General features: G+C 36.5%; 2 protein-coding genes across 2 annotated transcripts in view; one reads left to right on the top strand and one right to left on the bottom strand.

The window, feature by feature from the left end:
* Positions 1-3,241, top strand: part of LOC575754 (nucleoporin SEH1) — an 18,390-nt gene extending 15,149 nt beyond the window's left edge. Inside the window, exons 10-12 of the mRNA XM_030975723.1 lie at positions 133-208; positions 1,459-1,537; positions 2,216-3,241. Of these exons, the coding sequence (XP_030831583.1) occupies positions 133-208; positions 1,459-1,537; positions 2,216-2,460 (400 nt within the window). The 3' untranslated portion in view covers positions 2,461-3,241. The remainder of the gene's footprint in view (positions 1-132; positions 209-1,458; positions 1,538-2,215) is intronic.
* Positions 3,242-20,795: 17,554 nt separating this feature from the next.
* On the bottom strand, positions 20,796-60,608 carry LOC414053 (guanine nucleotide-binding protein G(s) alpha subunit; the record flags this gene model as incomplete). The annotated part of the gene is given in 8 exon segments (NM_001001474.2): positions 20,796-21,100; positions 21,559-21,626; positions 23,960-24,090; positions 26,614-26,734; positions 34,985-35,043; positions 35,433-35,506; positions 37,510-37,564; positions 60,511-60,608. Coding segments are annotated over 8 exon segments (753 nt in total), but the record flags the coding sequence as incomplete, so codon positions are not given.
* Positions 60,609-72,089: the final 11,481 nt, after the last annotated feature.

Genomic DNA, 72,089 nt, shown 5'->3' with positions numbered 1-72,089 from the left:
TCCTCTAAACAGGCAAAGTAGAGAAAGAGATGTAAATGAATAAACAAATAATCAATTCTCCAGTGAGAACATAAAGCACAATCCATATGTAATAAAAGTCTTGAATTGATATTGTGCCTTGTGATTTTGCAGGAGAGACCAATTTGTGGGTTCAACAAGAATTGAGATCAGACAAGCAGCTCAACTAGTAGACTTCAAACAAAGTCAGGTAACAACAAAGAAGGGCAAAATTAATTCAAAACCTTGGAGACTCATTGAGATTCAACCTGTTAGAAGTACCTAAATCTTCATTGTATCATGCATTTTATATGAAATGTGACCCTCTACATTCATATTTCTAGAAATTAGGGTGCATATTTACGCACTCTCTATAGGTATATGAAACAAGATCAGCTATGCTTGGGCCCAGGGGAAACAGGGGGAGAGAGAGGGAGAGACAGAGACAGAGACAAAGACAGAGAGAGACAGAGAGAGAGAGAGACAGAGACAGAGAGAGAGACAGAGAGAGAGACAGAGACAGAGAGAGAGAGAGAAGAGGACAAAGTTTGTCAACCTTTAGAAGGTCACACCAAGGACACTGCAAGGAATTATGAAACCTACACACATCTGAATCACCTCATGTAATTAACTCACAAAGAATTTCAAGAGTTCCGAAATTAACAAGAAATTGATAAGCATATGTTCATTTCACATTCCACCTGCCAATCAAACAGTGAAACTTATATATAAGGATGATTAAAATTGATAAGCAACTTATTTCTACTGTAGGTGAAATGTTCACTAAATTAGTAAACTAGGAGGAATCCAGGTCACAGTTTGGCATAGAATTGGGGAATAGAGGTTGGTTAAAATTGAATGAAGATCAAAATGTTTGTTGATTTACTTACCCTATTATCCTTTGGTGAAAATGATAGATTAGGGCTCAGGACAATCTGTCCTTTAATTCTAAGCACTCCCAGTTTAAAATGTATTTCAGTGGATAATGATGAAAAATAGGAAATTATGTTTTTTCACTCTCTTGTACTGATATGGTTCTCTGTCCATGTTTTTTTCCTGATAGAATTGAGAAAGTTTCAAATATATTAAGTGTGTATACTAGCCTGAGCGAAGGAAAGTTGATAACTTGCAAATTAACACCATGCTGTGAAAAGACAGTAAATATTGATTTGAACCATAGTGTTGAATGATTTCTTTGTTGAGACTTCAGGCATTGGGAGATTCACCTACATTTTCATTTTTTTTTTCCTGATTTAATCATTTTATAGAAAATGATAAAAGAAAAAAAAAGATGAGGAAGTGTGAGAATGAGAGGTAGAATGACCTAAAGAAAAAAAGGAAGAAGAATGTAATGTATTTTATTAGCAATAATAGATATATAATGTTTTATGTGGTGAATGGCTCCATCAAAGAAATGAAACGCTGCCAAATTAAAGAGGTCTTTGATGATTGTACTTGCAGGTATGGAGAGTTAGTTGGAATGTGACTGGTACTATCTTAGCTGCATCAAGTGATGATGGATTTGTCAGACTCTTTAAAGGTTAGTATGTCTTTTGAATTACCAATGAGCTCCGAAGAAGCTGTTTCATAATGGCGGTATGTAATGTTTTACATACAAAATTACTGGTATGTTATTTCTAACATTTTAAATAGTTCAAGCTAAATGGTTATCTTTCATCAAGTTAAAAAGGATTTTTGCCTTTTATGATCATAAAGTTGTCTAAATGGGTCCTTGAAAATACATACAGTATGCACAATGTTGTTTGATGATTTGCAGAAATTATCTTAAAATACCATTATGTTGAAGAGTAATGATTCAACTTGTTTCTGCCAGGGTAATAATCGGGGCAGCGCCAGGAGCGTCACAACGTGACGAACATGTGCGCTATATAAGAAGCCACCATTTATTATTATTATTATTATTTATTAAGACTCATTGCATCATTAACACCTGTGATAGAGTGAGAGAACATATAATTGGACAGATATCACAAATGAATGCTTCAAGCCCATTAGAACTAAAACTGGTACCATATTAATAATGTGAGTTGAGTGTTGTTTTGGCTAATTTCAGGAACAGACTCAGATTATCAGGACCAGACTTAATTATCAGGACAGTAATCGCCTGAAAAAAAAGGGCAGTGAACTTTAGTTCTTTACACCCTCCAACAATGCCAACAAAGAGCGTAATTTATATCTCCTCTGTTTACCCCATCAGCCAACTACCTTGACAACTGGAAGTGCATCCAAGAGCTGAAGGGTAGCGACGGAGGCCCCTCCCCCGCCCTGGTACCCAGCATGACGGGGGGAATGCATTCCAGACAAGACTACCCCACCCATAGAGGGCGCAACACCAGCAGCAGTGCGAACCAACAGCAGCAGCAGAATGGTGCTAGCGCCACCCGTGAGCAGAGCAATGCACCACAGGGAGGTCGTAGCAGGTATCCCTTCATGACCTTGTGATTGTGGTCTTACACTTCCCCAGAGTACCTCATGGTGTATCAAACTCATTACCATGGTTACGCTCTCAATTTTTGCCTGCCCGCAAGGGCAATGTATTGTCATTGGCAGTAAGGACCTTCCTGAGGGCAGCCATTGAAGTGCTTTTATGGTAGCTTATGTCCATTGCTCGTGTCTCATTTACATGCAGTACAGATATTTACAGGACTATTCAATGTGTTGGACACGTTGGCATTCTGTGAAACCAGAAACTTCTGAATGCTTTGAAACCATTGTGAGTGGTTCATGCTACAAAATGATTGAATTTCATCATGGACATTTTTGCAATTTTCTTGCTGTGAAAATGGCTACTGCTAAAAGTCACATGCGACAAATTTTTTGTGTTTCCAGTCGATCCTATCAGGGCCCTGTTTCATCAAACTTTTCATCAATAACAAGTGTCATATTACTTTATACAACGCCTACTAAGATTCTTGCAACCTCATTGGTCAATTCTTGATCACATGACATGCGCTAAAAGTACCATTGAACGGCATCATTGACGCGGAGTGCAATTTCGTTTGATCCTTTCGCACCATTGTACTCTGACGTCACTAACGATGTACAAAGTATATGGTGAGCTAAGTGACGTCAGAGTGCAATGGTGCGAAAGGACCAAACGAAATTGCACTCCGCGTAACAATTTAACATAAAGGTTGGTACGCGCGGAGCATGGTACGCGCGTGGTTTGCTGCCTGCTTAATAGTGCGCGCTCACTATCAGCAATTTCATCAATTGAAAACAAACAAAATATTGCTGAGATTTAGGCCTAGGAAAACTGTTTTAAGCCCGTTAACGTCTGAGGTGTTGTATAAAACAAATAGTGAATGGTCTTTATTCGTGCAATGGAACAATATTTTGCATTCGGTGAAAGATGAGATGCTCCATTCAACTCTTTCACCTTGTGCAAAATCTTGTACCATTGCACTCATGACCATTCACTATTTGTATAGTAACAAATTTGCCAACAGTCAATCAAATGCAATGATTTCAGTAGCTTATAAGACTTATTGCATCTTGTTATTGACAACAAGCTTTTATGAAACACGACTCATAACTACCCTATAGGCTATGTGCTTTACACACTTAATGTTTGCATCACTTTCAAACATTTGAAACATTTTTTTTGTTGAAGAAATTGTCAGGATCAACCTTTTCATCTCCTGTCTTATTTGTTAAGACTGGTGACAGTCTATGGGATTCATTTTTTAGCTTTATGCTCTACTAAGTATTAAAATCAGATAATTCATTTATTATAGTAGAAGATATCTCATATCATTGAGAATTAGGAAAGACCAAGCAGTTTGAAGCTATGATATTTGCTCCTAAAAAGTATTATTGTTTTATAATATTTGCTATTACAGCTGCTCTTGTTTTGTCATGCTTCTATGGAAGAAAAATAGCTCTTTTTTTTTCCTTCATGAAATTCATTTGATGAAAAGGGAGTCACATGTTGTATAATGGGGACATAGTGACACAAACTTTCTGAATTTTTAATCCATTACAGTTCAATAAAATAGTACATTCCCTTGGCAAGCGTTTCAAGGAATACAGCTTAGATATTCAAGTTAAGGCTTACAAGTTAAACATACCTCAAAAGAAACAAAGCACTATAATTTTTTCTTTCTATATATTTTGGAATGTGTAATCCTTTAGCACATTTTTATTTTGTAGTAAAAATGAAAAAAGGCTGCTATATAGTATTGATAACTATATCAAGAAAATATGTACTCTCACGCTCCTTTGTTTATTATTAAACATGTAGCAAGGGAAGTTTCATCTTGTTTGTACATTTCTTGTACAATACTTTGTAATATTTATTCATTATTTTACTTCCTTTATGTTATTTTCTCCTTTTTGCCTTCTCTCTCACGTACCATTCTGTTTTTATTGTTTCGTATCAGTGGTAGAATGAACTCAATCACGCCTTCCGATTAGACTTAGGCAATGTATAATAGCTTCACATCAAATGCTTATCATGGAAAAGATTCCATACAAGAATGAAATATCATTTTCAATATCTGTAATCTTCATCCTGTGTACAAGTAGATTCTCAGATGACTTAAAAGGTAATACAAAGTTTTGGTATGGGGTCATGAATTTTGTTCAAAAGAACATATTGGAAGCATATGCGATCCTACAATATTCAGCGATCGTTGTCACGGTTGAAATTGAGTCTAAAGTTATGAAATTGTAAATAATAAACTATTTGTTTTATAGCTCCCTCTCAAGGTCGAGATATTCATTAAGCTTTAAAACAATGTTTCTTGACTAAAATCTACGGATAAGCTATTCCTGTTTGGAAATTATACATCACAACTACATATTCTGAGATTTTCATAGTCGCAGCTACCATTGTACAACCGTAGGCACTATTTGAAATTTATCAAAATTTACTAGGAGCACTGGTAAATTTTTTAATTCAATTTTTCTCGAAAGCAGAAGTGTTTTAGGAGCTAAATTTTCTAGTGCTTATAATACATCCATAGGGGCATCCAAATAAATCCAAATTGTAAAGAATCCTGATTCCCCCCAATTTTCAAAATTTCCCAAAACTTTGTATTACCTTTAATGTGGCATTCATAATTAGATCATGTGGTACTTGTAGTTCTTTTCCCCCCTCCATAGTTTTCTTGACTTTATAATATCTACTATCGTGGTAACCCTATCACTTGAAGTTCAGTCCAACCTGCATATAAAAACTACACTAATGAAAACACATGTTTTTTTTAAATGAATTTGGGAATCCTCTTGATTGATTCCCCTCACATTTTACACATGTTAAATAAAAGATCATGGCCTCTTTTATTAGCAAGCTTTATTCAACATAAGCTTTTGAAGTGTCAGATAAGCTTTAGGCAAGCTTCAATAGCTATTAAGAGCTTCTTAGATAAAGAGTAAAATCACAAATTCAATTTAAAGCAGTTCTTGAAGTGAAGCATTTGTTTTCATTTATTTTTGTTTGTGTGTTGCTCTGCTTCTGTTTACATTGGCGTAATATTCATGATATATTTTAAAAGAATTTAAAGGGAAATCCTACCCAAATAGACATCTCCTCTAAAAGAAAGCAACAAAATCAGAGAAGCAAACTGATGAAAGTTTCAATTAAATCTGACTAGATATAAGAAAGTTATGAAGTTTGAAAGTTGTGAGCACTACCGGCACTTCAAATCGGCTGTAATGTCGGTAATGTCAATGGGATGTAGTGCCGGACTACTTTCCCATCTGTTCCAACATATTAAATGACTAAAATATAGAAATGTCAAAAAATCATGGCTCAGGAGGGTCTATTCTTTTTAGAGGACCTATAATATTATGCTATCTATAATATATTTGTAGTAGTGCCCCAAAGGAGAAGGAACTTACAAGAAAAGCAGGAATTAGTGATATTTTTGTACACGGCAAATGGGAGAGTTATACACGTCCTTCTTCACAATCCACTGACCAAACTGCCATTTTGAGATTTGCATAGCTGTAGTGATCGCATATTTCAAACATTCATAACTTTCTTACTATTGGTTTGATTTATTTCTAACTTTTGCCAATCTGTAGTGATCGCATATTTCAAACATTCATAACTTTCTTACTATTGGTTTGATTTATTTCTAACTTTTGCCAATCTGTTTATTTTCTGCTTTCATACAAATCAATTTATTACCAGGGTTGGATTGCACTTTAAACAAAGCTTAGTGATCAGCATGCAACTTTAATCAGTTTTGATATAAATGTATACGGGAAACAATCAAACTCCTTACCAGGAGGAGCCGGTTCTGGTTCAAGCATTCCCTGCTCATGGTTCGTTCGTTCGTGTCTCCTTAGTTCGAGATATGTAAAGTTCCTTAAATATAAACTTGAGTACTGGTAATGCGATTGCATTGTGAAAGAAAAAGTGTGGAATGGATCAGAAAAGTTGATCATATAGCATGTAAGTAATGGTGTGTAATGCAAGGTTCTGGAGTCATCAAAATCATCATAAATTTGGCAGAGTCTTGGTAAAGTAACAATCACTTACACAGAAAGATGTATATGGGACAACACACATGGTGTCGGGGCTAGTACTACCCTGATTTCCTTATCTTTCTATACTCATTACTCAGCCAGTATACATTTTCTTCCAAAATTGTTTGGCACATGACATTTATTTGTAATCTTGAACATTCAGTGTAAGTTTCGTTAGATTCTGTGAGAATTCATTTTCTTTTTTTACCAGAACTCAAGTTTATCTTTAATGCTCATGGTCTGATTCATTTATTGCTTACCGTATCATTGCTTAACTCTGTCAGTTACTGTTGATCAATGCAATATACCTGTATTAATCTTATAATAATCGTACAAACTACATGTAATGGAGGTGCCATTATCATCTATCTATTACTTAGACTGGGGTTAGGATGTTGTGACTAAAACACATAAAATAAAGTCGCAAATCATTTATCGCTATATTATTAGTAAACCTGATATTGTCGCAATTTATTCTTCCATCCTTTCCTGTATAGTAAGAAAGATCAAAGTTTTCAAGTATTATGATTACCGGTGTAAATCATTATAGTTATAACACAAATATTTTATGCTTCAGCGTTTAATATAACAAAATATATGCACCGAAAAATGCAGGATTTCCCAAGTGATGTTATACTTCAGCGAGGCTGCAGGCCAAAGTTGAAATATAAAGGCACAAGGGAATTTTTTTGTTTGGATAGAACTACAAAATGCATGCAATATTTGTTATAAAAAAATTGTGGGTATTTGTGATCTAATTTCTTGCTCTTTTGGAGTCGGGCCCTCTTGAATACGTGCAGGTACACAGTCCTATTTACTTTTCTATGCGTTTTACTGTGCAAAAAACAGTTGTTATATTACACACCCGTGCTTATATAACAAATTGTGGAGTGTCATGTGATACCCTTTGAGCCAATTCTCGCTAATTTGCTAATAGATACCCTATTTTGTATATGGTTTTAGTGAATATGTGCATATCTGGTTTGAAATTCACATCAATTTGCTTTTTAAAAAATGTTTTGTTTGATGGTCATTATTTCTCCACAAACTGCTTTATTTTGCCCCAAAACAAGCACTTCAAGAAATATTTTGTGTGTAAATATTTACCTTTACGTCTACGGGAAACATAGTTGTTGTTAATTTTTTGTATAAATGAAATAAATTGGGTGAATTTTTGCCTCACATGCAAAATTGTTTAACTGAAAGAGACGAAATTACCATTATCATTATTTTTGTCTCGAGTATCCAAAGGATTTGTATAAAGATTTTTAAATAAAAGATGCATTGCGAAGATGATACATCGTCTCAAACAGTTGTTATTTAGATACATGCTTTAATGTACAAGCTACTTACATGCATGTTTATATATATATATATATATGTATATATATATATATATATATTTTTTTTTTTTTTGAAGGTATATTGACAAAGTTTTGTCCAAGACTTATTAGTCGTTGAGGATTCTTTTAAATTTTGGAGTTCGGAAAACCCATTTCAGAAGTGTGAATCCCTTGAATCTACTGACTACTCTTCTCTATATCTGCTTGAAACTCATTGGAGATGCATGTTAGTAAGACATCTTCAGTTCACAACAGGTGGCTATTATACTGAAGGAAAACATTTTTTAAAAACACTTGCAGAAAAGAGATATATTTATACAAAATGGAAATGGGTAATTCCATAAATTAGGGACCCACTTTGTGACATTTTTGGTGTCCCACTTACTTATGTACCCACACATATTTGTGGCTCTGAGTAAAGACTTAAATAGTGGAGTATGATTGTTAAGTGATTCTAGGTATGAGGATGCAATATTATGCTTGGAAATAACTTTACACTCTAACTCCACTATTTAAGTCTTTACTCAGAGCCACAAATATGTGTGGGTTCCTTATATAAGTGGGACGCCAATAATGTCACAAAGTGGGTCCTAATTATGATATTACCCAAATACAACAAACTTGAAGAGGAGGATCCAAAGAGCTACATGTACGGTGAAGATAGTTTGGTTCATCAAAGATAATCATTGCTACACTTGCAATTAGTATGATGCTTTAATCTATTACCAGGACCCAGAGTTCCTCCTATGTGCTTTATACACTTAATGCTTCGCATCAATTCCAAAGATTTGAAACTTGAAACTTGAAAAGTTAGTGATACACAAATAAAATTCACTATGAATGAAGTCCACTAACTTTGAAGCGGTGAATCTGCAGCATTAAGCGAGGATCGTCTCCATAAATAGAACTGTTCAAATTGTGTATAAGCTAAAAAGTATGCTCTTAATATCAAACATTTATTTGCCAATGACCTTTAATCGAACACTGGGATAAAAGTAAATTATTTTTTATCATTAATTACAATTCCAAGTGATCAACAAGATTATTATTATGCAAACTCTACTGGTTTGGAAATTAGAAAATCTTCAAAAAGTGTATTGAATGTCTATTTCTCTAGTATGTATTTGAATTCTTTTCCCCCCTATAAATACTGCCCAATTGTGAACTCGCCTATGGTGTTTGTGTAGTTGAGACATGCATATTTCCTAGTGACCAAAAAATTGCTTTAGACCTCTAGGTACAAATCCATGTTTTTTCATCATAAATAAGTTTATGGACACCAAATTTTGAGAGCAGAATCCCTTGTACATTCCAATTGCATTCACGTTCTCAGAAGAAAGAAATGTTTTTTTGTATAATGCAAATTGTTTGAGTAAACAACTGAAATTTGCTTTGTGCATGCATTAACGTGCCTATGAAACCGAAATGCACACTGCTATTCTGCTGGGCAATAATCGCATGTAGGTCAACTGGGCAAACTGCGTTGACCTCTCCATGCATATGTTAATTCCAAAGATACAACCATTTTTCAAGGTGTCTGGCATTAAGAGGCGTCTGGTATTAGGTTAAGTGACCATACATCAATCAAGTCATCAGAACTGCTCAATAGAGTTTAAAAAATGTCCAGTCAATTTTGTACGAATATTCAACATCCATATGATAATTGATAATATAAGACAACCAGCATATGCCTCCTAAACTAAAATAAATATCCACAAAGCAACCATACTGCTGCAATAACATTTGTGTCATTGCTACAAAAAGTGCATGTGCTTTAAACATACTCATACCTACACTATGAAGCAGCTATATGTGCATGCATGTACAGTCAATCTATACACCATGCATGGCTTGTGTGAAACTTGTTCATCCTGTTTTTTCACTCACTGTCAAAAGCTTGAGCTCCATTGAATGCTTATATCCTCATGATTTACAAAATGTAGTAGCTCAAAAAGACGCTTTCAGAATGTGAAATTCCTAATTGTTGAAAATAATAATTCTATGACATACCGGTAGATATGACGTAAATACATGTCCTACCTTGATGAGCCTTCAAATTCAAATATGTCAAATAAAAAACTATTCATTCACTGACATCAGCTCGAGTCGGCCAAATAGCCCGCTATATCTGATCCTGAAAATTAGCCAGATCACGAAATAGCGGGCTATTTGGCAGGTGAAGACGCATATAGCAGGCTATTTGCTCGGGAAATCTTCCCAAGATATCTTGGGCTAATTTGCAAAATAGCCCCCTATTTGTGGCAGCCTTCACCAGCCCAAGGACTTGCACTATGCATGAATCAATTGAGCAAATTTCTCAAGCTTGAGTTTCGAGCTGATGAAGACAGGATTTGTAACTTCGGGCTTATTTCCCGGATCACAAAATAGCAGGCTATTTGGTTAACTCGGGTTGATGAAAACAGACCTATCATGAGTTTTATGCTCAAGACAAAAATTGTTTTCGGCCTCTATATTTTGCTAAGCTACTGTATAACACTCTGACAGTTAAAACATTGGTAGAGTTTTCTAGTATAGAGTGATGGCATCCTTGTCTGTAGAATAAATATCATAAAACCATCTATAATTGATGCATACCAATGGTGACAGATTTATATCTGTGAGAGAGCTTTCCTGCAATGTATTGATGAAATCATTAGATTTAATGAATGTTTTCAAAACTTGACACTTGACAGCACCCCCTCCATAAGAAAAGGAGAACAATAATATTTGCCATAATGCTAGCTCTTCACATATACTAATGACGCTCTCATTATAACCCTAGAAAACCATTCTTGAATGTACCCTTATCCCTAGCCAGAAACACATATTAAGAGCAGCATGTACTCTTTAATATCCATCTGCTTCATTTGACCACATCCCAATAGATTTTCTGGACTGCTCATTACCTACATGTGTTTTACATCAAATGCTTCCCTCTATTCTCCCCCGCCCCCAAAATGCCTGCCATTCCTCTTCCCATTTATTTTAACCTCTAGTATTAATTCCTTTTTAGAATGTTGATCCTTTTATCTTCATCTTCCCCTATCACTACTAAAGAATATACATGTAAAAAACAAAAACATTTTTGAAAATGTTGAAGTCTTAGTGAGGGTTTTCATCTTCTCTTCATTTGGTTTCAAGTGAGGATTATGGAACAAGTGCCAGCAGGGGTCCAGAGCCGACGCCCCTCACCATCCCTACTACGACCCAACTCTCCTCATCTCCCCTCTCCAGGAGCTTTCAAGAATCTTTCCTAGCCTCGCCTTTCAGGCGCTTCAAGGAGCAGTCATCGGCCCTGTTCTCAGCTGATCGCAACCTAGACCGACAGACATCAAATTTCTTCTAGGTCCATCAGATAGGCCTGACCAGTCAGTCTAGATTGTACCTAATAAACCAATGGGAGGCCTTCTATTCTACTCAATAAAAAAGGCAGAACAAAAGAGACCAGGGGAGTGTTTCACAAAGATCCTAAGTTGAACTTATCTCTAAGTTGGACTTAAAATTTATGGGAAGCCATTAGCATCCTTGAAAATATTTTGTAAAAGTTATTTAAAAAGGCATGAAATGTGGATTCAAATCATTCATATTTTCTATTATCATGGGAGATTTCATGTTCTTGATGTGGAATTGATGAAAAGTCTGAAATACTTGAATTTCTGCTTTTGAATATATTTCATTTTAAAACTCCAATGGCTGTCCATAATTTTTAAGTCCAACTTAGAGTTAAGTTCTACTTAGGATCTTTGTGAAACACCCCCCAGGTATTCTATTTGTCCTGTGCTGGTTCCATCGTTTGACCCTGGCCCATAATACACCAAAGATGCATCCGGTACTAGTCTAATGAAAAAGAAATGTTCTAACTTAAAGGTCAAAGTTTAGATTACTGGTATTTCATTCCTATTGTTCTATGGTACCAGTCTATTGAACCAGAATGCTTCAAGATCGAGAGACTAGTCTACTAAAAGGAAAAAAATGGAACACAAAGATTTCAAAGTTGTGGGTATTTTCCTTGGTGTGTTCTATAGACTTTGTCCATAATACAGCCGGGGTTTCATTGTTAATCCCCTTTTGAACAAGCACCCCCCCCCCCCCCCCCCCGCAAAAAAGGGGAGAATATGGGTAAAAGCTCAGGTTACGTCATTCTCTAATAGTGATACTTTTACTAAATACCAATAACAAAAGCACATATGGCTCAGGTTTATGGAGCAAGAAAATTGTCTCTTTTGATTCATTCTTGTGAGACGTCATTATCATTGTCATATAGGGTAATTACATATAACCAAACATCTCAGTGATGACACTTTCATATTGACTTTGTGTAAAAAGGGGCAATTTTCCAAGTATATTTCAAAGCCTATCTGCACTAGTTTGGCCATGATGGATAAGAACTCCCTGCGTGGTTGCTGACAGGTGGTTATCTCATCAAATCAGCTCTCGATTACCATGAGAAAAAGGGGATCATGGGAGATCGACAGGTACCACTTAGGCATTGGTGGCTGTATAGAGGGTGCAAGCAGCTAAATGTAGTGCAGTCCAGCTTTAAACCTGTTTTTACGCAAAAAGGAGTCTCCTTTAAAAAAAAATGATTTTGAAAGTCCAGAAATAGGGGATGATTTTTTTTTTTACTTCACTATTAAACGTCATGCGTTATCCATCTGTGTATGCAGTGACACTACCGGGCCAAAACTGAATGGAATTCTAGGGCCCATATTCTGAAGTCTGGTTTAAGCTTAAACCTAGGTTTAAGTCTACCGGTAGTCTAGAGTCTTGCCTAGCTCAGGTTTAAACCAAGGTTTAACTAAACCAGACTTCAGAATACGGGCCTAGGAGTTGGTATTCTAATAACTTTTTGCCAGATTACACATGGGGCTACTGCATTCACCAATTTATAATGCATTCATTGAAATATACAATTGCCTAGTGAGAAACTATTTTGTTCAAGAGTGAGAGAGAGAGAGAGAGAGAGAGAGAGAGAGACAAGGGTGGGAGGGGGGATGTCCAGAAAGAGATATACCGGTATATTAAGCAAAAATGAGAGGATGGAGAGAGAAAAAAGAATGGTGGATTATGTAATGATAGAGAAAGTATGAGAGAGAGAGAAAGAGAGAGGGAGAGGAAGGAGATGGAGATTTAAGAGGAAAAGAGGATTACTATCAATACAAGTACACTTGTATTTCAATCTACAGAACTTTGTATTGAAGCAATACTTTTATACACTGTGTACATTACAAAGGGAATTTAAAAGAAGTTTGCTGTTCACATAAATCATGTTGAAAGAATTTCCAATTTAAGAAGAAGAAAAGGAACTGGATGTTGGCAACTGGAATATTTTAACACTTAACCTTCTGTAAATAGACTCTTTAATAAGCCACATTCCATAGTGAAACATTGCTTAAAAGATCAGAGTGACATACAGGTAAGCTCTCTATTCATGTTTGTTATCTAATTACTAGTTTTCTAAAGTGAAAGATATACTAAACACTATTTACACAGATGGGTGAAGTAAATTATTTTTGTACATTCAACACAGACATAAAATAGAAAAATAAGATTTTTATATGGAAATGAGGTTTTTGAAAGAATTTTGTTATTTCATTGGCAGGCTTATTTGAGTAAAGGGTTATTCATAACTATGATCTTGATGGTAATGGATCAAGATATTATATTATATATACAGTGTTCAATAAGTTCCTTCCACCCCCCCCCCCTACAGAAAAGCATTTTATTGTGTTTAAAACTCAATTTCCACCATGCATTTCAGGTTTTGTTAATCTTCTCATTTCTAAGCATTATTAGAGATGTCACTTCCCAATTTATTTAAAATTTATTTCTCCTTAGTGGTCGATCACCTGTGAAACACACCTGGTCCAGTTCTCGTCCACTAATGACGCAAGGAGGTCCTTATTCATGTCTAGGCTTTTCTATGCTCACCGGTTCCCCTCTTTAAGTTGAGTTATTGTTTTGCAGTATTGAGTTTCAAATCCTTTTCTTTCATAATAGACCATAGTTTCTCTATGGGGTTCATTTCTGTCAAATTTGTTGGCTAGTTCTCTTTTCTTCTCCAAGCTACTGTTGTTCTTTTGGGGCACCATCTTTAAAAGTCTGAGGTTTACAGACCTTTAAATTCCTCCTTTTCAATGTTTGACCTCGTATCTCAGCCCAGCAAAAGCTGTGGTCAATTTCTGCAGGCTGGATGCATTAGTATACATCCAGTACATGGACATTTGGTTGGTAACAGACTGCACTATTACTAAAGTAGTCATATGAGCAGTTGAGTTGGCAGATAGGGGCGAACAAACTTTTTGAACACGGTATATGTAATAATTGAAACTCAGTAGCATTTTTCTAAACCCGGAGTGTAAAGTGGAGGAGGGAGCAATAACAGTGGCAAAATCTGCATAATTTTATCTTGAGCAGTTTAGTACCATTTTTTAGTTACGGGTACCATATTTGACTGCATGGGTAGTTTTTGTTCTTTGCCGTTTTGAACATGTATTGTTCAATAGAGAATCGTTAAACAATCATAATATACAAGTTGGTTAGATACCCGATATGTGCCTTTAATCTGAGCAAATGAGATGTTAGTGTGCCTCTCATGCCACCTTCCATAAATTAAAAAAGTGCACACACTGGTGACCAACTTAAATCTGATGATAAATCTAAACTCGTTAAGAAGAGCATCAGTTAACGAACTTGCGTCTATTGCACTTTACAAGATATCTCAACTCTGTTTTCAATATCAATTCCTACAGTAATGTGGCCAAATATGTGTAGGGGGGGGGGGGGGCTTTGAAACTATGGAACAATAGAGCAGTAAAGGGGAAGGATGAAAGAAGCTTTCTCTTTTGCCCTGTGAATTGTTACATCTGAAAAGGTATTGTTCTTGGAGCATTCCTCCGGCAGATGGCAGGGATTTTCAAGCTCATAAAATCAATCTCAATAAATGTAACGGTAAATCTACAATGTGGCTGTCATTTCATTTTTAAGTTTTGTTTGTCAGAAAAATTTAGGATATCTTTATTTCTAGTGTCAACATTCTCACAGTAAACCAATGATTTATACAATCCACCTTTGTTTATATGACATTGTCTGATTTATGGTCATTTGTAAGACACTGTTGATTATTAAAATCATGTGTGATTTGTATTTATAGACAGTGATGGATTTGTATATATACTGGTTTCATTATTTGAGTCTGTTTTGTGAGCATGATCTCAACATTATGAAAAGAGAAACTTTACACCAGGGCCCTGTATTAAAAAGAGTTGCAATTTATTCAAATCATTCATGTCTCTTTATCAGATGGGGCCCTGGACTGCTTTATTTGGAAGATATTGTAGCGGTGTTTGCTGTTGTGAAGTGTATTGTTCCGTTAGTACAGTGGAATCTCATTACTACACACTCCTGGGTGCAGGGAACTATGTGAGCTAAACACCTCATTAAACCAAGAGTCTGTAATATCAGTGTTCTCTATAAGAAGTTGACAATGAAACATATTGCTTGTCATCAACATTATCACCTTTGTTAAATCATCATCATCATCATCCTCATCATCATCATCATCATGATATTAAATTGTTGTATGTGGTATACTAACCATAGTTCATTATCAAAATCACTTGTTTTTGAGCAAATACTCCCCACTTTGATTGATTTGCTTTTCTATCATCATTGTCATGGCAACTGAACATACCACCATCATCATCACATACATCATCATCATCATTTCCCAAACCATCATCATCTCCGACACCACCCTCATATCTCATCATTATCATTGACGACAGGTACAAGTTGAGGCTTTCCAGCAAATAATGATACCGAGAGACAGATATGGCATTTATTTATCTTATTTTTTTTTTCTTGGTTGTTGTTTAACAGAAAGAGCTAGTCTATAGCTTTACTGAATGAAACATCTGTGGGGGTGGGGGCAGCAGACCTCATATAGCCCTGCATGTGTACAGTACAGATCTCAACATCAACATCACCATCATCATCATCATCACCATCATCATCATCATCATCATCATCATAATTATAATCATCATCTTCATCATCAATGTTTCATCACGACTGATTATAAAAAGCCAATCATCTAGTAAGCTTCATTCGGCCTTGTAGTCACCTCATCCCCTCACCCATACAAATGTAATCATCTAGAGTAGAAACTCATCAACTCCACAAAAAATGAAACATAATTTGTTGACATCAGGTTTGATTTTTCTTCTTTCTTTCTTTCTTTCTTACTTTCAAGACAAGATATAAACGTCCACATGTACAAGAATTGCAGGTTTATATTTATACACTCATATGACAATTTCTTTTCCATCTTCGTACGAACAAAAAAAATAATATGAGAACCACTGCATGCCAAAATAAGACCAGCCATTCTACGTTTTCTTCATCTCCGATTCATCTTCTACATTTTGAGACAGAACATATTCCAAACATCCAGCTCTCTTTGTGCTATTTACCCCGTTTCCACTTTATTTGATTTAAAGGCATAAACTGATTTTCTTGATCATGTTGCAAAAGCATTCATACATGATTTTTGGCAAATGTATTTAAAATAGTCAAGCCCATTACTTATAATAATTGTTTATCATGATTGCCATCGGTATTTTAATCATTGCATTATGATAAAATAATTCAAACCAACAAATTGTATTCTCTTGATCATGATCGTAATAAACATTTAACTTCAAAAATGTCAGTTTCATTTTAAAGTTACATCCCCTTTGTGAGGTTATGAGACACATTCATTACTATGTATTTAGCATCTTTTTGTCATCATCTTTCATGATTCTAAATTTCTCAAATATTGATATAGTTTATCATTTCATTAGACCAAGGATCAGACCATATATTTCTCATATCCTATTATGAACTTGGATGCTTTAGCAATGTAATATCCCCATTATATTAGGCATCAAATATAGTTTACCTTAAAAACTCTAAATACCCACTCTGTCAATGAACTTCATCAAAATATTTAGTTTCCACTTTTGGACCTCAAGACAGTTAGACCCGTTGCTATGGCAACAAATGTTCAAGACCAGTCTATAAAAGCCACTTTGCGCACTACTAACCCACAAGTGAGTAACCCATATAGGGCGGCTTGTCCCTATATAGGACAAGTCTATATCGTATGTTCCATTTTTTGATCCCTCAGTGCTACTACTATTTCATTCTCGTAATGTTCCAGCAATCCCCTCGTTCCTTTACCTAGGTTTATAATTGACGCATGCTTCTCTTCCATATTATAAACGTCTTGACTTATCTACATAAAAAAGAAAGATATTTAGCGAAATTTCACACATTTACTTGTATTTTAGTCAATTCTACTCAAAACAGAAGAAGAAAAAAAAGGTCTATTGTTTGGGAATGATAATAAACTCATTTCTAATATACCTGTACAGAATTATATACAAATTACAAATGTCGGACGAGAAGAAATATTGGATTCCAAAATTTCCTCTGGAAATATAAGAGAGATATCTTATATATTGCCAAAAGCTTCTTTTTACAACCACAGTGTACATGACTACACATACATACACCATCTAAATTATCTTTTAAGCTGCTTTTAAAAGAAAAAAAATTGAGAAAATAGACACAGAAACAATAAACACACAAATCCATTAGATTTTCACCTCATTCCTCCCATTTTTGCTTGAGTTTGTTGATCATGAGTAACATGTACTACTTGATGATCAGTGTCATTCAACAGGAAAATGTTCTCTATTTGCTGCCGCTTTCACATGTTTGTAACAAAACTCATTTAAACGACACTTCAAATGTGCTTCAATGTGAACTTCTGTGTCACTGATTTTTTTCTTCCTGTATTTTCCAACACTGCAGAGATGTGTATTTAAAGGAGGGAAATATTTCCAACTTGACATATATCCAGTTCTACTCAAACATACCAGTCTTAACAGTTATAATCCTTTACAACTTTGTGACACAATGAGGATTATTAGAATGATATCAATGCATACAAGAGATTCCCCATACATGATAAGATGAACTTGTTTGGTGTCAAATTGCGCTAAGACACTCGGCTCTGTCCCCACGACAAAGCTAAGCTACTTTTAATATACAAATGAGACAGTATGACCTTTGACCTGTGTCACTAGGCAACGAAACCCGTGTCAGATTTCATCAAAAGAGAGATGGAACAACTGCATATCTTTAATCTGAAGATACGAAACGGTTCCGGAAACGATGTAAAACTGAACACACGACTACAGAGTAAAACACCCGCACTCGGTCCTGCGCATCCCAAAATGCACAGGCATACATACACACACACACACACACCCACCCACACTCATTCTGTAACATTCGCACAGAAATACAAAACAGCCGTCTTTTATCCGAACACATTTCTCTTAATACACAGGTCTGCTGCTTAAATGCATGATTACCAATTCACATCATAAAAATCTTGTCTAAAATCACGATAAACCAAGAGATAGTAGTAGTAGTAGTAGTAGTAATAGCTAAAGAAGTAGTAGTAGTATTTTGTAGTAGTAGTATGTTTGTAAACTTGACAACAGTATTTTCTGTCCTTTTTTTTTTTTTACTTCATACTTTTTTTTATCATATCTTATCAATACTGACACCAACACACATTTTTTTTGCTAGTTTGTAAATATCTACAATTCAAATCTTTCCTTTATCATTTCTCACATATAATTATAGGTACATAATTTCATAGAAAAAAGCTCAAAGAAGGGAAAAAATGAAAACAATGACAAAACAAAATATTACAAAGGTTTCCACTGCTTATTGATAGTCCGCTTCTTTCCTTCCTTCCTTCCTTCCTTCCTTCTACATCTCAAATAAACACTGTACAAGTCAAGCCATCTTTTGAAACTCATTTATCAACCATTTGATCTCAATTTCTGATAAAACACACATAAGGCTATGACGCAATGTTTAACAAATCAACCTCTACGACAACCTGGGATATCATTATCACACTTGTATTTGCAGCTGAATTCTGAAGCTGAGTAATCTTAATATGAAAGTGCAACTATTCCCACACCGAAGTTACTGGATTAATGCACATTTTCCTATTTATACACATTAGCTTGTGGACCACTAGTGAGTCAGAGTGGATTAACTTAACAGCTATTAAGAATAATAGCACACCAAATCTTGATCCTAATTTCAGTATCAATTCATATTTCAAGGGCGGATTACAATTGCTCATTTAAAATAAGTCGTTTGTTAATTTGTAAGTTTGTGAAGGAAGAAGAATGGGGGGGGGGGGGGGGTTTGGGGCAGAATGCATAATCATCACCATCATCTGACATGATAATAATACATGCATGAGTATTGCTATATCCTTGAATAGATAATTTGATACAAACATCAAGAGTCAAAAGAGTTAAAAGATGTCAAAAGGAGGAAAAGTACTTATCTGTCATGAACAACTGTTCATTTTTAATTATGTGGATTATCCAAATGTCTTATACTGGTATTTGCTCTTTTTTTGCCAGACTGCAACCATACACTAGCATCTTTGTAAGCTAACTTTTACCACAAAGGACCTGGCCATTTGATTTTATATGATAGCTTCGTTGTAGTACAATGCAAACAGAGTTTACAATTTTCATCCAAAAGAAACTACCGGTACCCCTCTCCTTTTTTTTCTTGAGATGTGTTTGTATGTTTTGTGGGCAGGGTGGGGTGGGATACACATGCTGCTGGACGTTCTATCCCGTGTGCCGTTTTGGTTGATTTCTGAAGTAAACATCGCATGTCAATGGGGGCTAAGCCATTGATATAAATATAGATAGATGACACAGAGAAAAGACATATGGACAGATAAAGACATAATATTTACAGAATTCTGTGCTTACATACGCATTCCCTACAAAAAAAAAGAGAAAAACCAGGATCTATTCTTCTTTTTCTTCCCTTCTCAATATCGATATGAAAGAAACAGTATTTTGCTGAAAAAGCGCAATTATTTGTCATTTCTTTCACATTTCATGTTCTTTTTTTTCTTCTTCTTCTTCAATTTCTCCTGGTTCTCATTTTGTCATTGTATGAATTGCCTTATTTCTGAAATATGTACACATTCTGCATGCTTTTAGTATAGTAAAAAGGACACAAATAATTCATAATGACATACATAGTATGGTCCTGGTAACCAATCTGAGGGTAGTAGTATGTAAAAACACAGACTTAATAATCAGCTGTGATTATACAAACAGACCTCAAATGCAAACAAAAATTGATAAGTAAATTTAAAAAATCTAGAGGAAAGAGAGAGGAAAACAAAGAAATAATATAAAAATACTAAGAGAGGGAGAGAGATTCTGCTTCCAAGATGTGTTTATGACAAGCATGGTATCCATTGAGTTTATCCTCTCTCTCTCTTATTCTTTTGTCTACAGCCTCCACTAAAATAGAACTCAATAAATGGTTTATACTGCTCTTAAAGCCTGTGACAAACAGTTATGAAGCCAGCTACAAGTAATTGCAACACATTGAATTAACAGAAGAAGGAAAATTTGTTAGGTCATCACATAATGTTCAGAAGTTGTAATAGTAATCTGTTTTTTGTCTTTTAAAACACCACACACACTGACTCCAAACGACAAACTTCCATCTAAAACACCCACAGTATCTGAAAGAGATTGATTGATTTCTTGATGCTGTTAATGCTTTCTCCTCTAAGTTACTTACAACAACAAAAAATATTCAAACAAAAAAATAAAACTTTACAAAAAAAAGAAATGAATCTCCACATACTCAATTCAGAGCCTTTATACAGCCATTAGGTATGAAAAATGCTTTCCATCAACTAGTTTGTTTTTTTCTTCACCTGAAATTAGAGTCTGGTGGAAGGGAACACAGGAGCAACTTTGATTGGTTTACCTTAAAGTTTAAAATCTTTTTACAATGTTGGCGGTTTTATTCATTCTCCTCTCCTAAATCTCTCCCATAACTCTTGGTAATTCTAATTATTTCTCTGAAATGCTGTCCCTTTTCCCCGTTATCTTTGTTAAGACGATGGCGACGACAATAACAACTAGTGCTGCTGTGATTGCAAAAGGACAGTCTCCCACGACCTTGGCGGGTGACCCAAGGGTCAAAGGTCACAGCAACTCATATTGCCGAAGATGCATCCTTTGGATGATGTCCCGACAATCGTCAAAGACTCGTCGGATGTTCTCTGTATCCACGGCACAGGTGAAGTGGGGGTAGCAGTAATGTCGGCCGTCGCCGCTCGCCGTGCTGATTCGCTGCATAGGAAAGAATAGAAAAACAACATTAAAACAGTTTTCTTTTGTGATGGACAGAATGGTATCTGAGGGCTTGTATATCCTAAGTTATTTAGGATGTTGGTTACAAGAGGTTCCCCATGTACAGTTGCTAGGCAACCATGTGTACACATAAAGGAAAAACCCAAATTGAAAAAAACCCATCTCTGGAGTGTGGTTTGTTTTAAATGCCGGCAGAAATTTCACTGATTTTTGCAGTGTAAATGCTCGATCTCAAAGCATCGGTGAATGATTCCAGTTTTGGGTCATGTGACTCTCATCACTTATTAAATGGGTTTTTCAAGTAATGTAACTTTTTTTTACTTTTATTAAAGGTTGGTTTTTCAAAATGGTTTTTGGGCCAAGCAAAATGGGGCTATTAAAAAAAAGCAGCAGAAAAAGAGAGAGAAGACGAGTAAGTGGGTTAATGAATGACTCACCAGGAATTCATCTCTGATGAAGTACTTGGCTCGCAAGACATCCTCTGGTTCACCAGTGTCTGTAGCGGCTGTAGAGAGGAAGAGAGAGAGAGAAACAAATTATCATCCTTTCCTTAACAGTTTAAAATTCAGAATAATTTTACACTACGAGTTAATTTTTCATGTTAATACATGAATTCTCAGTACTCAGGTTGAAAATCATTCACAAAAAGGTGTGACCAAAAGATTCATTGTATGAGACTTGATAGATGAACAAGTCAGAATACTTCAGCAGAAAATGCAGTATTTCAGAACACAAAACAAGTTATGTTTACTTGGTGGAGGGGAGAGAGAGAGAGGGGGAGGGGTCGAATGTTAAACCCAGTGTAGCAAGGATTCAAAGTTCTATGGCGTATTATAACATTTGACTAAAGCAGTATTATGCAGAAATTTAATCTTTAGCCATTGGATGTACATGTACACTTGAGTAGTATTCTGAATCGATATTTAAGCATTCCACATCACCCTGACTGATTTTAAAATGAATTCCAAATTACCGGATACTAGCATCATATGGAAAGGATTTCTGTTGCTCAAAAAGACTTTCAAATTGTCTGGAAAGGTTGTGCAACCAAAAAAGGGCACTATGTCCCTTTGAAGAGTACCATGGATCAATTATGCATTCAAAAATGTTTTATGACAAGCACAGTATGCTGTAATACTGCCATTGATTTCCAAACGCAGTGAATCAACAATAAAAACCAAGAGATCTCAAGATCTACCCTCATCAGAAAATGCTATAATCCCTGAATATTACATGTAGTTCCTTTCTACTTGTATGTGGTATATCCATGATACATCATTTTCTTTAGAACCCTCATTATTAATTTGTTGAGAAATGAAGAAATGTGCAAGTCCAAATGCATGTCATTGCCATCATGCATGATCATGTTAAAACATAATACCGGTAATAGAAAAGAAGAAGAAAAATAAGAGTAGAATACTAATATTGCTATCAACAAAATATAAAAAATAAGTGGGCTCACTGAAAACAGAAAATCAAATATTGTTTTCGATGTTTTTAGACAGTCAAAACCTGTGGATACAGAATTCTGTAGAGGTCTCTCATTTAGAATGTATGCATTGATGGCATAATAACATAAAGAATGCTTGACAGGTCCCAATGAGCCTGAAAGATGGACTTAAACAATGTCAAACTTTGCAACAAGGAGATGAATGTGATCAGCTTATAAATTAAGTGCTAGATGTACCTCTTAGGGGGCATTGCTTAAAGGCATCATTAAACAATGTTACATCTGAGGTTCATGGCCCTACGTGTTAATGTCTGTGATATGGTGTAATATCGAAGCCCTAAAAAATTGCACTTCAAAATCATCACTAAGTGCCTCAAAAAGTTTTAAAATCTTTGAGTGACCGGTTTCATCATACTCATTTCCCCCAATAGACTGTAGTGTTATGAAAACCGTTAGGAATACGCAATATTTGATTTCGTTATTCTATCATAAATATCTTGATAATCAGACAGGCGATCGGCTTGTAAAAGTCATGGGGTTCCTGACTGACCTAAAGGTTTATAATTATCATCGCAGCATGAGCTAACTCCAGGTTTTTGTTTCAGAATCTGAGACAAAGTTACCCCCATCCCTTTAATGCTTAAGCGTTGATAACTAGTTATGCAGAATGATCGAAACATGATAGACAATGGTCGAGGTATGCTGAGAACCAAAAGGGCATTAAGTCCTATCATTTTACACAGAGTTAAAACCATTGTGGCTCTCAGCAAATAATTAATTGCATTATTGATTCCTTTGTAATTATCTAGATTAATGGATGAGTGAACCAAATGTCACAGACATGGCTAGGTTTTGTGAACAGCCATACCGACACTGACAATTATATACAGTATTTGGTCATTATCAAACATGATTATAATTTTAGAGAAGTAATATTTCTCAATCAAACATTTTGCTGATTATGATTTATATAAGAAAATTCTATTTTGAATGAAGACCACAAATAATATACTTCATAATGACTCAAAAGGAAATGGGACACACTAGTTGCAAGAATGACTGCAAATAGGAGAAAGACATTAACGATCACAAGCCTTTTTTCTCTGTACATTATTTTGTCAAAGATAAGGCATCATGGCTAGGCTTACGATTGAATTTTGGGTTAGGGTTAGGTTTATACTTAGGTACGATGTTGGACCCAGGGTTAAAATAGGGACTTCCAATAGGTATTAGAAATTGAGAGCGAAGCCATCATTACACGAGCATAGGAGCATATGCCATGCAGTCATATTTGTTGTGTTGTATGATTGGTACAATGTGGTAGTGCATTACAAAGCAAAATGGCGGACGATTGGTGGGCATGGCATGGAATGGCTTGTGTAACTTACCATCGGGTGGGATTGTGTACATTGCATACTCGCTAAAGTAGTCCTCGATCTTAGACCTTCCTGCTTGGACCTTCTCAGCCAGTAAGTCCTGTTTGTTGAGGAAGAGGATCACTGAAATTGTCCGCAACCACCTGGAACAAAAATAGAAAATACATTGAGTACTGGATAAATGTGAACGGGAAAAAAGTGGAATTGTGTGGATAGCTCTTACATAGACAATAAATGGCTGTGTTGTATTAAGAGTGCAAAAGACCAGTCTGTCTGTCATCTGCACACGTATGTACCAAATGACAATAACTTGTATGCAGCCTCCTTTTACAGGTGTTCACTTTGTGGAAACTATAAGGCCATTTTGTGAATATTTGTGACCTAAATGTCTCTTTTCCGCACTTGTATACATTTTTTGCTGTCTACTTATCAAAATCATGATTTATAATTATACCTCTAGATTCAGCAAATCAAGCTTGTTCCTAGAAACATAGTTTGCCAGTATTATTTATCGTAAAAATATTCAAATAGTGGATTAAAAATGATCCTGTTTGCCACATCCTTGTTTCCTAAAATTATGGTTTCATTTTTCTTTGAAATTCGTCATCGTGTCTATTTTATTTGTACCTTCATGGGTCCATTTCAATATTTACAAATGTACCATGAAAACCTCAATAATATTAACTACAGTGAACATGCATCCATTTTAAAGACCCACAAAATATCCCATCTTGTGGTGCTATTTGGGGAATAGAAAAATGTGTTCAGAAAACATACATGTAATATAGAGGTACATGACATGCACTGATGGCTGGAGCAACATCACCAAGTTCAAAAACCTGTTTATGATAGAGTATCAGTGAAGCAAATTCTTCGCATTCACATACTTTCATTTTGTGAGTTTACATACAGGCTATGAGCCAAACCCCATCACCCCCCCCCCCCCCCCCCCCTCTCTCTCTCTCTCTCTTTCCTCTCCCCTCCCTCTCTCTCTCTCTCTCTCCCTGTAACTTCCTCCCATTAAGAATGCCCAAGTTCTCCATGCATGAGTCACATGATCTACAATGAGACAGTGCTATGAATCATGGGATAGCAAATTTTTTTTTAGCTCCCTCACTTCCATTTTAAGTTTTTTTTTCTGATATCTTGGCCTAGACCATCAGGTGGCAAGGCTTGTCGTTATCTTTATCAACGTGATGAGCAGCGACATGGCATCCGTTTTGGCGAGATTTGGTTCCGAACGATGATTCGACAGACGTGCGGTCACATCTCAATGCACCTGCTCAAAATTGTTATCAAACATTGTCCCCTCCCCTTCGAAAATCATAAACCTACGAGAGGCAAAAATCCTTTAGATCAAGATTCACTTAGCAGTAGAACTTTATCAAGATCAAAATCTTTCAGCAAAACAATGCTCGATATTATATCACATGAAATGGAGAAGAACAAGGCATTTATATTTCTAACAAATGTACCCCTTCCTTGGAACAGGATGGTCCAACAATGGGCTTAAAGATTTAACAGCTACAGGTTTGAACTTTGAGTGTACAGGTTTGAAAATCAGAAGCCGGTTTGAATTTTGAGTGTACAGGTTTGAAAATCAGACGCCGGTTTGAATTTTGAGTGTACAGGTTTGAAAATCGGACGCCGGTTTGAATTTTGAGTGTACAAGTTTGAAAATCAGCTACCGGTTTGAATTTTGAGTGTACAGGTTTGAAAATCAGAAGCCAGTTTGAATTTTGAGTGTACAGGTTTGAAAATTAGAACCAGGTTTGAATTTTGAGAGTACAGGTTTGAAAATCAGATATCGGTTTGAATTTTGAGTGTACAAATTTGAAAATCAGCTTGAATTTTGAGAGTACAGGTTTGAAAATCAGAAACCAATTTGAATTTTAAGTGTAAAAGGTTTGTACTTTGAGTGTACAGGTTTGAAAATCAGAAGCCGGTTTGAATTTTGAGTGTACAGATTTGAAAATTAGAACCAGGTTTGAATTTTGAGAGTACAGGTTTGTACTTTGAGTGTACAGGTTTGAAAATCAGCTTGAATTTTTGAGAGTACAGGTTTGAAAATCAGAGACCGATTTGAATTTTTAGTGTAAAGGTTTGTACTTTGAGTGTACAGGTTTGAAAATCAGCTTGAATTTTGAGTGTACAGGTTTGAAAATCAGAAGCCGGTTTGAATTTTGAGTGTACAGGTTTGAAAATCAGAAGCAGGTTTGAATAATTAATGAAATATTATTATTAGTCATAAAATGTGTTTGAAAGGCTTCAAAATATGGCTCAGAATGTCCTCTGGAGTATGGACCATCATCATACCAAGGAAATCCTCCTGTCTTAAAACTTCTCGCCATCTACAAGAATATCTTTTTTTGTATTGCTCTGATAAGCCATTGATGTCTTGGAAATAAACATGCTGCTGCTGCTTCCACAAGTACATCATATTTTCACTGCCTGAAATTTGATGTGTTCATACATATCTTCATTATGATTGAGATGATAACCATTTGTCATATAATGTAACTTATCAATGCCACAGAAGGCTTCTTGTTCCCTTTTCATGATTGGAGGGTCTCATTAGACATCATCACACACTCATCTTCAAAGGATTGCGACCCTGATCAAGAGAGTCTCAGGGTGTTGTGTGTGTCTTTGAGGGATATCCTCACCTGTTATTCCAGATGCTCCTGAACAGTTCTAGTGACTCCCTCAGTCTGTTCTGGTTTGGGTCTTCTCTCAACACCAGGTTGTAACTACTGCAGGCTACTACAAAGATGATGGCCGTCACATCTGATAGGGAAAGAGAAAAAGTAAAGAAATTAATTTTTGAGAATATCAATTGTATTGATTGCAGAGTAAAAAAGGACCACTATAACTGGAAAAAATAACAATAACAAAACTCAATTATTATTTGTGCAACAACTTTTTTTCTTGCATTCAAATGCATACTACGAGAAAAAATAAGAAAATTAGTTATCAGTAATCACAACAACTAGTGTAATAATAAAAATCACATAAAGCTTGAAATGGGAAATTACAAATAAAGTATTTTGACACTGACATCTCTTTGAAATAAAAACTGATGCCATTTGACACATAAATTCAAGATAATTGAGGCAAATAACCAATTTCAAAATTTAAGGAAGGGGAACATTCTAATTCCTTATGTTGTGCAGCTTAGTCAGAGCACTCTCAAAGTATGATGAATGCTGACTAATGTGTGAAAAGCATTACTTATTCATACTAACCCTACCATAATTGCCCCCTTTCGTTTCTTCTGAGAGCTTCTATAAACACGGAAGAGATTAAAAATTAAAGGAAAGGAAAATATTGCGCTCGATGTAACTCCTGTGCCTGTGACGCTTTCCGGTTCCAACAGGTAATTGTATTCCCACTGCACCTTCTATTCATTACTGGGACATGATGCATGAAATATGGTACGACTTCTACCTGGTGTCAGTCAGACAGTCTTATCAGGGGGCGAACAAGAAGCCCCTACCAACCCCCTAGGGTGCTTCAACCTCTAGCCCCATTTAATTGGGCAACTTAAATTTGCTGCTTAGGTGGAAGATTTCAAGCTTTATAAATTATATCTGCACATTTCATTTCCAGTGTATTTGCAGACAAAATAAAATGGATATTCAGGACAAATGGTGAAACCAAACTGTTTAACCAGTTTGGCTAGCATACTTTAGGAGAACGCCCAAGATATCCCTCCCCTCCGTCCTTCTCCTTTTCCCTTTCTATGACTATCCATATATCTCAGATGGGCAAAATGTAGTAATTTTATATTGTTATGCTTAATATTGCTTCATTTCCATTATCATGCTAATTAACACTGCTTCATTTTAAATCGTTCATACAAAAAATAATGAATATTGCTTGATTTTCGCATTATGGCATTTCTCAATCTTTTTTTTCTGAGACATTGCTCTCTGTCTGTCTGTATATCTGTTTGTCTGTCTCTCTCTCTCTCTCTCCTCTCTTTCATTCACACTCTCTCTCTCTCTTTCTCTTCCTCCTCTCTTCCCTGTCTCACTTTTCTTTTTAATTACCTGAAAGGGCAAGGTAGAAAAGCATGTCTTCACGCTACAACTCACCCTTCCCTGCCTGTGCACTCATTTACTGTCAGACAAGCAACACAAAAGTTTCCAGCGCAATCACGTAATTGCCCAAGTCAGTTAGTGTTGCGCATGGACAACATTGTTTAACTGTCAGATGCTTATCAACATCATCATGGAAAGCGTCTATTTTTTAGACAGTAGGATGCAAAGCCAGCTGGGGGATCTTCTATTGGTCATTTCTTTTCTTAACTTTTGTTCTTTAGTATTTTTCTTTTGAAACTAGAAGAAATCAATCATTGAAAGAACATCAACAACAACAACACCAATATCATGGCATTTAGGGAAACAATCAGGGGGTACAGTCTCATAGAAATACATATAGGTGAGAGGGAATTACAGAGAGAGAAAAGGAGAGAGAGAGAGAGAGAGAGAATGAGAGGGGGGTATTAAAAGCTCATCTCACTAATTGATTTCATGCAACCTTGTACATATCTATACATGTATATGTACATGTCCTTGGAATATCCATGTTATGAATGGATTTCTAATAATGAAAACAAAAGTGCTTATGATCAATAAAAACAATAAAACTCAAAATATCACTTTGAGGGCCCATAAATAGAACTTAGTCCTATATAGGTATAGGAATAGTTGGCAGCTGTATGGCCACACCAAACTATCAAGGATAACAAACTACAAAACATTTGTCTGGTAACCCTATACATGCATGATTAGAATTAATATTTTTCATGTGAATGATGTTTACTGAACTGAGAAAAGGGCATCAAGAAGATCTCAAGAAAGCATCTGGGCCATCTATTGTGTACATGCCAAAGAAAAGTGAGAATTGTACTTAAAATTTTTTCTTGATTGTATCTTGTGTGTATACCCTTATTAAAAGGCTGTATAACTGACATGACTTCACTGTAGTAACAGGTGTGACATGTGGACTTTAAGCAATGTTTACATAGAAAATCAATGCTTGAATATACACGAAACAAATTTCATTAAATAGTGAACAGCACACTCAACCTCATTATGGAATATGCCTACAATCAAAATTGAGAGAATATATAATACTGTATGCATCTTTTATGATATTCACCCATCGGTATTGAAAGAAAAGAAGAAAAGATTGATGCAGTAAACTTATTTCTATTTCGGCATTAACATTAATGGCTATTGTATTAATAATGTCATTTAAAGGTATTTTGAGAATGCTGCCATCGACAACTCACACCCTTCTATAACCCTATGGTAGATCATTTGATTGAACTTTGCAACTACATATTGTGAGGTTCATTGTATGATGTAGGTGGGGGCAGATAATAGATGTGTGCTTATTGTGGTTAGCATGCCACATGACTCCTACACAAGCACAACTAACCTGAATGAATAATGGCCTTTCAAAAGTAAATTCCTTGTAATGTCTACAAAATATCATTTGCCATAAACCTTGCATGGTTATCAAATGCACTAAAGGGGAATCCAACCTTGATAGCAGACTACTCTAAAAGATTAAAGAAAGCAGAAAAATCAGAGAATACTACAAGTAAAAGTTTGAATGAAATCAGGCAAAAAATGAGAAAATTTATGAATTTCAAAAGTTGCACTATACTAGGTATGGGCTTTTAAATTGGCTGAATTGGTAATGTCTCTATGATGTACTTGTGATGGTTGTGTATTTGTTCTAACACACAAAATGACTAAAATTTCAATTTTTCAGAAATGTATGACCCGGATGGTCTTTTTAGTATAGGGCCCGAAGGGTCAAAGCACTTGGGAGAGATTAGTAATATTTTTGTAAATGACAAACAGGAGAGTTATCTGCCACTAAGGTCTCAATCCACTGACAAAATTGCCAATTTGAGATTTGCATAGCTGTAGTAATCTCATATTACAAAAGTTCATAGCTTTCTTATTATTGATCCTATTTATTTCAAATTTTTGCCATTCTGTTTCTCTGATTTTACTGCTTTCATTCAAAAGAACTCATCACAAGGGTATGATTGCCCTTTAAAGCCAGAAGAATTTCCACTGCACAAACATGATGCTACCTTAAACTGCTAACGTAGTCATGCCAAAGGTGTCTCGATAGGCGCGTCTTCATCATCTCGAGATTGCCCGCTATTTCTGATTTGGCAAATAATCCCGAAGTTACAGATCGCGTCTTCGTCAGCTCGAGATTCGACCTCGAAACTTGAAACTCGACCTTGAGAAATTAGCTCGAGATATTTTGCTCAACCTTCGCGCATAGCGCGAGTCTTCGGACAAATAGACAAATAAATTTTGCAAACTATCCCAAGATATCTTGGGATGACAATCCCGACCAAATATCCAGCTAATTGCAACTTCGGGCTGATAAAGACGCAAATTAGCTGCATAGTTTGCGATCGGGATGGTTCAAATAGCGGGATATACTGTGGACACAGGCCTACTATGGACACAGCATCCCTTGGGAGCGGCCAACTACATGATCAAAATGCATTCCAAAAACTAGGGACCGCGGATGCATCTGAGATGAAATATGAATATGAACACAGCCCCGCCCACACCCATCCATCTAACACATCATTCATAACCAACTGTGTATGTGTGTGTGTGTTGTATGTGTGTGAGCTTTTACTTTTAGCATGCCTAAGCTACATTCTCTATTCCCCAAAGTACCTGAGCCTATTTCAGAACCAGTGTGTCGATATTTAAACAAGTAAAATGGGAACTGAAATAGAAATTAATGGAGTGATGAGGAAAGAGAAAGAGAGAGAAAAAGAAAGAGAGAGAGAGAAAGAGAAAGAGAAAGGGAGAGACAGAAAGAGAAAGAGAGAGGGAGAAAGAGAAAGAGAGAGGAAGAGAGTGCACACCAGTCAGGGACAGAAAAGGATGTACATGACTTATTTCAGCAAGGCGAAGCTATAAATAGAAAAATCTATTATAAGCAGGGCTGAAAATGGGATGACTGTAGTCTATTTAAAGAGACCATTTTCCATTTATAGCTGCTCTTCATCTCTATGTAAAATAACTTTAGAAGATACAGAGGCGGCACTCTCGAGGGGAAGATGGGTAGAGACACAGTGACCCTTATAAATGCTTATATTTCCAGGTTGTCATAACCCATTACAGTATAAATGAATTCTTAGACCCCATCCCCCCTCCCTTATATCTAGGTATAGACACCATCTTTAAAGGGATCTGGTAACTTTGTCTTAGATCCAGTAGAAATAAACCTTGATTTAGCTCATGCTGCAATAATTATAAACTTTTAGGTCAGTCAGGAACTCCATGACTTTTACAAGCCGATCGCCTGTCTGATTATCAAGATATTAATGATTGGAATTACAAATTTTGAAAGCCGTTCGCTGAACGGTTTTCATAACACTACAGTCTATTGGGGTAAATGAGTATGGTAAAACCGGTCACTCAAAGATTTTTACTTTTTTGAGGAACTTCTTGATCATTTTGAAGCGCGATTTTTTTTTAGGGCTTCATTATTACACCATATCACAGACACTGGTAACATGTAGGACCGTGTATCTCAGATTTAAAGGGGAAGTCCACCCTGAAATTAAGTTAGTTTTAATAGGAGTAGAAAAATGAGAGAAACAAGTCAGTGAAAGTTTGAGCAAATTCCGATTAAAAATAAGGAAGTTAGGATTTTTGAAGTTGTGATCAATCACACACAAATTGGCAACTCTATGACGTATCATGCGAGCTCAACTTCCATTTGCTCAGTACTAAAAAAATCTAAAATTTTCATTTTCCCTCAAGAAAAATTTCAACCATACATGCACCCTAAATATAATAATTGCAAATATGTTTCTATACTCCCCCTGCAAGGAACAAATATATATTCCGTCATCAATAACGAAGAAAACATGATTTTATGGAATATTATGCACAAAGCAAATGAAGGAGAGCTCGTATAATAAGTCACAGAGTTGCCAATTTGTATTTGATTGATCACAACTTCAATAATTCATAACTTTCTTATTTTCATTCAGAATTTGCTCAAACATTCACTCACCTGATTTTCTTATTATTCTGCCTCTATCGAAACAAACTTATTTTGGGGGTGGACTTTCCCTTTAACATTGTTAAACGATCCCTTTAAGATGAATATAATCATGATTTAAGGCTATTCTCAGGACGTTATTGGCAGTCCTCTTGGACGCCATTTTGAAAATAACCATTTCATCATGAGATATCCAGATTTATTATTATATACAAGTTCTGTTTATTGTACATGTACGTGCCTGTGGTAACAAAACTGTTGAGTCGCTTATCAAAACAGCCCAAATGAGTCTCATAAAATGAATAATTTCAGAATAATTTGCTAAAATATAAACGTTTTGACACCAGATTAATGTTCATTAAAACAATTATTTATCTTTGAGATTCTTAATCAAAGCATGTACTTTCTAGATATTTTTCAATTCAACATAATTGAATTCAGACCTCCTCCACCCCCCCCCCCCCCTCCCCCTTCACTGCTCCTCCTTCATCCCTGTCCCTCCCAAACATCTGACCTAAAGTAGTCAAATTGATTAACCCGAGCAGCTGGTTAAAGAAAGGCTTCCATTTCCCTGCAATTTGGTTCACTGTAGGATAGAATTGGTTCAATTTTGGGAGCATCTGATTCGCATCACTATGGATATCGGGCATGGTCAAGTATCACCAGTAGAGGGCCTACTTAACTTTCTGAGTCAGAGATGAATATTAAAAGGGTGGGCCCCTTCCCCTGGTCCTAGTATTATCTAAGGTCCTGTAGCCTTCTCTTCCTAAATCAACATCCAGGTAAAAGATGGGTTTGCATACTGTATATTATTCATTGGCTCAAAATCTTCATTTTGATTTTTTTTCCCTCCTATTTCTAGTTCCTTTTTGTAGTTACAAATGTTTTTATTTAATTACTTATTATTCCTAACTATCATTTGAGGGGTCTACAATTGTACAAGCATTGCTTTTTAGTGGACCTCTCTGTTTCCAATATGTATTCCTTAATTGTTGTAAATGGTTATAATTGATTTGTAATGTTTCATTAGAAACAGAAATAAAAATTGAATTGAACTCTAAACCACCTGGGCATCACATAACTTTCAAAATGTCCGTTAACCACCCCCCCCCCCCCCCCACCCAGAGTGAGTGGAGGCCAAAGCCAGTATCACATTTAAAGCCCCACTGCACTACTTATAACTAGTTGCGCCCTCTATATAGCAAACAATGCCTAATCGGTGACCATTGGTCCCCTATTTCTTATGTAAATTGAGAGCTGATTTGATAAGATAACCACCTGCCAGTGACCATGCGGGGAGGTCTAATCCCTCCTGGCCAAACTAGTGCATAGGGGCTTTAACCAAAACCCAATTTTTTTTTAAAGCTGATCAATCCAGCCATTATCAAATCATCTTAAAGGAGCTACACAAAGAAAATTCACTAACAACTCATAATTAGAACAAATTACATATGGATGGAAAGATTTTCTTTTGAAAAACATGAACAATTTGCTGAGAAATCATATAGATATCATGGAAAGGCGTAAAATGCAATTTTTCAAGACCCTCCTTGGACCCCCGAACGCCCCTGAACGTAAGTCAAACACACAAGCATAGCGAGCTCTGAATTGTGACGTCACACACTGGATGAACAGCTCAGTGCCGTGTTGCAGTATGCAGCTAGCCAGCCGTGTCCCGTATGTGACGTCACAAATATTGACGCTCTACAAAGGACCGCTGAAGGCAGAAAATCTGGTTCTCAAAACTAACATTTTTGAGAGTTGATTACTGCGGGCCCCAAACATATTTTGAAGAGAAGAGTTGTTGTATTTGATCGGCAAGGCTTCGCCTTCGCAATGATATGAGTTTTGCATCAATTCAAAACACTTTTGATTCTTTGTGTGGCTACTTTAAGTGAGATAGAGATTGCTGAACCTCCATCACTGTGCACGTGTCACACACCAATGATCTGTGTTCAAGCTAACTCCCAATGTGAACGCGTCTCTGACCTTGCTCCCTTTCATGCAGTTGGCTGAAAAGTGAGCCTATGAAAAATAGCTTGTTCAAAGTCCACATGACAGGAGGTACCTATATGCTCCCCATGTATGACTATAGTAGGTCTATGGTATGACTAACACACAGCGCATACAAAAAGTGCAACTTTGGCTCTATTTATTTGCCTAGAAGGGTCAACTTGAATCTTTACAGCTTGAAATTTGACAATATCAAACTTTTTTTTTTTGGGGGGGGGGGGTTGGGGGTTGGAGTTGGTGGAGGCTTCCTTGTTATTACATGTAAGGCCTTGGATACAAAATGAGTACATCTTTCCTTATCTAAATGAATGTGCTTTAAGCATTAGGGCAATAAAGGATAAATCTCCATAAAATTATTCTTAAGTAAACTATCAGAGTCCTCCATTAAACAGCGATACCATTTAGTTCTACACATGCAGCCTGAAAAGAGACCATGAAACATTGGATCCCCACATGTTCTGTACATGTTTAAAGTGTACCCGCTAATATTTCAGTCTGTATGTAGTACTTTCATGCCATAAATCTATGCTCAAAACAAGAGCTTTCACATATTACTTCTATATAGAGATTTTCCAACTTTAAATATACTCTAAATTAACATAAAAGCGACTTGTGAGTAGACTACTTGACGCACACATACACGCTTGCATACAATAGGGCCCACATGGAACCCATGTCCGACTTGGGCTCTATGGGCGCCGTTTTATGTTGTTCTTGATTTTCTTCATACTCCTTACCTAAGAGCAGAAAGAATGCCGGGCGAAGTTTTTTAAAGATAGATTTTATACATTCTAGCTGAACTCAAATGACATTTTTAGGTGATTGGTATACACCTGAAACATGTGAAAAGGAGAGGTGGTAGTACCTGAATCAAGGAAAAGCCACAATAATGCAATCACTGGTTAAATACTCTTCAAATCCTTTTCCTTTGAAAGTAAAATGAGTTGAATTTACCATTGAAACATTGGATCCATTTTCTCCTTTCGTCTCTCTGTCCTCCTACATCGAACATGCTGTTGATTTAGAAAAAGAAATAAGAAGTGAAAAGAACAGATTTGTTAGCATAGAACTCTTTTTCCCATTGATTTTGCCTCCCTGGTTGATTCTGAAGTCTTGTATTTAGTCAATCCCACCCATTCCAATCTTTTCAAGGAGTCTTCTCCTTTTCCATTCATCTAATTTCTGTCAGACAGTGACTATCATCTCTTTCTCAGAAGTCAATGTCATAAAATGACATGAATCCTTTATTTGTTATTTCTACGATCAATGTTAGAACTCTTCACTAGTCTTGCTAGCAGTTTAAATGCTAACACTTTTACAGAGCAATTTCCAAGAACATGATGTCATTGTTGTAATTGCTGGAATGATGGTAACTCTGTTAATATTTGGCAACAAAACTTACTGAAAGTTGACTTTGTCCACTTGGAATTTTGTTTCAAAGATTCCAGACGTCAAGACACGACACCGGAGAATGTCCTATATACGAAGAAAAAATAAAGATGAAAAGAAAAGATTTTGAATAATGAATTCTATTACTTTATTAGCACTGTAATAAACAGATACTTCAATAGGTGTTTTTGTAATGTAACCATATTTATAATAATAATAATAATAATAGCCTAATAGTCCACTACAAATTTTATTAAACCGAAACAGAAATTCTTTTCACCTAATTGATCGTGAGCCCGGCAGCCACTGAGCAGCGCCAGATCGACGTTGCTCTATCCCTTATTGTTGAACGCCAAACAAGGTAGCAACAACTCCCATCGGGGTAATAGTATGTTTGTAAAGCGCTTAGAGACATTTGTATTAAGCGCTATATAAAAATTAAATATTATTATTATCTTTTAACGTCTTTTGGCATGACGCGGCCGGGGTTCGAACCCACGACCTTCCGGTAGTGAGGCGGACGCTCTACTGTCTGAGCATTTGTGAAGTGCCTCGATACAAATAATTTCATTCACACGTTACAAATAAATGTATCTCAATAGTCAGAACGCGATTGCATAACTTAGTTGTAGCTAGGTAAGACATACATTATGGCTTGTCCTACATAGCAACACATAATATATGCAACTTGCATTCTGACTATTGAAATACAATTATTTGTATTCAGATGAGTGAAATAATTGTTTTTTAAAGTTTAGTAGTAATCTAAGTGGTAGAATGATTTATAACGGGGGGGGGGGGGGGGGTTAGGGCACATTTAATCCAAGATACCTGTTTAAATTTTGTACTCCTACTAAAAAGGCCCCCCCATATTAAGTCAGAGTGTCTGCGGAATAAACTGGTTAAAGCCCTTAAAGAAAAAGTGAATTGAAAGTTGAATGCTTTGAGATGAGTTCCTCTCTATCATTATAGAAAGAAATCAATGTTCTTTTGATCCAGGCATCTCTTCAATATTAATCCAACACTTCTTTTCCCAGTAAAGCCGCACATTCCATGTTATTTCTGTACTCATTTGAAAAACCATAAACTTTCCAAAGATATTTCTATGATAAGTATTTTACCCATCAACAACATAAGACACCACAAAATCGGTTAATAACTTTTGGATAAAAGCCAGCATTATATGGAATTCACATTTTCCTTATAACTTAAAAGCTTTTTTTGCAATACCCGTTTAATCCTGCAACCATGTGGACGCCTAGCAACGAATCTAACAGTGGTGACAAAAATAGCAAGTATCACGTAAAATGTTAAATTAACGCCTACCCTTTTCTATCAATAGACCTTTCCTAAATCTATTTGGAATGAGATTAGAAGCTTTAAATAGATTTCCATACTTCTGGCTCCCGGTTTAATGCCCTTAAAGATCGGAATATACATGTACTATTTTGCAAATTCCTGCATTTCGTATCATCTCTGAAGAGGTTTCATCAGCAAGGCAAACACATAAACTGTCGTACTACCTGAATTATTAAGCAAATCTTTGTTTCATTTATTATCACAATTAAAAAAAAAACAAAGGAAAACATAATGAAATATATCTCAAAACACTTTGTATAAAAGACCTGCCAAACAAAACATATATGCTTAGTAACTGGAAGCAGGAACTTTACATGGACCAATACTACCAGACAGATCAGTTTCCAATCTAATAGCAAGGAAGCTTTTCAGAGTGTGACAGAAAACACTTGTTACTATGACAACAAAGCTACTTCTGTCAATCATATCACTCTCTACTTACAGTGGTAGATTGCTCTTTAGCATTTATATTATTGTAAGATCAATTTTAGACAAAATAATGAGGTGACCCAACATATTCTCTGGCAGCACTTCTTCCGGGCTTTTTATTTCATCAAATATTAGGGTAGGGCTTGCAATCGGGTTATAAGTTGAAAGGATTAGGGTTATGGTTTGGAATATCAAAAGGTGCAGGGTTGAAGTTTTGAACATAAATGGTGTATAAATTGAGCATAAAGCAATTGTTACCAGAGGATGATGTGTTGTAGTATTAAATGATATCTGAGACTTACCTGTAGGTCGGGAGCATAGTCTGGTCTTCTTATTGTATCAACTCTATCTAAAAAACTGTGAAGGGAAAATAAAACAAGAGGGAGAAGAAAAGAAAGGGATCATTAAAAACGTGTTCACTGAAATATTGGTTCCATTATCAATTCTTATTAAGTCAGAATCATTCCTCGTAAATGAAGCCGAGTGTGCTATTTATGAACCAAAACATTTAACAAATTGTATTTCGAAAATTGAGAGGTAATGATGTGATATTTTATAAAATTCCAATGTCATATTAATACTCCCTCAGGTAGATAACAAGACATAATGAGTGACTTTGAAAACAATTAATTAACATGCTGATTCAAATTATGGTTTCATTATCTACACATTTGCTCCTCAATATATCAACAATTAATATTTTTTTAAATGTGCAGTATACAGTCTCTATAGTCAGAAAACTTTGCTTGAATGTTACTGAGTAACACATAATTTGAAACTATTGCACAAGGTCTTCCAGGTGCATTAAAATGTTATATTTCTGACAGTTCCAGCATGCTGCACTATGGTTGATACTTTATTCTAATTAAACAACTTACAATTGTTTTTGCAATCTTTTTTTAAAACATAACGCAAAGCAACGATAAAAGAATCAATTCATAAATAGTTATCCTTATAACTTTCTTAACACTTTTTCCCTTTTTTCGTTGAAGATTTCTTGATATTTATGTCTGCCACCTTCTCCCTTCTTGTCCTTGTCCTCCCATGTCTCTTTCTCTCCCCCCCCCCCCCCCCGTTCTCTTTCTCCCCCCCCCCCCCCCGTTCTCTTTCTCTACCCCCCCCCCGTTCTCTTTCTACCCCCCCCCCCCCCGTTCTCTTTCTCTCCCCCCCCCGTTCTCTTTCTCCCCCCCCCCCCGTTCTCTTTCTCTCCCCCCCCCCCCGTTCTCTTTCTCCCCCCCCCCCCCCCCGTTCTCTTTCTCTCCCCCCCCCCCCGTTCTCTTTCTCTCCCCCCCCCCCCCCCTTCTCTTTCTCTCCCCCCCCCCCCCCCCGTTCTCTTTTTCTCCCCCGTCAACCTGTTCTCTTTCTCTCCCCCCCCCCCCCCCCCATCGTTCTCTTTCTCTACCCCATCTCTTTCTCTCTACACATCTTTATATCTTTCTCTCTGCCCTAGCTGTCCCCTCTCTTCAAATTTTACCTATTCACTGTTCTATAATTTCATGAAATTGTATTTCCATGTATCACTAGAAGAAGCAACATAGGATATATTTTAAATTCCTCTTTTCCCCTAAAACAATAGTGACAAATTCCGTCTACTGCTATGTCCTCTGTTCTGCACCATCATTCAAGAATCCTTCAATCTTTATTTTTGTCCACGGAGTGTTATAGGGCAATCTAACCCTTGTAATAAGCTCATTTATAAGACATATAAGCAGAACAATAAGATAAACAGAATGGCAAAAGTTTGAAACAAATCAGAACAATAACAAGACAGTTATGAATGTTTGAGAAACAAGATCACCCAATCTATGCTAATCTCAAATTGGCAGTTTGGTCAGTGGATTGTGACGTAGTCACAGACGACTCTCCTATTTGTCGTGTACAAAATTATAGTTAATTTCTGTTTTTCTCCCAAGTGATTTCTCCCTTGGGGCATTATTATAGGTCCTCTACCATACATTTTTGAAAAATTGAAATGTTGAAACAAATAGGAAACTCTTCCTTCTGCTACTACATAAGAGACATTACAGATTTAGCCAATTTTAAGAGCGAATATAGTGACTATAATTTTTGTGTCTGATTTCATTGAACCTTCAGTCTACTTCTCTGATTTTTCCGCTTTCCTCTAGGGGGTAGTTTGCTATCAAGCTTGGATTTCCCTTTAATATTCTTTTGCCAGTGACATTGTGAGAAAAGTAACTACAGCCGAGGTGTAAGTTGTACTAAACACTGAAATACTATTTCCTCCTTACAATAGCATAGCAACTCAGTTCTAGCTATATGAGACATAGCCTTATCAGCATAAAATTTACGTGAATGGGCCAATGTCTTTAGCGAGAGCAAGCAAGCAGGCGGGCGGGCCGTGGAAAAAAATGCATGCAACTTTACTACATCCTTCATGTGTACAGCACATGCCCTGTGGAATAGCAAACCTAGGCTAAAAATAGATTTGAGGAAGAATAGTTGCTCATGGTACAAACTAGTTTATGCAGACAGCCCATGGTACAGACAAACATTGCGCTCATTGAACTGTACTCTAGTGCAGTGTAACTTTTCTTGTGATCAAGCACTTGAAAGTGTGCCTAATTGAATATTGACCATGAAATATATACCCATTGTGAGAAAAGGGCTATGTTGTGGAGAGGAATTTCAAGGGCATGAATTCGGAGGCTTCATTGTTAACAAGAGGTATGAGTTGGTAGACTAGCACGCAGTCATCAGGAATGGAGGGAACACACTGGTTGCTATGCTAGGCGGAGTGTTATGTTGATCACCGTTATCAACATTGAGAATGGGAGGTAGGGCGAGACTGAAGGGGGAGAGACTGAAGGGGGAGAGAATGAGAGACAGATTTGATGGAGAGGGATGGAGGAGAGGGATGGAACTGGGAAGGGAGAGAAAGATGGGAGTGAGATGGGGGAGAAAAATGGGAGTGAGATGGGAGACAAAGATGGGAGTGAGATGGGAGACAAAGATGGGAGTGAGATGGAAGTGAGATGGGAGAGAAAGATGGGAGTGAGATGGGAGAGAAAGATGGGAGTGAGATTGGAGAGAAAGATGGGAGTGAGATGGAAGTGAGATGAAGAGTGAGATGGGAGAAAAAGATGGGAGTGAGATGGGAGAGAAAGGTGAGAGTGAGACGAAGAGAAAGATGGGAGTGAGATGGGAGAAAAAGATGGGAGTAAGATGGGAGAGAAAGATGGGAGTGAAAGATGGGAGTGAAAGATGGGAGTGAAAGATGGGAGTAAGATGGGAGAGAAAGATGGGAGTGAGATGGGAGAGAAAGGTGAGAGTGAGACGAAGAGAAAGATGGGAGTGAGATGAGAGTGAGATGAGAGTGAGATGGGAGAGAAAGATGGGAGTGAGATGGAAGACAATGATGGGAGTGAGATGAAGAGAAAGATGGGAGTGAGATGAAGAGAAAGATGGGAGTGAGATGAAGAGAAAGATGGGAGTGAGATGAGAGTGAGATGGGAGAGAAAGATGGGAGTGAGGTGGGAGAGAAAGATGGGAGTGAGATGGAAGTGAGATGAAGAGTGAGATGGGAGAGAAAGATGGGAGTGAGATGGGAGAAAAAGATGGGAGTGAGATGGGAGAGAAAGATGGGAGTGAAAGATGGGAGTGAAAGATGGGAGTGACATGGAGAGAAAGATGGGAGTGAGATGGAGAGAAAGATGGAGTGAAAGATGGGAGTGAAAGATGGGAGTGACATGGAGAGAAAGATAGGAGTGAGATGGAGAGAAAGATGGGAGTGAGATGGGAGAGAAAGATGGGAGTGAAATAGGAGATAAAGATGGGAGTGAGATAGGAGTGAGATTAAGAGAAAGATGGGAGTGATTTGGGAGAGTGATTTGGGAGAGTGAGATGGGAGTGAGATGGGAGAGAAAGATGGGAGAAAGATGGGAGAAAGATGGGAGTGAAATGGGAGTGAGATGGGAGTGAGATGGGAGTGAGATGAAGAGAAAGATGGGAGTGATTTGGGAGAGAAAGATGGGAGTGAGATGGGAGAGAAAGATGGGAGTGAGATGGGAGATAAAGATGGGAGTGAGATAGGAGTGAGATTAAGAGAAAGATGGGAGTGATTTGGGAGAGAAAGATGGGAGTGATTTGGGAGAGAAAGATGGGAGTGAGATGGGAGTGAGATGGGAGTGAGATGGGAGAGAAAGATGGGAGAAAGATGGGAGTGAGATGGGAGTGAGATGGGAGAGAAAAATGGGGAGAAAGATGGGAGTGAGATGGAAAAGTCAGAGGCAGGTGATAGTGAGGGGATTGAGATGGGAGAGAAAGATGAGAGTGAGATGAAGAGAAGATAGATTGAATTGAGTTTGGGATTTGATAGACAGATGGGAGAGACAAGAGAGATTGAGGGGGAGAGGGGTGGGAAAGAGGATGGATATGGAGATGAAAGAGAGATACTGAGCATTTTGAGGGAAAAGTAGGGAGAGAAAGATGGGAGCAAGATGGGAGTAATGGGGGAGATGGAGAGGGTACTTGGAGTTTTTTTGTATAAAGCAAAGGTGTGAAGGCATCGGGTCAGTAAGTGGACTAATAAAATGCACACAGACCATGATGGAAAAGCAAAAGGCCCCCCCCCCCCCCACCAACAAAACATAAAAAGACTAATCACATAAATATCAGTTTGAAATATTCTAGAATAAACTTGATGCTCATGAATGGTAACAATATATTCAGGGCCCAAAATATTCTTCTGGGTGGATGGAAGGCAGGTAATCAAAATTTAGGGGGGGGGGGTCCTAAATATATCACGTCTTATATTCTCATATCATTGGAACTGAAAGATAATGTGATATCAATCATTGCAACAACAAAAAATAAAATAAAAGAACCTAGATTGATATGACAGTCATTAGATTATCAGACCCCCACCCCTCCTTTTTTTTTTGGAGGTTGGATATGTCGGATGTTGATATCAGAATACAGAAAAATCTTACAGATGGAAGTGACGAATACATTTATGCTACAGTTGAACTTATCAATCAGCAGACTGTCAGAGAGAAGGATGAAAGGACAGACAGGCAGATAGAGAGAAAGACATACAGACACACACAAACACCCTGACACACAGATAGAGAAGAATGAATGTGTAAAAGAAAGAGGAAAAGAGGAATATCTAGCAGATACAAGCATGTGTTTTCTCTCACTGGGTGCCCATTATTGAATCAGTCGTTGTGTTGGTATCCAAACATAGTTGAGCAAGATGAGGAGGGAGGGTGGGCCGGATGGATTCACCGTAAATATCATCATTGCATGTATGTTTCTATACAACCTCTGTATGAAACAAATCTATTCAGTCATCTAGAACTGAGAAAATGTAAGTTTATGATATTTTCTGTACTGAGCAATTGGAGAGGAGCTTGCAAGATACGTCACAGTGTTGCCAATTTGTGTTTCACTGATGACAATTTCAAAAATTCATAACTTTCCTATTTTCAATTAGATATTGCTCAAACTTTTACTAATTTGTTTCTCTCATTTTTCTGTTTTTATAAAACAAGCTTATATCAATACCAGGATGGACTACTCCATCAAGGTTGCGATTAGGTTTGGTTAGATTAGGTTTAGAGTTGGTCTTGGGTGGGTATAGAGTGGTGAAGTGTGACGTCATCACAAATCTATTTTTAGAATTTCTCAATTTTTTCTTCACATTCCAAAAGAACATCAAAAATAAGGTCCAAATGTCGAAAACCAATTGAATATGTTAAGTATTGGCTGAGATATGACCATCTGAATGAATATATGTCCTATGGGAACTCAGTGTGCTCTGGCTCCTAACCAGTAGGAGCCAGAGCATATAACACTGAGTTCCTATGGGGAGTATATTTATTCAGATGGTCATATCTCAGCCAATACTTAACATATTCAATTGGTTTTCGACATTTGGACATTATTTTTTATGTTCTTTCGGAATGTGAAGAAAAAATTGAGAAATTCTAAAAATAGATTTTCATGACGTCACAGCTTCGGTACTCTATAGTGTTGAGTCCAGGGTTGAAGTATTTGGTTTAGTATAGGAAGTTGTTGTAGGAGCATACATGTATTTCATACAACCAGGTAAACCACCAGTAATGACAACATTTCAATGCAATGCAAACAGCATTGTCTAGAAGTTATTCTGATTAGTTGATGGAGGTGTAAATAAGAACAATTGTGTATTATGAGGTTTCAGAAAAAATTGACCAAATCACAAAAGATGACACATATATCGGTACATACCGGGTATAGGACTACACAAATGTTAAATCAGAATTTTATCTAAAACTGTAAAGTAATAATAATCATTTCCATAAGACATTGCTACAACAATACTTTTACAGAATAAAAACAAAGCCCAATTTTTTTCCATTTTCAACAGAACTCTACATTCTCTTTTAAAACGTTTCAAAAGGAAACTGCATGAGGCAACTGGTTCCTATAATAACACATCAAGGGTATGACATTGAGACAATTCTGATAAAAATAGTATTGAAACTATCAATTTCCAGGCACTCATATGAAACTCATTGCTACAGAATAGAGAACTGTACAGATACAATTAAATGGAAACCAGCTTTTTGTAAAATCTTGTGTTCATGCTAAAAATAATTATTAGATTCTTTTATTTCAGATAATATTTCTATTGACATCATAGCTCAGTTGAACATGTATGCCGAGATATCCATCACAAAACTTGCGAGTGAAATAGTTTACATTTCATACAAAATAATTATCATTAATTATCAGTCATGTAAACATTCAATTTTCATCTTTTTCTGTTTTTGTATTGTGTTCTAATTCCATTTGGCAAGTACATACATATTAAAATGGCTATCATCGTTCACTCACTTTGCAACAGGATCTATTTTTCATTTTATGAGAATAGATACACTGTACATATTGTACATGTCTTCCTTTAATTTCCTATTACTAACTCACCCAAATTACCATACATTGACATTATGACATTTCAGTTGTACATCTGAATGTGGCCACACAAAGAGCTCAAGATTTGCAATATCATCCCAACTTTTTGTGTGCAAGCACACCAAAAATTGCTTCATTTGCCAACAAGAGAACACAAAATCTTGAATTTGAGGGTCTGTGCTTGCAAGACTAATCCCCTAGAAAGGGCAGGGCACTCCACATCCACTTCCACTGGCAGACAAGGTCGCCTAGCATGGCCTGTGCTATTTTTAGTAACAGGTAGAGAGAAAGAGGAATGGTACAAATGAAGCATATGGCCCTAGGGGCAGCTAGCTGCCTTCCATAGCATGATTAATATCTGGCACCTGGGAATGGTCATACCATGGCTCCTCATTTACATTTTCATTATCTGGGGAAAATTTGCTAGTATGAAGAACAAGTACAAAATCCTATGACAATGTTGCGCTCAGCCAACTAATAGAAGGATTTCAGTAGCTTACCTATCAATTATTGTAACTTGCCAAAGTTGCCATTGATAACAAGTTTCATGGAACAAGGTTGCAAATTGGATTGTAAAAAAAAAAGGAAAACTCAACTGCATCTCCGAAATGCTTTTGCCTGAATTGCATGAATTATTCTTGGAATATCATGACAACAAAAAGCCTATTTAATTTCAATTTATATTTACGACCTTTGAGCCAATTAGTGTGCATCACAATAGTGTACTAATTGATCAGATTTTGACAAACCCAAAACATAATGCTTCGGTAGGAGACCTGACAATCCAAATATCTTACCACTTTGCTCCCTATAGTGATGCATATGTTTACTAAAATAAATTAAAACAGTCATTGGTTTGGTCATAACAAGGTTTTTTTTTTTTTTAATGCATTTTATGTAAATTGACTTGCTGACCTTTGACATGAGACCATCTTTTAACCTAAAAATCTGATCAATTAGTCCACTATTGTGATGCACACTAATTGGCTCAAATCGACGATAGGGCTAAAACCCAAAGATTTTATGAAAATTGACCTATATGACCTTTTGCCTATTTACCCCCCCCCCCCCCCAAAAAAAAGAAGAAGAAGATTGTCTTCCTATGGTGATACAAAGTTGCACCAAGTTTGAAGTTTATACCTCGATTGGTTCTTGACATATCGCATGATAATTAGACTATAACCTGTATTTTTGTGAATTGACCTCTATGACCTCTGACATAGTTAATCTAATCAGATTATCTTCCTATAGGTTGTGAAAACAAAACATCAGAAATAAGAGTATGTAATTTCATATTGAAATAGGGTTTTAAAGATAACAAATTGTCTTGCTTCCTCGTTTGGCTTGCTCGCTTGCAACACACAGAAATAAGATGATTATAGGCAGCGAAAGCAAAGTGCCTGAATATCCTCATATACAGTGTAAGTGTATTGAGGAGACTGAATATGTGATTTTGGTATTCATGTTGGTGAGGTGCCAGCGTACATTATTGTATATCTTATCTAGTGTGATGATTACAAAATTAAAATGTTACCATATATAGTATTCCAATTATAATCACACGATATGAAATCATTGGATGTTATTAATGCACACAATCTTAGCTTGTTCCTAGAAATTCCAAAGCTCTACCTTAAAATAATGTGATATGAAATCCTTAGATGCCATTACTGTATATAACCTTGCTACCTATATAAATCACCCCTCGAAAGCCATGTGGTTTTCCAGCGTTGTAAATTATGAAAATGTCCTTTGCATTTTGTTTCACAGAAATGCAACCACATTGAGGGCAGGAGAATTAACATGAAGCATGAGCTTGTACTAAAAATGACTTTGAAAACTCACACCTGGGAATGAAATCATCAGAATCTATGATGGTTACATTCTAAGAAACGATGTTATATGAGTCTCTCATGTGAATTAAGAACTGCATATTATTACTAGTGCATTTCCATGGACTTCATATCAAATATATGCATTTTCACTGTAAGATCTTGAATTGTAGTACTCCTAAACATTCTCCTAAACATATGTGCTAATCTTTTACATATACAGTAGCATTTGCAGGGTTTTCTTTATCTTCTTCAGTTTCCTTATTAAATGCAGCACGGTGGCATACATTCATACTGTTGTTGTATTCTTCTCGAATCTAGATTTTGGGCGCCCATGTGTCCCAGGCAACTGTTGGTGTCGAGCCCTGAATACACTTTCTCCTATGTAATTTCAAAATTTGGAAACACCAAATAATCTATAAGTTGTATTTTGGCAATGTTTTGTTGACCTATGTTTGTCTATCTTGAGTTTTGTTGAAGTAATCTTATTATTATTTTGTTTCCAACCCTGCCCTACAGGTCTCACGTTGATGTCTAACTATAACAATAGAGCAAGCTCATGCATTGATACCTCTATAAAATAAAGAACAGGATGTGCTTTATTAGAAGGCCAAGTTTTAGGAAATTCTGATAATCCATTCAGAGAAATTTCCACGAAATGTTAATCCTTTGTGTCACCTTGCACAATAATTAGGAGTAACAGTGGTTAGACAGACTACAGACTTTAAATGCAATTTTCTCTAAAGTAACAGTAAATTAATAATATTGTTTTCAGTAAAAAAAAAAAAAAAAAAGTGTCCAAGAAACAAACCAATAAGATTAACAAGACTTTATTATACTGCCGTGTATACCTACAGAATGCATAAATCATCATTAAATATATTTCAGCAATGAGTCCCAACACATAATACATTCCAGTCCGTTCATATTAAACACTAACATTTCTTATTTCGACCAGGATATTCAAATGAAGAGCAATAGGCCATTTTCGTAATGTGATAAAATTAAAAGCACAAATCTTTATAAAGTGCCAAGTTACTAGTTATTTTATTCACCTGTTACGAATTGATGCATTTCAATATTCAGAATGCGAATCGATTATATTTTGCGTTGTTATGTAGGACGAGCCATAATATTTGTCCTACCTAGCAACAATTAATGTATGCAATTTGCATTCCGAATACCAAAATAAAATTATTCATATTCAATTTGATTATTAGACAGAAGACTTCCTTTTTGTTTCGTTGATTATATATCCAGGGCCTCCACCCACCCTCTTGCATTAATCACTTTGTAGGCTCCCTACTTTGTGTTTCTAATAATAGCAACAGCAGTTCTATTTATAGCACTGTCCATTGATACCACACACTCAGCAGAGCTGTAGCTAAGCCTGCAATGCATACATCAAATTATGGTGGGTGGCTGGCTGACTGGCTGGCTGTACATGTAGGGATGGTGTGTGTATGTATGTATGTATGTAGAGTGTATAATGTGTGTGTTATGGGCTCTTCCTCTTCCCTCGGCCCAATGCATCATACAATGTGCACGAGTATGGATGGACATGCAGTGTGTTGGTGCTTGTGTGTATGGCCGGTCTAGTGCATGCAGTTTGTGTGGCCATACACTGTTGGAGTGGAATCTCCCCTCCCTTCAGCTTTTTTTTCTTCTTCTGGGTAATGTAGACTTCATGGATGTGAATCTCCATTGCACTTCATAATTCAAGTGCACGATGCAGTCCAGTCGCTATCCCTCTTTCTATCATTCTTACTCTCTCTTTGGCTCTTATGAAAATTTAAGATTTTGTCTCATCAGAATTCAGTCCTCTCTTCATATTATTAAAAATGAATGAAATAGGTATGCTTTTAGTCTAAGATAACCTGTTAGTGTTATGCAGCTGCAATTCTGGGCACCTTTCATTTTTCAAACTAAAACAGAAAACTACAAAATAATTTAAAACTAATTTATACTGCATTACCATCACATAATAAACTAAAGGAATATTTCTCTTGGCTGTATCGTCTGTACCGATAAAATCACAAAATGCATCACTGGTTTTACAGCATACCATACTCGGATTCCGAAGCAAAAGGCCAACATACAGAGCAAAAGTGATATAACAATATCAGTGGCACCTCGTGCTTCTTTCATCAATTTAATAAACAAAAAACAATGCAAAACATGGCTTAAAAATGTACATTTTGGAATCCCCCCAAAGAGTAGGCCCTACAGTTTCACTGTTTTATATATTTTTTCTTCATAAAATTGGCTTTATTCAGGTCTCACAAAATCAGGGTTGCCAATTTCTGGGAAATACCAATATTTCCTGGTTGGGGGAGAGGGGAAGGGAGAGGGGAAGGGAGAGGGGAAGGGAGAGGGGAAGGGAGAGGGGAAGGGAGAGAGGGGGAGGGGGCTGTGGGAAATACCAGTGAATATCAGGAAATAACAGGAAATGCTCATATGCGTGCTAATGATATTGTACAATGGGAAATCTAGCAGTGTCCCCTCCCATTTGCCCTGTACTAAAAACATATTTTTTTTAAATTCCCTTCAGAAAATGTCAAATCATACATTCGCCATTAATAAAATTATTCTGAATATGTATTTATGTCAAAAGGTAACAAAAGGAAGAAAGGAAGAGGCAAATTAAGAGAGAACGATAGACACAAAAAATTGGAATGAATACAGAGAGAGGCAGATGGAGAGAGAATGAAAAAGAAAGAGGAAAGAGAAAATTCCTTTTTAACTCTCAAAAAATATCTGTAGGCACAAATCACCTGCTGTTGGTACGCAAAATAATTCTTGAACACCCCCCCCCCCCTCTCTCTCTCTCTCCCTGGATTAAGCTTCTATTACCATAACAACAAATATTTACACACACAAATGCAAGAACACATAGCTCTTTATTTCTGTTCAGCCTCCCCAGTGTTTGAAGCTGAAAATTATTTGAAAAGAACATTAAAAAAATCATATGCTTTGAAAATGCTTTGTGTGCGGCCTCACTTGCTATTTTCTACAGTCATTATCTTAATTAATTATTATGCTAGAAAGAGTAGGGGAGGGTGTATTATTATAATGACAAGCGTTTTATACGTCTACATGATAAATAAAGCAATGATGAATGGGGATTTGTGCATCGCCGTGTATACATTCATCACTTGCTGTCAAACAACCCATAGGCCATTGAAAGGATCTTAACAACTTGACCGAGAGCAAGATAAACAAATTGACAAGTGGTACATATAAGTGGTTAAAGAAAATATTGAATAAATAAAGGGAAAAACCAGTCCTAGTGTCCAGAAAAATTGACCGCCCCTATTGCTTTAATTTTTAAGAATAAAAGTTATACCGGTTTAACTTTCTATAACTGTAAGAATGCTAGTCCCAAATACATGTACATGCAGATCGTAGGACAACCTGAGACCTCTAAATCCTGTACCTGGTATGTAGTTTGCCCAGTTGGTGAACCAAAATGAATGGCCATACATGAATGAGGATATTTGAATGAGACAACAAAGATTACATCATCTATTCAGAGCCTAAAATGCACTCTACAATACATGAAGATGAACAAAAGCCCTCTAGATTCTCAAGAGTAAATATTCCTGTAGTAGATTTGATCTTTCCTAATTCAGATCAAAATGTTCATATTCCAGGACGAAAAATAGACAAGGAATTCAGGAATATCTAACTACCGTAATTAACGGTGTATTAACCGCACCTTTTTGCCGCCGAAAAAAATTCAGTCGGGGGTGCGGTTTATACACGGTACACCAACAAACAAAAAAAAAAAAAAAATTAAAGTTTCGATTTATGCCCCTCCACCTGGCGCTATGCCTGGCAATGTCTCATGCTCAGTAATCGGTGTGTTGACTCACCACTCGGAAACTAGAACACTCAAATTTTTATGTCATCTTGGTTTGAAAGTAATCTATCTGATAGATCTCAATATGTAGTTTGTGATAATAATTCCTCCAATTTTTCTTCTCTTACATGGCGTACCAAAAGGTTCTATCCTAGGTCCTCTACTGTTTTTTTAATGTACATTAATGATCTTACACATTCAGCTGCACCTTGCAGTTAAATGAAAGGCCTTCCCGCGTGGAACAAAAAAAACAATTTTTTATTTTTTTTATTTTTTAGGGCGAAAAAGAGGGTGCAGTTAATACACGAGGGCGGTTTATACACCGTTAATTACGGTACAGTATTTCAGATGTTTTTACACAGATCTTCCTTAGTCATATTAATATAGCGAATTATATTTATAAATATGTAATTCTTCATCTTCCCACAACATCACAAAGAAAACATCTCTCCAATCTCCCTACAAAAGGTTATTAAAAAAAAGTAGGATTTGCCTACTCTTCAATGAAGATGTATAACGGATACAAGTTAACGTCCAGAGTTCGCGCAACCTTCTCTTTGCAATCGTCAACCAATACTCTTTTGATACATGCACTGCCCCCCCCCCCCCCCTCTTTATGAGCTAAAATAACCATATACCTTTTCCAACATCAGGTGCAAGGCAAACTGCCTTCCACCTTATAAAAAAAAGTTGATAATAAAAAAAATTAAAAAACGAACATCAGACAGAGAGAAGAATGTGTATGCTACGCAGCCTGTAGTGATTATGTCCTGTTGCCTAGTTATAGTACAAACCTTCCTCTCTGCCTCTCTTTTAATTGATCATGAACTTTTTTATTAACTCTGTCCTAAATATATCCGACACATTGACGTAGAGTCATAAAATACTTCTACTAATACCAGAACAGTAATCAAATCTCAATTAGACACGTCTGTTACAAATGCATTGAAAAAAGGAGAAGAGGAAATGCACGATAATAATAGAAAGCCAAAGCCTTTTAATATCAATAAACAAAACAAAACAATATGTATTGGCATGGCGACAGCATACCAATTTTCCCAAAATAGTCCACTGACTCATTCCAAATCAACTAGAAAAATATTGGATATACCACAATGCAGACCTAACTTATCCCCTGTTTCATTTTTGTAGTGGCATATGAATATGAAGTTATTAACTTCTGAAGAAAAGAATGTGTAGGCAAATGTTTTTAATGAAATACTATGTACTTACTTATGTCCCAAATTTGATCCTTAAGCTGTTAACCCCCCCCCCCCCCCTCCCCCAAACCCCAATTAATAAAATTACAGACATGGTCTCTTAACCTATTTACTATGTTTGGTATATGAACTGTGAAAAGAAAAGAGAGAGATGTACTGCAATTAAGTCAGTTATCATTATGCCAGACTACTAGGACTCATTATAAAAGAAAACCTGTTTGAAATAACAATTTAAAATGATTAAAGCAGATTAGAGAAAGAGAAGGAGCACCATTTTCCTAAATGTAGACACAAGCGTGCAACACATGTCTCTGTATGTATTAATATTCATACTTTTGAACGTTGTCGGCATTGATTGCCAGCCTTGCCTATTGATCGGTCGCCAAGAGAAGAGCACCATGGCAACACTTCCAAATAGAAACCAATGGTATTATTATTAATACCATCAACACACACACATCATCCTACACTCAAGCTACACATCTGCATCTTTCTCTCGTTCTCTCTAATCCTCTACCATTCTATTATCATCCTCTCCAATTCTCTCTTCCTCGTCCACTCTCTCTCTCTCTCTCTCTCATCCTCTCCCATCCTTTCTTCACCTATTGTTCTCTCCAACATTCTCAAATTCTCAAATTCTCATCTCCTCTTCCTTGTCTATCTCATCCTCTACTATCATCTCTTCCTCTCCCATTCTCCCTCATCCCCCTTTCTCTCTCACTCTCTCTCTCTCTCATCTGCTCCCACTGTTTCTCATCATCTCCCATTCTCTCTTTCTCTCCCTTTCTCTCTCTTCTCTCTCCTCCTCTCCTTTTCTCTCTCTCTCTTCATATCCCATTCTCCCTTCCTATTCAATTCTCTCCCATCCTTGTATATTTTTCTTCTCTATGCCTCTCTCCTTCCTTTTGACGCAATTACTTCAGTACAATGTTCATGTACATGTATATACTCTATACTCCACACTTTTCCTTATGCATTTTCCCACACCAGTTCCTACACTTCTCTGAGTGCTCTCTCACATTGTTATCTCGATTGCCACTCATCCATTTTTCCATCCATCTCCAATCATGCAGGTATTTTATTGACCTAAATTCTCTTCAATTCGTATAATCCCTTTCCTATACCTTTGTATACCTGTACATGTATAGTCCATTACTATCCCATAATATCTTTGCCTCAAATTTCAACATCAAACAATTCAACCTCTAACACAACTTCAGTAATTTATGGTGAATTGAAAAACCACATCACCAAGCAAGAACATTTGAGCCACATGCAGCAATCCCTAGGACACAATTTCAGGTGGGGTACCTGCTTCTCTGTAGTACCATTGAAAACATCAATTATTTCAATCACAAGTTGTGATCTAACTATTTTGCAGCAGGATACATGTATGTTCATGGAATTCATTATGAACCATACAGAAGATATCCACCAGGAATACACTCAACAACTTGAAAATATACATACTTGCTAGACTCCTAAAGATACTTTCAAGAAACCATTACAACCGTCTCCAAATGGGGGGGGGGGGGGAGTATTTTATTTTAGAAGGTTCAAGTTAAAATATATATACAATACAATAATACAATAAAGTCATTTCTATAGCACTCTTACAAACTAACTGTTGTTACACAGCGCTTTACATAAAAGTTATCAAAGACTCTATTGTTGATCATGGTCAAAGAGGAGAGTTTTGAGACATTTTCGGAAGACATCCAGCGAAGGTGCTAATCATATAAAACATGGAAGCTTATTCCAGAGTCGAGGAGCACACACATGCATGGAAAGCATAGGTACTTTTTTATTTTAACATTCATTTACAAGAACAATTAATCAAGATAAAGTACATTGTTTAATTGCTGAAGAGTGTCAAAAATCATTTCTTTGTGGTCCACCAAAGATCAACTATTATTCAAGGTTTCTTGTGGTGTGAACACACCTTTCACGCTCTACATCATGAAATGAATTGCAGGCATCTAAATATTGACCCTCCGAGTGATTTAGATAGGACATGGGGATAAAGAGATGGAAAAAGAGCAGAGAGGATAGGCCCAACTGGTCAAGGTAATCGGCATCCAACAATCCTTGACCTACAAAGAAAAACCCTATCTCAAATTGGAGAAACGTTGATATTAAGTTGATATCTCATTTTTTTCTTGTTACTTCTAGTTTTTAAGTAAATCATCATGGCTACACTTTCTATTTGGAGCCAAAAGACGTTAATTCTGTATAAAAGGATACAAGATTCACATGTCACTGCCCTTCTGGCTCCAAACTGACAACATTGGTATGTTGAATGGTATCCTTTTTTTTTTTTTTTTTTTTTATGCAGTATGCATATATCTATAAACTTAATGTTTGCTGATTCCTCTTCATGACTTGGACAATATTTTTCGGTCAGCATATCAACCCCCAATCTCATAGCAAATTATCAGAAACATACATGAAAGTAGAACATTTCTGGAACAACAAACATAATGAAAAAATTAAATATAACCAGAGGAGACAAAAATTGAAATATACATGGAAGATGGGCGGATTCCATTACAATTCTTCTTCTGTACGATCTTGCTGTCTGACTGCTTTTTGTCCTGTCCTTATTAGTTTCACCCTTTCTTCTCCTTGACATCAACTTACACCCGTCCTTTTATCACACCCATACCTATTACTCTTAGTTTAAACTATTCCCATCCTCCACAGATTGATGTAAATAATTCATTAACATGCAGGGCTAGGAATAGTTGCTATTAATAGCCTGGATGCAATCATGTAGTATTCAAAGAGCATCTGGGGATGAACTGGTGTGTGAATTTCTATTACATAATTTGCAAACAATTCACATGCGGTTTTAATTTTAACCCACAATCCTGACATAAAACTTCTCGAAACAGGTTAAAGGTACTATGTCCCTTTTGCAGCCAACCTCAAATTATGTAGAACTTTGCAGGAATTATGAATATGTCATGTATGTTCTGTGAAATTTAAACGTTAGCAGTGTCCTCATATTCAAATTATGCAAGGAAACCCGTTTACTTGCTAGACTTCACTGTCAGACACTATTGAGTGACTGACTGGCTTTTTTCTACTTTGGTAATAACGTACATGAAAAGAGTTGTAAAGGGTACATGAGCATTTGTCTACATCAATAACCCACTTCTTGTGATAGCCAAGATTAAACTGATTGAATCTTTGCGCAGCATAAAACGTATGACCATTTGGTACAATAATTCTGAAAATCAAGACTATTACTTTTGGGCTCTATAGCCCTAAAGTCGATTTGACAACTAATAGTCGTTATTTTCCCACTTGAAGACATTTTCAAGCCCCACCTTTTTTAGGGAAGTTCTAAATTAGTATTATCTTTCAAATGCAGTTGGAATTTAACTTTTTCATTTTTTTGGCCTGCAAATGGGACATAGTACCTTTAAGGTCATAACATTTCTTGAAAATAGACACAGGTAATATTGCAGATCAGACTTATGCCAAAAGAGAAATACAAGAATTACTGTGCTACTGGGGGTAACATTTACAATATGGAGCTTAAATACACTGTAAAACAAAACAATCTCGAAAGACCAAATAGTATTTCCCACTTGCAATGCTGGTTTGATCAGACAGAAATCTTGAATGCAAAAGCACAGTAAACCTAGTACAAGCATTGGTATTCGACTGATGATGATGTCAATGCACATGTAAAAGGTGCAACCTTGCCTTATTCTATTTTCAAGGAAATGTGACTCAACTGAAGACAGAATAACATGTACATGACTACATGTAGGCCTCTATATTTGAGGTTTTACAGAGAGTATGTTGGTTCCATAAGAGCTCTCATATTTGTGGTTAGATTTATTGAGTCTATCAAGTTAGGTTACTGTAAGAACTGAATTATTGGGAGCTTTTCATTTTCAGTTACATTTCAATTAATCATAACCATCGCACATTTTTCTCATGAAGAAAAAAAATAGATTAATTTTTTTTCCATTTTTATCATTTTTTCTCTCACCAAACAACCCAAGTCAATACATGGGAATTGCACTATTCACAAATACATTCTTATATAAACAATTCTCCACTGGAATATAATTCTCTGGACAACATATATTTCTTAAGCATTTTGTTGGAAAAATGGATGAATTCCCAAAACCATCCGAATTACTGGTTGTTTTTAACTGCTTACATTTTTTAAAGAAACTGCGGCACACTGGCACTACATTTTTCACATGAACTAGTCTTTTAGGTGGGGAAAGAACATGGAACTTTTTCTGTACAATCATTTTATCAAAGTCAGGGACAGCCAGCTGCAGAAATAGGATTCAATGGAACTACTGCTGCGAGTAGTACATGCACGCTTTTACAAAGAGTGTGTGCATTTGCAGTATGTACGTATGTATACACAGCACCGTGACACACCCATTACTTACAATGTAGGCCTACATGTACATAGCTGCTGCGGCGCAGTGCAAGCCTCATTGGCATAATGAATACCTATCTCGCTATTTCAGGAAATTGCATTGCTATTTTTAGAACGGGAGTATTGATCACTTGCTCATGCTATAATAGGGGTTGGGTGTGGGGGAAGGGTGGTGTAAGGGGGGACGGTGGTGTAAGGGGAAGGGTGGTGTAAGGGGGACGGTGGTGTAAGAAGGGAGTGGTGGGGTGAGGGGGGAGGGGTGAGGGGGGAGGGGTGAGGGGGAGGGGTGAGGGCGGAGGGGTGGGGGGAGGGGGAGGGGTGGGCGAGGGGGAGGGGTGGGGTGAGGGGCAAGGGGTGGGGTGAGGGGCGAAGGGTTGGGCAAGGGTAAGTGTTGCTACAGAGAGTAACTTACTTATTGTCTGGGTTTGGAGACGACATAGATAATAGGCCTACATGTCACAAGTCATCAACTGAAATATGTTTGGAGTGTATTTCAAAAAATATGAAAATCTGCAAATGCAGTCACCAAATTACCAAAAGTCACCTTTTCAGAATTAAAACCCAATTTTCAAATCATTAGTAGATTGTATAGAGAAATTTGCTTTAGAATGTCACACAAACAGCCTCCTTCATTTACATGTATAAGTATACAGTACATTGTAGGAAGCTTTAACAACAAATTATTTCAAAAATATCAAAAGATATTAATCAACCGATTTCAAATTTGAAATTAAGAGGGAGAGGAAAATGAGATTTTGGGAACATTATCATTCAGGATACTTCAGAGGCTTATGAAAATAATTCTACAACATTGTTTAAAAAATTGCCCTTTTTCCCCCTTTTCTCTTTTTGTATTTTTTAAATTTATTTTGGTGGGGGTCCAACTTTTATTCATTAACTCCAAACTGTCTCGCTACAAATTCTTCTTCTCAATACATAATTATTTTTTTTCTACTTTTACATCTTATTCAATACTATCTCATGCCCCCCCTCCCAATTTTGTCCTAGAAAGCAATTAACTGTCTGTGGTGGTGATTCATTTTTTTTTTAATGCACATACAGGAGTGTACTAATTCATTGTGTGCCTACATGTATATCAAGCATTTATTTTTTTACTGCATCTCACTGCATCTCATCTAAAATTAAAGGAAATCAAATTGGTGTTCAGGCAAGTGTTACACAAATCCAGTTGGCAAGATATGACCTAGGATACCAACAATATCTTAATGGTAATCTGTGATCTGGCATTACAAAGAATTTATATCTCACAGAATCCTGAATGTTCAACACTACAAATGACTTATATCTACTAAACAATGATGGTAGACAATGTTTTATGCCCATACATGTAGCTGTGAAATGATGAGCAAAGAAAAGTAAGAAAATTAAAACTAGCCGACCTCACCATGTTCATGACACACGGTCTCATTTATGCTATTTCATCTTGCTTTAGAGTGCAGGTAAATTGAATTAAATTTTGATTCATCTGAATTTGAATATTTTACTGGTCCAAGTTACCAATCCATGATACAGGCATAATTAATCACTTCAACCAGTTTCTCTTGATATGTACATGTGTTGTTATGTAATTCCAAACCAGAATCAAACATTAGCTTTAGTCCGTATTGGTGCTATGTACATTGTGGAAAGCGTGTATGAAGTCAATTTCATTTGGGCTTGTGGTAAGAGAAGGGTTAACAGTCGACAAATCTTTCATAGAGTAGCTGACAAACGAAGACATACTTGACTGCTCATCAAGGCACGCCAACATCCAAAGATGCTATCTTGTCAGAGCACGTACATACATACAACAATGCACATTCATCCACACACACTTCTTATCTCACCATCTCCCTCATGGCCCCCTTGCTAAAATTAGACACACAGAGATATGCATGCGCTAATAGAACCAGATGAAATTAGAAGATATGATGCAGGCGCACAATGTGAGGCAGCGCCGACCTTTCTCCCCGCTAGTTTGCCGGGATGACACAAGATGGAAGACTAAGAGTGGAAGGGGAGGGATAGGTTTTTATCTCATCCCCTGATGATGTCCGGTAGAGAAAGATGGACAGAACGAAGAAAGTGGGGCAGAGAGAAGGAAAGGAGAGAGGGAAAGCATGGGTTGGCTCGTCAAGTATGCTTGGGTGATAAGACACAGACTCAGTCTGGACATCGCAGAAGATGTGAATGATGGACAAAAAAGAGAAGGAAAGGAGAGAGGGAGGGATAGCATGGGTTCACTCATCATCCATACAGTATGCTTGGGTGATATGAAACGGACTCAATTTGGACATTGCAGAAAGATGTAAATGGTAGAGAGAATGAAGAAAGTGGGGAAGAGAGAATGAAAGAAGAGAAGGCATGGGTAGGCTCATTATTAGAGTATGCTTGGGTGATGAGAAACAGACTCATGGCCTGAAATCGCAAGTGATTGACAAGATTGAAGATATTCTAGATTTATAACCGATTCCATGGAACTGAACCTTCCCAATCACCAAAAGACAATAGATGCATTCCAAAATACAATATCCATCTCAGAGCACTTCCTCACTATTCAATGATCATCTCAAACATACTTATTTACTGTCCTCTCAGAATCTCTTTTTTTTCTCAATCGGAAGGTTGATTTTCGAAATTGGGATGAAAAAAAAGTATTTGAGGGTTTACATGTATATATCTAAAAAAAAATAACATGGGAATGTTCTACAATGCATCAAAATAAAATCAATGATCCAACAATTGGTCACCCTGTAATTGACCAATTTAAAAATACCCAAGGCAGATATTGATTATTAGGGTGATTTTTTTTAAATTGGATATTATACCTGTATGTCGTATTGCTGTCTATAATGATTTTCCCAATTTAATATTTTTCAAACACAAGAAGGCAATATCCTTGACACACTTTTTGTCAATGATAATCAATCTCCTTGAACTTTCCAATGCTTTTCCTAATGCTAGAGTAGATTTACAATGTATTCTGAAGCCAATCCCAGAAGTCATTTAAAGAAGTAAAATGGTACCATTAATAGAATTTAGAGAAATTATAGATCCTGGCTCAAAGTACATCCTAATGTTATAAAATTGGCTACATATTCTTCAAAACAAGACAAAAGTAGACTACATGAAGATCCCTACACAAATTTGATCTCTTCTTGCCAATAAATGATATCACCCGCAGAAAAAATGATGCTCTGGACGACACAGGCTTGACAAAAATAACTTTTCTGTTCTTAATATAGTACAAGGGCCCTGCTAAAGGGATAATACTGCCGTGAGGGAGGATAATACGATGCGACCCAAATTTAGAAACATCATCAGCCTCCTTGCTAACTAGTAGAGCCAAATATAACAGACAATGTATTAGGGATTCCCAGGGGAGAGCTTGATAAATGTATTCATGCAAAGTGTACTTATTTTCATAACTCCAATTAACAGAATCCCATTGGGATTACCTTTGCAGTTTGTCATGAATGTATGGGTAACAAAATAAGAAAGGGGCTATCTTCAAAGAAAAGACTCAAATTACGTAAATACAAGTTACCGCTTTAACGTTTGAGGAAAATTGAGAAGGGCAATGGATCACCTTTTTTGTGATGTCATGGATTCCATGGAATGACAGAATGACGTCTTAAATCATTAAAGAATATTGATATTAATCATTATAATATGGGGGCAATTGGCTTAGATTTTAATTATAATCCATTGGTTCTTAATTTACTTTATCTGAGGCAGCTCACAACCCGAAAAAAAGAGTCGGAATTGTCCTCTCAACAATGAATTTTAAAAGATTAGAACAAAAAAAACTCACGCTGCACCTGTAGTAAATTGTTTGCAATATAGAGAATTAAAGAGAATCAATCAGATATAAATCTATTTTAAAAAGTTTATGCAAGTCACCAAGAAAGCCTATGAAAGATAAAATGCTTGCCCAGAAGAGGACATTACTTCTCTCACATAAATGTTACAATATGGAACCCTGAGACAATACAACTGCTACAATTTGGTGTGGGTTTTCTGCTCTTTCCAGCAACCATACATGTATTTGGTACTACTCATTAGCTAGCCAATCAATCTTTCAGATTACAGGTGATCTTTAGCCTACTTTGGTTTCATCATGAATGACCCAAATTCAGTACATGTACATACAACTGAAACCCTGAGACAAAAAAAAAACTGTTTGCACAGTATGTTCCGACATCGCACTAGCTGCGCTGGCAAATTACAAACTGGAGTGCATCTGTCATAAATGCAAATATAACGCATACTGTATATGATAAGCACAAAGCCAAATAATTGTATATTTACTAATCAAACTATCAACTAGAATAGTCCTGATGCCACACCTGGATGCTTTGTTTGTACATGTAAACCTGTCGTTTCTTAGTTCCTATATCTTCACACCACACTCTCTGCATCCAGCGCCCGAAACGTGTTGGCAGTAGAGCCGGGTACTGTCCTGTTTTGCTAGCGCATCATGAAATCTTTTCAACCATTCATCCTCATCCTTCTCATCATCTTCCTCTTTCTCCTCTTCCTGGTCTACCTTCAACCACTACAAACATGAACTTGTTCTAATTTGTGCATCAGAGAAGCCTACTCCTTTCTATTAAACCCTATTTGAGTTAAAGGTGAAAATGATACTACAATGTAAAACTGCACAAACTTATTAAAAACACTTCATTCTCTCTTTCTTTCTCTCTTTCAAACACATTAATTTCCACATCTACAAATTAATGGCATGCAATGCATTTAAATGCATTGGCATAGTCACAGGGGAAGAGATGAAATAAAACTAAAAAGGTATATTGTATGAGGGGTGGAAAAGAAATCCTCTTTAATGAATTTTTGATTAGGATGATGTGAATTTTTAACTCGTAAAAGGGTGCAGTGACTGAAAAAAAAATAGTTGAAAAATGCTGATCTAGTAGATTAAAGACACCAGTGATTTGTGAATGCATTTGATGGCATTTGATTTCATCCATCATTCTGGAAAATGATAACACACTGAAAGCAATGGTTTGGGTGAAAAGTAAAAAGTGGTAAGGACTTACTATTGTGCGCTATCTATAAGTTGATATTCGTGCGACCTGTCGTAGCAGCCTTGAACTCCAGCATCTATCCATAAATGTTTTGTGTGGTCCCAGAATTCCTAAAACAAAGGTACAAAAGAGAGGAGAACAAAATAGTTAACACATTTTTTGTAGATAAACTTTCAGCTATCATGTAGGCCTATTACACAGCAAAGAAGTTAGAACTTAAAGTAGGTAGATGAACAAAAGGTTCATTGTAATTCTACTGTCAATTCAAACAAAATATTGATGAAGTAAAACCTAGATCTATTTGTTGTTCAAAGTTTTTCACATAATGAATATAGCATACATGTATTATTACATATAATATGTCAGAAAGTGAGCGGACATGTAGATACAGCTTAGTAAAATTGAATCATGCATTTAGTTTCTTGTCTCTCTGTTTTTTTTTAAAGATGAGGATCCACAATATACATGAATAACTAAGAATTAAGTTTACTAGCCTAATGCTACATCAATTGGTCTGAAGTACTGTCTGAATATTTCTCAGCAATAAAAGGTTTTACTAGATAGGAGAGTAATTGAACATGAACTAACAAAAGCATGCTAACTGCTTTTAAAAGTCATTCATTTTAAGCCTGATGGATGTCTTTTGATCTTTATATTAATGATATTATGAAATGACTGATTAAAGTTAAAATATTTCATGAAAGACAGGGTGAGGGTGCAAATCTACATGAAGCCAAATTGCTTTCCTACAGAAATCTCATCATTCTTTCCTTTCAATCCACAAAGCAATGCCAAGCTTTGCTTGTTTCAAATCTCCATTCAAGAAAGAAACGTATCTAGTTTATAATTAATTGGTATATACTAATATTTATTAATTGGTTCAGATTCTAATGCCATAACCGGGCCTCTCTTTATTTTGCACAGTAACGGTGTACTCTCGCAATCATTTTGATGCCACAACAGATAAGGCTTCAGTAAACCAAATCCAAATCAGGAGTTCAACTTCCTCGTTTGGACTTCCTGCATGCTGCTAAAATTAGCAGCATTTTGGATATTAATAGATGGGAGTGAATCTGAAACGAAGCCCAGGGCTGTGCTGCCTGCCTGCTTGGCTGGCGAGGCTTTGTCTATTTACGGACTATCATAATTCATTGAGTAAACTATCCCAGGGTTTTCGATACTTCATCTATGGGACTCAAAACCAAGCTGTCCTAATTCAAAGACCTAGACGAAGAAGATAAACTGTTCAACTTCTCAACGCCTCATGACCGACACTGAATTTACTGAAATACAAACAATGGCAATAGACAGATGGGATAGTTGGGGCATTATTCCATGACTTTTTCTGTTAATTTTTACTACATGTACATATGCATAAAAAGAAGACTCAATAAAGCAGTACACGAGCATCAACTTGAAACTTGATGCATACTATGAATACTATCATAGGGATTGGGTAACTTTGCCTCAGATTCTGAAACAATATCCTGGATTTAGCTCATGCTACAATCATAATTATAAACCTTTAAGTCATACATAAATCCCATGACTTTTACAAGCCAATCGCCTGTCTGATTATCATGATATCTACGATTAGAATTAGAAATGCCAGAATTAGTTTTCCTAAAGGTTTTCATAACACTACAGTCTATTGGGGACAATGAGTATGGTAAAACGGGTCACTCAAAGATATTTACTTTTTGAGGCACTTCATGATATTTTGTAGCACAATTTTTAAGGGCTTCAATATTACACCAAATCGCAGACAGATTTAACATTGTTAAACGATGCCTTAAAGTAAATGCTTGAATTTTTGAAAGCTTGCCTTTAGAAGCTACCTTACATGCAGGGCTGGCAACAAAAACTAGTAAATATGTAATCATATACAGTTTGACGCTAGGCACTATTTAAAGAGGATGATAAATTGACTTAAGAATGGATCTACATGTACAGTATGTTGGCATGTTTGAGGTCTCTTTACTATCCTACACTGTATACCTTTTCATCGCTGCTATATCAGGCAAACCCTATGGTATGGTATAGCTTGAGGAAGAGTAAGCAGGGAGCATGCCTTGGTGAATATCCACTAATTATCGCCATTGGTGTTAGAAACAGAGCTGAAATAACAGAGAGCTTCTTCTGTGATTTCTCTTATTATGACTATGACAATGAGTATCATTCAAAATGAATAAATAACCGACATACTATTCTATGCTTCTTAACGACTTTGCATGCATCATTTTTGTAAGCAATCTATCGTAGCTTAAATATAGACTCAAACTGTGTATGCTTCCATGCAGAAACTTTTCATGAGAGATCATGGGATAGAAGTGTGATTTTTTAAAGCCACAAAAATAGAACAATAACCAGAAGGAAATGAATAAAGTAAGGCCTGGGTGTGGTTTATAACCAATTTTATACCAGAAACTCATAAGGAAGCTGTTAACAGAAAAAGAGCACTATATATAGATGTAGCAATGATGACACAACTAAATTGTCATTGTTTAAAGTGAGTTTGGGCCAAGGCTTCTGTATTAGAGCACACTAATCCAGTGTTAAAGGTAAAAGACCAGTTAAAGTCATGCGATTGCATTATGAAAGAAACGTGGAATCGATCAGAAAAGGTTGATCATATATTGTAAGGAATCATCAAAATGATAAGAAAGTTGGCCCAGTCTTCGTAAAGTTACAAACACTGTACACAGAAAGATGTAATGGGACTATACGCACACATGCGCGACACGTGCGTTTATCTCTCACAGACCATGTAGATAAACTAATTTACCAAATATATCAATTAGTAGGCGGTTTTCCGGCAAAAATGTTATCATCATGTATTAGTCAAAACACATTCTTTCACATGATTGGTAATAAGAGCTTCCATTTCATTTTTTGAAATTGGGGCGTTTCCAATACTGGTCTTTACCTTTAAATGGTCTATTGGTTTAGTCTCCCACAGTGAAACCCCCTCCCCCCCCCCCCCCCCCCCCCCCCCCCCCCCCACTGCATTTCGCATGGCATGTAAATGTATAGACCATGATCTAGCCTCACAGTCTTTTCTGGCAGTGATGTTCTTAATGTTTTGCATTCATTTTTTCTCCAGATCTTTTTTTAACCTTCTCGCTTACTACTTCTTTCATTACTTTGTTGTTTTCTCCCTTCACGAGTTGATAATTGGTAGTGATTCAGGTACATATATGTATGTGAGAGGGGTTTGTTTCTTGGTGGACAGTTTTCTCATTTTGTCAAACCATATGTATGAAGATCATTCAAGGAATAATAAAACAAGCAGTCTACTCCAATCACAGGTGGCCACAAAAGTAGGTTTCACTTAAATAGGCCATTTTTGTAATTTAACCAAATGTAACACATAAATCTCTGTGAAGTGCCTCAATACAAATTATTTCATTCACCTAAAAAGAATGATAATATTTCAGAATGCAAACTGCATATATTAAGTGTTGCTAGGTAGGACAATCCATAAGTTTGTCCAACCTGGCAACAACTAATGTATGCAGTTGGATTCTGTCTATTTAAATACTACTATTGTTATCAGATGAATGAAATAGTTTGAATCAAGGCACTTCGCAAAGACGTATGCACTAAATTTGGTTACATGATTACGAAAATAGCCTACACTGTATTCTCCTAACAACGATATGATTACAATATTTTCTGACATTTTATGTGTCAGTGTCAGAGACTTTATGTTTGCATACATTAGTGTGTCTGAATATTAGTTTTAAAGCAATACTACAGAAAAGTCAAATAAATGTTGTTTCCAATACCCCTCCCCCCCCCCTTTTTTTTTGTGTGTGGTGAGGGGGGGGGGTGGAGGCACACAAACTTCATGTTTCACTAACATGTCTTTCCTAATATTGTACATACATGTAAAAAGTAAAGATAGCAATGCAAACATAATAATTTTTTTCATAATAGTCATCCACAGCATCAAGTCAATATACATACTACATGTATGTGTACATGTATACAATGTTGTAAGTGTCAGCTTCCGGTTATGGGTGTGGCCTAAATGGAGTCAACCAATCATACGATTTGAAACTGTCACAGGCTTACATAATGCCTGCATATGCCATCAATTAGCAAAGTAAGGCGAGAGCGTGGTAACAGAAAAGTTTATTTGGAATATTTGTAAACAATTTCTGCTTACCCTTTTCACCTCTAATGTATGGCTTCTATTATCATGGGGATGTTTATTTCCATGACAAAATAAGAGGGAAAGTTCCATGACAAACAGGCAGTGAAAACAAACAGATTTAAAATATTTGATACGGTACATGAAAAACATTTTTTTTTCAAGGACATGTAACATGTCATTGTGGAGTGCCAGGGATCACGTGGAACAGACATGAGAGCTATGCAAGAACCCACTATTATTAATATCAACTTTAAAAGTTTGTAAACTTCAACAGAACGGTATCATCTCCCATTCCTCCTCCCTTACCTCTCAAATTAATCAATGGGGGAGGGGGGGTCTGTACTGATCTGGAAGATATATGATTGGTGGTCTCACATCTGACTTTGAAGCAGGGTTCGCTGGAAATACCGGAGCAGGAAATAAAGGGTCTCTGTACAAGGCACCCCTGTTTGAATTTTAAAACTAAAACTAAAAATTGGGGGGGGGGGGGCATGTACATGGGGTCTCTATTAGCATGGAGACCTGTTGTTACCAGAGGCAGACATTGTGTCTCGGCACTGATTTCCCAACCATCCTAAACCATACCAACAACTCCATTGATTGGTTTACTAGTTTGATTTTACAACCTATTGTTCAATCATTCACACATTTTGTATGGCTTCTCATTTCTAATCTTTTGACCTTCCTCCTCGCCCTCTGAAGTAAAAAGTCAAAACAATATTACACCTGCAAAATGATCAAGTACAAATTAGTGTTACTGCGAAAAAGATCTTCATAGCCATCAAATTAAAATCTGAATAAAATATTAAAGGTTAATTGTTGTTGCGTGACAATTGCTTGTCTGTACATTTATAGTTGCATGGTTTCTGTTTACATCCAAAATCGCATGATCTTAAATGTCACGTTTCTTCTACGTTTTTCATTGATACTTTTTTTCTAATGAAGCAAAAGGTTCATGTATATGCACGTGGGAATTGTTTTGTATCTCAATAGACTTGTTTTTTTACAAGACTTAATTGCTATGCCAATTATCTGCATGCACATTTCCATATTTTGTTGTTGTTTACAGTCTAGGCTTGCTATAAATAAAAACCAAGGTTGTTTACTGTCCACAAAGTATTTTGTTGTTTACAATATAGGAACAGAATTTGAGTAATCAAGAGCAATGTCATGAAATGAATAATTAACCCAGGATAACCTCATTATTTCTCAAATCATTAATTCCAAGACTGCAGATTAATGTTGTTTATTATTTACAAATTTATCCCTATTACTTCAGTCCCTTGGTTGTTTACACCATGCATTTTTGTATGACTTCCAATTCAATAACAACATTTAGGAATACAAATTCTGAACATAAACTTCTGGCAGCAAAAATGAAAACCGGAATGAATTGCATTGAATATGGTATCATGATTTTCCATGTGTATCAAAAGATCTATGAGAAAAAAATACTACACTCATCTCATCTCATTTTTCAGCATACCTAAACTTATTCTTTGGGGGTGATGTTTCCTTTAACCTGAAAATACACCAGGCAGGAGTGACCTTATGGAACAGGTGGATTTCCTAAGCAATTACGATAGACGCTGTCCAAAAGAAGAAAAGACGTGGTCTTCAAAGCAACCAAACACAAATTTGTCAGAAATCTTGAACCTCTTGTATCAGGTGTTTGTATTACAGACCATTTACAATTAATGGCCAGAGAAACAATGACAGGGAAATATACTCAAATCTGTCAAGAACTAGAAGAAAATTTAAAAGGGAAAAGCCAAATCATGACCCATCATTTTTAATGTATCCTGGTGTTATAAAAAATCCTCAACTATAAGGCCTTTTAAAAAAAATTGTATTGCCCTTTGTGATCGACCCAAAAACCTTAAAATCTATGGTCGGCTTTAAATTAAAGGGGTTTTTTTACTGTTTTTTTTTTAGAAAAAAATATGTTTAATGAATAAGAAAATATTTATTAAAGCATTCTAGACTGATAAATATCAGCCCAAAGAGGGGGAAAATAGAAGAAAAAAAAACGGCCCTACCAACCAGATGCTGGCACTTACAAAAAAGGGGGGGGTTTACCGTTTTTTTTAGAAAAAATATGTTTAATGAATAAGAAAATATGTATTAAAGCATTCTAGACTGATAAATATCAGCCCAAAGAGGGGGAAAATAGAGAGAAAAACGGCCCTACCAACCAGATGCTGGTACTTACATGTAAAGGGAAAAACAACATTTTTTTGTTAAGGTCTAATGTTAATTTGTACTTGGTACATGTACATACATGTACATTTTCGGAGACACAAACTGTACAGTTGTTCAGGACTTTCATGTAGAGTAAATTATTTCTTGCTTTTATTATTAAGTATTTAAGCTGATCCTCCTTATCACATGATAAGAGTATATATCACTATACCTGACAATGTCACAAGAAACTGTTTTTAATACTGCACTGAACATCAGGCATTATACACAAGTCTCATGAGTTCTTATGTGAATACCACACCCAATGCACCAGTATGTAAAAAAGAATGTCACTTGTGGGTTCATTTGAAAGTCACAGACTGAAGTTGGTTCATACACCCCCACAACCCAAGCTGACCTGGTCTGGTCTACCTAAATGTACTCCACCATGCACTCTGCTACACTCCTAGACATAGACACCAAGGGAGCCTTGGAATAATGCACCATGACATGGGCTAAAAATAGAATTCATTCGCTAGCCCATCCACATTGATCAGACCTGGCAGCCACAGAGAGCACTCCATTCAAAAGCTGCTGCATTGTCTGGGCTTCAATTGAAGAGTTCGTCCCAAACTGTAAGCGGGGGATTTCACAATACATCGTGTAACAGGCTTGGGAGGGATAATGAAAAGGTGAGTGCTTCTGAATGGGGGAGAATTAAATACAGAGACAATAGGGTGTATGAGAGTACAAGATACAAACAGCAACCAAAAAAGGTAGTATTTGGGATTCCCAGCTTATGTGCACGTACACTGTAGCTCACCTACAAAAATGCTCACAAGAGAATCGTTTGAGTGGAAGTTTGACTACAATACAAAAGTGAACAGAGTGCATACACATACATATACATATACATGTACACATATACATGTACACATGTAAAAACACAAAACCAATAATGAGTATCTTAGAAGATGCCTTTTATGACAAGAGATGTAAAATAACACATTCTAAAGCCAATTAGTTTACAAAAAATGTACTATAATAATAGGCCTACATGTAGGTAATAAATGTACTGTATGTTTCAATATGTTTTATTATATATTTTAGCACATTTTGACAACATCATTAAATTACAATAAAACTAGAAAATGATAGGATCATTTTCACTTGATATCCAATTATTGTTAGTATTTATTAGATAAAGTCAGAAATATCCAAGGTAAAAAAACAACAGAATGTGAGGAATTTGAATTTGAATCTAATGAAAATTCTTCTTCTATCGGTAGATTGATATACACAATTGCAAGAAACAAAGTTGACTTTAATAAAAAAAGGACACACAAATAAAATTTAAAAAGGGGGAACAGGAGTTCAGTACATTTACCGGTACACAAACCTTGGTGTACATGTATGTTTACCAACCAGTCAACCAACTAGTCAACCAACCAGGATCCACAAGAGAGATAGAAATTACTAACATGTACATGGCCACGTATTACACTCAAAGCCTAGCAACAGATTGTATCTCTGTAAACACACAAAGCGAAGAGCCGTAGACATTTAATATGCCAACATGCAACTCCACTAGACGGGTTTGATGAGTCTCATCAGGCTTATTGAAATCCTCAAGGGAACATCTATGACTTATACTGTTTTCACACTGGCAAAATTTTGCTTAACCCGGTACTATAGGTGGGGTTAAGGGGAGGGGGGGGGGGGGGAGGTCTTAGCCCCACCTATAGTCCGGGGTTAAGCTTATTGCACTTTCTGTTCAGACTCGTATTTACCAAAGTGGGTTAGCCCCACCTAAAGTATGGGGTTAGCTGGCCCTGCAAAATAGCAGGGCTAACCCCACTATTGTGGTGCTAACTCCTGCTAACTCCGCAATTGCGGTGCCAAGCAAATGAATGAGAACAGGCACGAGAAATAGTCCGGTACTACGCAATGGAGCGTATCGCAGCTGGCCAGATGCGAAGTAAGGAGCCCACTGTCCAATCATAACATTCACGATATCCGGGGCTAACGAATTGCAGTGAGAGCAGCGTGAATTTTCTTATTCCGGAATAGGCGCTAGTACGGGACTAAAAACAGTGTGTGTGAAAAGCCAAAAAAATTAGTCCCGGGTTAAGGATAGTACGGGGCTAAGCAAAACCAGTGTGAAAAGAGTAATACCCACAAAAATAGAATGTATGGAAACCATATTAAATCTTTTCCCCCACTTTTTCTTTTCATGCATACATGATCATGAAATCACTTGCAGTAGTAGTGATATTTGAATTTGAATTTAATAGTTCATCTATCTGAAAGCTAAAAGTTTACTTTGTACATGTATATATGAACATTACACTACTGCTAGTTTCGCAAGAGCACTGCATAGGAAAAAAACAGATAGGACATATTGATAATTTGATACGCAATATTACTATGGTTGTAACACAATGCAGAAATCAGTCATTAAGAACTTTTGTTAATCGCTATATACATTTGTACATGTACACTTGAGTAATAATGAGTGTACACTTGAGTGATAATAAGTGCACAGTACTGTACTCAGAACATATGGAACCAAATATATAATATTCTTATTCAAAGAGGCCATTGAGCCACAAACATTTCCTACCCATTCAATAATGTGATGGTACTTAGCAAACACTCTTACACTGAGTATTCCTATACACTTAAAGACTATACCTTATTTACCTAAGAGTGCACAACATGTTATGTACATTAATCTGCCAAAAGCCTACATGTACAGTTCTGAGAAAATCCTTATCCACTTTAAACAATTGTTACTTGAGTTTGTATTTGTACCAGGTTGTGTGGGCTGTGACCATTGGCAATGGCTGAAGTTCCGGACAGCTAATTAACCAGACAAGGATAAAAGAGATGTCGTCAATATGCCCCCCCCCCCCCCACTTAATACTGAACACACTTAAACTATGAACATGACTGACAAAGAAAGGGGACAAAATATACAGTTCCTCAGGTAGACAAAGGAACATCCCTTCACTGCTATTATGTAAAAATGTGTAGAACAGGTGCCACATGCATATTCACCTTTTTATATAATAGCAGTGTAGGGATTAAGGCTGCGACGGGTAGTCGAATGCTCGAGTACCCGCACGGTTGACAACTACTCGGGTACGATTTCTTGTACCCGAATATTTCGGCCGCAAAAAAAAAAAAAATGTCCAGGCCCACGCTTACCCGTGCCAGGGAGAGCGGCGTCCGCTGGCATGGTACCGTCGATAAAAATGTTTCCCAACTCGAGCACTGTCAAACTCACCTTTCAGAAACTGGGACCAAATGTCCAGATTTCTGTTTGGACTTGGAGGAAAATGGATTATTCTGCCATCTTTGGTTTTCAAAACAGCATTGTTTACTGTTATTATTCTTATTAAATCGGCGCCTTCAACTGCAACTCAAAGTAAAGTTGCATGCGTTTTCAGCGAGGGACCTGAGAAACTGCCAAATGGTATGGTAGTGGCAAAAAAGAAAAAAAATCTAAAAATTAAAAAATTAAAAAAAAATCATTTTTTTTTTTAAAAAATTCAAAAAAATTCAAAAAAATTCAAAAAAATTCAAAAAAATTATAAAAAAACATGGCGTCCGAATATTCGAGTATTCGCCTGTGAGCCTGGGAGTGTACTCGGGTACCTCATTACACTGTTGTGCACAGCCCTAGTAGGGATGTTCCCTTGTCTACCTGAGGAACTGTATATTTTGTCCGCTTTCTTTGTCAGTCATGTTCATAGTGTTAATAGCTGGAGCAGCTTTATAGACCTAGAATTAAATTTAAATATTTCTTATATACACCCATTCCATGCCCCTTTTAGAATTCTATTAGGATTTTGAAAATTAACAACAAATTAAATATATTACAGTGAAAACCACTAACATAAAGTTTAGTTACTTGGCAAGTCTCTTAATCTTAAAACTTGGGTGAGGAAAAAGGAAGCAATCAATCATGTAATTATGAGGTACCCCACTCTAGCAATATAAAAACTTGGATCAAACTTCAAAAGTTGATCAAAGGGGCTGATGAAATGGTTATACACACAGTAATCTTTGCACTTGGTCTGGGGATATTAAAAATAATATAAGTTAAAAGCTGAATAGTAACTTAAGATATTGTTGGATGCAAAAAAAAAGAGAAAAACACACCCAAAATGTATACATTATCACTTAAGACCAGGGCCCTATCTTATACAAATGGTTGCAATTTGTATAAATCAAACTACCGTAATTCTCTGTGTATAAGACACACCCCTTAAAACGAAAAAAATAATGCTTTTGGTTTTGGTTTTTTGCCGACTCCGTAGGCAGCAAGCCAGATCAGATCGCGTCTTATTTCAGCGTTCGGAAATCCATGCAGGGAAGGACTTTCATTTTATTACAAGGCGCAGTTGAAATGCATGTGAACTTGTCACAAATAATAGTAACAATGTTGTTTTTCAAACTAAAGATGACAGACAAATTTCGCTACAAGTCCAAACAGAAATTTGGACAGGCTAGTTTTTTTAGTAGTGAGAAAGTGAGTTTATATCCCGTGTGTGAGTGAGCTGAAGACATGGGTGAGCGTGTGGAGGGGCATAATTTATTAAGACTGAAAAAAAAATAAAAAATAAAATTCCTTTCAAATTAGGAACGTTAACTTCAAATAGTATATCCTATTCTTATTTCGCATAATGTAATTTATGTTGAGACACAGATATTTTCAAAACCACTAAAAGTAGCATTTTGAGGACTCACAATATCCTGTACCTGTCTATAAGACACACCCCGACTTTTGAATTTTGACGGTGGGAAAAAAATGCGTCTCATACACAGAGATTTACGGTACTTGTAAGATTTCTTACCTGTGGGTCTACATAATAATATTTAAAGACAGAAAAAGAGGGCAGAATATAACTAACTACACATGTCATCAAACAGTTAATGACTACAATTTACATTGACATTGTGTTACTAGCCAACAGGGAAGGAGAGGGGGGGGGGGCGGAGGAAGAGCCTCCCACTTAGTACACATGTTAATGGGACAATGGAGAGCCAAGGACAATGGGTAACTTACTAAGTACAGAGCAAAGGATGACCAGTCAAACATACATTGTGTCTGGAGGTCAATCATAAGACACTTCTTACTGCATGTATAGTACATGTACAGTACATACAGCTTGGTGTGAAATGCAATGCCCCCTGTTGAATGAGACATACAGAACTGCAAATAGTAATATTCTGCAGTATTCAA

The sequence above is a fragment of the Strongylocentrotus purpuratus genome, unplaced genomic scaffold, assembly GCF_000002235.5.
Source record: "Strongylocentrotus purpuratus isolate Spur 01 unplaced genomic scaffold, Spur_5.0 spur5_scaffold_8, whole genome shotgun sequence".
Taxonomy (NCBI): Eukaryota; Metazoa; Echinodermata; class Echinoidea; order Camarodonta; family Strongylocentrotidae; genus Strongylocentrotus; species Strongylocentrotus purpuratus.
This window is presented reverse-complemented; position numbering and strand designations above follow the sequence as displayed.